Genomic DNA, 72,089 nt, shown 5'->3' with positions numbered 1-72,089 from the left:
TATAAACAAAATGGAAGGATGTTGGTTTTTGTGTTGACGATAGGTTTGTTCTTGAATGTTTACAAACAGCATTCGTTTTTAGGGATCCCAATAAGATTCTTTCTTTGAATTCCATATAATCGTATTCATGACTAAAGTGCAGAGAAGATCCGAGTTTGACATTTGCAAAAAGAATTCCATATTTGAAAACAAATTATTTTATGTTTTGGAATTCAACCATAAACAAGTACCTAGGTACCTACTTAAAGCCAATATTAATTTGAAGATTCATAATTTTTAGTTTTGGAATTTAATCATTAACAAGTACCTAGGTACCTACTTATCAATAAAAAGTATTTTTCCAAGGTAACAGCAGGCAAGCCAACGCCAACGTTCGGACAGGACAACGTCTGTCAGGTCCGCTAGTATTATATATAGAGACAGCTGCTCTCCATATAACATTTTGAACGTATTGATTTGTTTCTGTCGAGATGCAAATAAACCTAAAATTAGTACGTACTAAAATGATTGGATTGTTTGCTTATTTTCGTAGAAACAATTTAAGGTTCGGTAATTAAGTCAAATTAATTGTTTTTCCCTCGTAGATTAACTTATATTCGCGTAATTTAAATAGCAAAATCCTTATAATTATTCTGCAAATATTTGTCTTAGTAATTGCATTAAAGTGTTAGACAAAGCTATTTGTTCTGACATTGTAGGAGACAAATCTGAAGAACATAACTTATCAGGCTTCATGGGGCGATTACATTCGGACGATACGCAAGCGATACCTTCACTATGACGGTAGAGTTGAAGATAAATTCTTCCGTGCAATTAAGAAGATACACTATCCACTATCGACCCTGTGTCTTCGAGTTTTGAGGTAGGTACAACGATACGAGGGCATCCTTACCCCACAGTACACACATAAAAGTACCCAAGTACTGTAAGTAAAAAAATACATGTTTAAGCGAGCACTTTTTGCTTTAACGAGCTCAGTGCCATAGAAAATGTGATACAAAAAATGTTTTCTTACCCGCAGTAAAAATTTGAATATTTTATATTACGGCGAAATTTCACGAAGAATGTTTATAAAAATGAACTACTTTAAAACGTCCAAGGTCACGTGAACACGTATTTAGAATAGCCAACCAATTGTGTGTTTTGACAAATTTGTGGTTTCCGGGTAGCCATGACTGCGTGTTTTGAAAGGTACGCGTCATTTATTTAAATGTCAGGAAAAATGCGATAAATATTGTTTTTCGTTTGTTTAGTTTTATAGTCTATTAGCAAAAAAATACATAAAAAACAATGAATTTCCTTAATGCGTTTTTATGTTTAAAAGTTTCGAGATTGTTTTGAATGTTTATCGCAGAAGCCTATTTAAAATACGAAAAACAAAAAAGTCAATTTTAATATGAAATTGAAAGACAGACCCATTTAGCGGTTAAGATTTAAGATCAATGATTTTGGATCGTTAATTTGAGGTGATAAAATGCGCATGCGCCGTAAAATGCAATTGCAACACTTCGAAAGAAATGTTGGCTCTATGAAGAATAAATATTACCATTGCGTTTTTCCATTCGACTTGGTCGGCTTAAAGGTCAAATATCTCCGTTAATATTGATTCAATACATTTAAAAAAATTATTAACATTAATATTTTTTATTAATATTAACATTAAAATGCCAACTTTTAGTCTAATAAACCAAGTATATGAAAATATTAGTTCCACCGCAATAGTATTTACAATTACCTCAGAATACAACGTTAAATATAAAATAGTACAATTGTCCCCGGTCTGCCCTATGTATCTTTAAATATTTTGTCATTCATATTTAGATATGTAAACTTCCCTGTCAAAAAATCAAAGTGTTGTGCTAATTTACTATTTGTTTTTTTTTCCTTCCTTTTAAATAATAAATGCTCAATCCCAATTTCGATCTGAAATCTCCCAAAATTGAACTTTTTAGCAAACTAATTGTAAATATTTATGTTTTCTGTCCCCTGTTTAAATACTTGGTATTTTGGTATGTTTACAGGACCTCGACTCACGTGTTTTATACGTGTTTGATTCATATCATTAATTGTAGTGCTTTCACAATTATAGATTACGCAGACAGGGTATAGTCTAAGCTTAAAACCGAGTTACACAGTTTAAACCCGCGCTGTGCCAGCGGGTACCCTGCAAGACATCGGACCCTCCCTTTGATCTTATCTCCAAATATGTTAGGAATAGTATAAAAGCTGTAAACGTTGTAAACAATTCACCAGTCTTGAAGATGCCTACTTAGGCGAAAGCGCTCGTTGGTCAAAATAATAAAAAAGTCAAACTAAACCAAGAAGTTTCATTGATATCTTTATTTATAATTTTATCAAAATCATTTATATTCGTATTTTTAAACGTATTTTTGTACTGTAATTTAACCATTCTAATTATTCATTCTGCTCATTAAGTGTAGGCATGCTTCTCTAGAATATCAATTCGTTATCTTAATCAAGGCAATTTATTACAAAAGGTCACAATTTGATTAATGAAATGATTTTTTTCGTAAGTACCTAGTATTTTCTTTTTCTTTTGCCGCTCTTACTGGAAGTTGGTGACCATCATTCTGAACTCATCACGATCCTGGGCCAGTCTAATCAGCGCTGCTGCACCCGGCACACCGGACCACTGTCTGAGACTTCTGAGCCATGGTGCTCTTTTCCATCCCATACTCCGCCTGCCTTCTATCTTTCCATCCATAATAAGTTACATTACATTACATTACATTTTTTTGCACCACAACAGGCCAGGAGGCCTAATTACAGTGGTGAATTACATCACAGAGCACCCAGGCTTGAGAAAAATCACATTTTAATTTTTGTGTTCTCACCGGGAATCGAACCCGGAACCTTCCGTGCGTGAATCAAGCGTCTTGACCACTACACCACGGAGGCCACCAAGTTGGAGAAGGGCATACTTCTCGTTGTGGAATATGTGACCAAAGTATATTTTGACAGTGGTCAGTGGTCAGTACTCCCTCTCTTTGTTTGTAATACTCAAAACCGCTTCATTGGAGATACGATCAGTTCATTAGATTCGAAATATTCTTCTGCTCAACCAAAGTTCGAAGGCCTCAATTTTGTTCATCGTTGAAACTTCAGGAATCTAACCCTTCACTCCATGTAGCAATGCTGTCAATAAATAGGCTATTATTGCCCTCCATCTTGTGCTTAGTCTCAGATCTCAGTTGCACAAGAGTTTCTGCATTTTATAAAAGGTTGATCTTGCAATTTCAATTATGTTCTTTATTTCAGAATCTGAATTCCATTCATCATTTAGCCAGCCTCCTAAATATTGAAAACGGGTAACCTCTTCTATCCCACTACCATATATAGTGAAATGACGTTAATGCCTCTCCGTTTGCTGGCTACGATTGCTTTGGTTTTTAGAACGTTCATCTTGAGTCCGAATTCCTTACCTGCATTGTTTACCATGTCGATAAGTTGCTGTAGATGATCAGCAGTATCAGTTATGATGGCAGTATCATCTGCGTATCTCATATTATTGATTACTTTACTATTTATTTTAATTCCTGTCTCAACATCGTACAAGGCCTCTCTAAGAACGAGTTTTCAAGTTAAAAAGCATTGGCGAAAGTATGCAACCCTGCTTTACGCCTTTCAGAACATGTATTTAATAAGTTTTTATGTCATTTATACGGACGTGTGTAGTTTGATTTCAATAAGAGTCCTGATAATCTTTATATCTTTCCCATCCAGGCCAATTTTGTTGAGGTCTAGCAACTTATCGCGTCTTACATAATCGAGTGAATCTCATAGTCGATAAAACACATATGAACATCTCTTTGTTGGTCAATACATTTTTAGACCAGTATTTGAATTAAAAAAAGGAGCGCCATTGTACCAAAACCTCTGCGAAAAACCAAATTGAGACTAGCTTAAATGCATATCAACCTAGTATCTACTAACATCATTGTCACCATATCCCTTTTTACTAGTATGGAAGGGCTAGCTGTTCCTAGATACTGCAATAATTATGGCAAAAGGACACTGCAATACAGTATACCTAAAATATTTAACATGTTACCAAATAATATTAAAAATACCGAGTTAAATACAGAAGTGCGACGTTTGCTCAAATTATGGTTATTAGAAAAAAGTTTTTTGTATTAGTGATAGTTTTTAATTTTTCATAATGTAATCTGTAATTGTTTTTCAAGTAAAATTATTGTTAATGTAGGTTAAATGTAAATAAAAATGCAATTTATAAGAACCTGCTGACGAGTTGTATGTATGCAACTCAGCAGGACCTTAATTTAAGACTATTTTGTAAATATTTTTGAAAAATGAAAAAAAAAAAAAATTTTAAACTTTTTTTTAAACTGTTGAAAACTATCGGTTTTCTCTTGTTAGACGGGTGTTTTCATAAAGAAATAAATAAACTTAATAATCTCTCCGTTCCATAACTAATTAAATTGTAGTGCTTATTTGCACAATAATTTCAATTCTTAAATAAGTAAACACTGTTTATATATTTCACATGAATATATACATATGTACTTCACTTTAGATGATATAAATAATTATTTGTTGCAAATCAATTTAGATCTGCCAAAACTTTTGGCCGCTACTATTTAAAAATATTTATTTTATTTATTTATTTATCCATTCAAAATTACACTAGTTTAAATATGTATGCTTATTGAGTTTTTTTTGGCTATACCCGTGTCAAGCCATAATAATTAACAATAAAAATACAAAGTTAAATTAATTACATTAAATTAACTTGACATGCGATGCAACAGAATAACAATCTAGAAAAAAAATGAATCAGTAATGAATAATAAAATTCCGAAGAGTACAATGCAAAAAAGAAAATCAAAAATAATTTTTAAAATTTAAATTATACAAATTTTGATTCACACATAATCAAATATACAAAATAACGGATAAAATCAACAAAATAATAGTAAAATAAAGTAGTATTTAAAAAACAAAACAATAGAAAAATAATATATTTATAAAAACATAATTGAAATGATAATTGGGATATGTTTTCTAGAAACTCAGTCAATACTATAGTAAGAAATAGGAGTAATAAATAATATGTCAAATAATAGTAAGTACTAAATTAAAAAATACAAAAATACATAGTGAAAAAGCATAAAAATATCAAGATATATAAAAAGCAAATAAAAGTAAAAGTATGGAAGGAAAGCAGATTTGTAAATTTTTGCTAATTGCTGATCTCGAACATTAAAAAAATTGTCAACCTCGTCTCTATAGATTATCTATTATGAAACTTTAAAAAATCAAAACTGTCGAAGTATATGTAACTGAAAAAATATATGAAAATTTAAAAAAAATATGCAACTGAAAAAAAAATACAGAGTCACTTTAAAACGCATAGAATGTTCCGTTTCCATTATAAATACATATTTATAATATAGAAACAATCTTCTGCTAAAATTTAATGTTCTGTAAAAAATTTAAGTGAATCCATTGATTACTTTCCGAGATTTGCGGTCACAAACATACCGAACCTAAATTTTTAAATACCTATATTGCTATACAGATGTAGCTCAAACGGGTTGTCAATTTTATGAATTATTAATAAATGTATCCAACACATTGGTACTTAGTATATTATATTTCAATTACTGTGACACTCATGAGGTTAAACCAATGACCTTATCGAAGCCGGGTCCTCATGCATGGTAAGCGAAAACCATTACACTACAACAAGGACTTATCGGCACTTAATTTCATTTTCCAGGGTTTATAATTGTGACTAGCCATCGAGTTGAAAATACCCTTCCAGGATTCTGGTTCTATTTCATTTACAGAACTGTATTCTTCATCTGCATGGGCACAGAAATAAAATATGGTAAAAGTAGAGTAATTACTCGTCTATTTTCATTTTATAAAAAATAAGAATCATTATTATAGGCGCGAAGAATATTATTTGCCTTCTTTTTATTGGTAAACATTTGTCCGCTTGAATTATAGTAACAAAAATTGAAAGGATTCTCTTTGTTGGCGATGTGTAATGTTTATTTATTGTGACATTGCAAATATCAAATCATATATTTTCCTTAGACAAACAAACGAAAATGCTAAAGGAAACAAATACAAGACCTTCGTATTGTATTTTATTATATTTGTGAACAAAAATAGATGTGCTTCGGAATTCATGTTTTCTTCAGAATATGTTTGTTTTTTCATGCCAGAAGTTGTAAGTTATACGACGCGATGTATTCATTTGTCCAGTATTGAAACAAATTCTTGATTTGATTGGTTTATGAACAAATTCCTTTTAAATAAATGGGTTCTAAACAAGCTCCTAATGTGGCTGGCTATTTTTAAAATGAAGAATTCTGTGTGAAATAAAACCAAAATCTTCTTGCATTTGACAATCTCAAAATTTCAGCTAGGATGTCTTAAAAAGGATATTGATTTGAGATAAGATATACTGGTTGTAGTCCCGTAGTAATACTTTCGACTCATGGATCAACGGTTCGAGGTTCAAATCCCACTCTACCACTACTCGATTCCCATTTTTCCAGCAAAACTTATTTACCACAGTAGTAGGAAATGGTCAAAATTTTTTAATATTTTATTAAATACTCGTATAGCTCTTTTTTCTTGCTTCCTCTTTCACAGTAGTAGCTGCTCGATTGTGGAATAATCTACCCACTAACGTTAGAGACGCTCCTTACATTAAAGTCATGATTGAAATATCACAATTTAAATATTTAAGTTATTCCTTTATTATTTTTCCTTCTTTCCCATCCCCTCTCCTCTCTTCTGAGCATAAAGTTATTTTTTTATATATATTTATTTTCTTAATTTTTGTTTTTAATTCTGTATAAAATTGTAAAATTCAATATGTTCATGTACTTGTAATTTTCTGAAACTGAACGGTTTGGGTAGGTAGGAAGAAATCGCCTTAAGGAAATATGCCCGCCCTTATATGTATAATTGTAAATGTATATAAAAGTGTTTAATAATAAATAAATATATACTTATTCACTGTTATCTTTTTTTCTCTTCTTTCACAGTAGTAGCTGCTTGATCGTGGAATAATCTATCCGCTAATATCAGAGTCCCTTTTTTATTTACATTTAAATCAAGATCGAAATGTCATTATCACAATATTTATTTATTTAGATCGTAAATTTACAGATTCACTTAAATTTCTTTACTAGTAAAACAATTTGATTAAATATTAATTAAACTAAATACACCTATATTAAATATATTTTAAAAATCAAACTAACTAATCAAACTAACTATTTACCCCGTTTTATGACAGTCAAAAAAATTTATAAAAAAACAAAAATCAAGATATAGAAACAGTTATAAAGATAGTGGAAAATATGAAAAACGAAGTAAAAAATCGAGGAATAACATGGTAAAAAATGCAGTAAAAACATTATAAAAATGGAGTAAAAAAATGAAACAAAAACATGGTAAAAACAATGTAATAAATGTAGTGAAAACACAGTAAAAATTCAGTTAAAACATAGTAAAAAATGTAGTGAAAACATAGTAAAAAACATTAAAAATATATTAATATGTATATAAACATATTTAAAAACTCGAATAATATGCGAGATAAAAACAGAATACATAGTAAGAAACATACTTAAAGTCATAGTAAAAAAATACATGCATGTTTATAGCAAAAAGCATGATAAAAAAAACATATCAAAATACCGAGTAGAAAGAGAAAAAATAAACACAGTAAAAAATAAAGTAAAAGATGTAATAAAATAAAATGTGTAAATAAAACTTTTTTTTTTAAATTAAAAAAAAAACCGTAAAAATAAATTAAAAAGTCATGAGGATCTTAAAAAATTAAATTAGTAAAAAACTAAAATACTTAATACAGTATTGTGTAGATTTTTAGTTTATTTAATTTCGAATTTTGCATAAAATTATTTAATATTATTTTGTATAAATACATATAATGCGTCCATATACTTCTTATTTTTTAAGAAATTGCCTTAAAACAATATAGCTACCCTTATCCTCATATAGTATGTATATAAATCTAATGTTTCAAATAAATAAATACTAAGAATTTAATTTCTCTTTTTTTCTATTAAATAAAAATAGTAGGCTAAACATATTTGAAATAAGGCTTTAAAAATATCATTTTCAAACAAAACAAACTCGCCAAAAGCCCGCTGTTAAATTCTTAAAAATTCGTAATGCCGACTCCGAAGAAATGAAAAAAAAAAACAGAAATACAAAAAAACATATGTTTTTAAATTCAGGGTGTATTGGAGTAAAAATCTCAAATTTCGTGTATATTTTGTATGAACGCCCGGGCTAAAGAGGCTAACAATTCTGTCAATATATTTTCTCAGAATACTGATGATACACTTACGCTTAGGTATGCTGTTAGTACGTTGGGTAAATGTATACTTATGTAGTTTATGACCAGAAATGCTCAGAACGTTGAACTGAAGTAATATCGAGATGGGAAAAGTAACAAGTCTCAGTTTATGGGAGTTTGATGGGCAATAGAATAAAAGTTCGGGCCTGACCTTACGTAAAACGTACGAGTACCAACCATGCGGTTGGTAAAGTTCATCGGATGGGGATGATTCTTAGCTGACGAATAGGTTTAGACTTTACTTACATTTGAAATGGATTTGAGATAAATTGTATTATCCGTCAAATATCTTTGAAAACTATTCTCTGGCTGGGTACTTATTTTACGAGTAAATGAACAGAATCAAAAAATTATTTCATTAATCCCGTCAGAAAATAATCCAGAGTTTGTCTACAAAAAATTGGAAATAGTGAAATATTTTTTAGTACAATTAATATAGTTTAAATAAGTAGGGTTAGTAAAAAAATGAGAATTGAAACGATCCATGACCAATCCAATACAAACAGGTCTATAAAAACGTAACCATTTTGCACAATCTACGCCTTCAAAATTAAATATTTCTTTCTTCCCCTCCCGTTTCTTTCAACTATTGTTTCCACAAGGTTAAGCAATATTTTTTTACTATAATTACAGTGCACGTTGGTGTTAGCATGCTTCCTATCAGCACGTTGGTTTTAAAAAAAATATTTTAATGAATCAGAACTTGCTTATTTGTAGTGTTCATTGAGGAAGATACAAACATTTTATTGATAAGTAGGTACTTAGGTACTTGTTTATGGTTGAATTCCAAAACATAAAATAAATATGTTTTCAAATATGGCATTCTTTTTGCAAACGTCAAACTCCGGTCTTCTCACCAACAGAGGGGTGTATTTATGTTAGAATACGATTTTTAAAAATGTATTGAATTTAATATTATTTAAGTATCACCAAAAATCCAGTAAAAATAAATAAATGGGTAGAAATTATAAGAAATTTAAGGAAAGAATCTGATTGAGATCCACAAAAAACAAATGCTGTTTGTAAACATTCAAAAACAAACTTTTTTACACACAAAAAAACAACATCATTCCATTTTTTTGTAAATGCATTCTCCTCGGATGCAACCCTGGTATATCGATAAATAAAACATTTATGTTCCTCACTTCTTTTTTACATATTAGTTTGAAGATTTTAATATCTACGAACACGCACAGCGCGAAAATCTATATTTCTCTGAAAACCGCACGTAAATCGGTTAAGCCGTTTAGGAGGAGTTCGGTGACGTCCCATGTACAGAGGAATTATGTATATAAAGATTTCTACCGACATGACATATTGAAACCGTTCTATAATTCTATAATGTGTTTTGTTTTTATGAGAAAAATAAAAAAAAAATAAACTCGAAAACGCTGATTTTGAAGTAAACTAGTTTATCAACAATATTTTGAGTTTGTCCAAATTTTTTAAGACAAAGACTGCATTCAACTCCCTGGGGAGCTGTTACTATAAACATATTACAACAGAGATGAAGAACATTTTAGAGAAGGAAACATAGAAGTCTAGGCATCTACAGGGCTTATGACCTGTCATTGACTGGTTTAAGTGGCCATTTTACACACTGTGCAACATTCACAATTCTGCCCATATTCGAAAATCCACTTAAACCATCCAATGATAGGTCGTAAGCTCTGTAGATGCCTAGACTTCTATATTACCTTCTCTAAAATGTTCTTCATCTCAGTTGTAATATGTTAATATTAAGTAGTTTAAGCAATTTCCCCACGATTTTTTTAACAACTACCAGATTTAATTCAGGTTTTAGGGGGTCAAAGAGTTATTCCGCTATTGACTAGCCAATATAACATCCCTGGTAAAGTAAATAGGTAGCTTAAAATTTATTACTTTTGTTTGGAACAAGTAAGTACCTTAAATTGAAAAAGTTATATATATTTTTAATATTTCACTGTGTCAAGAGATTCGTTAGAATTTTACTATATACTACTGGTAACTTGTGACATTATTTATCTGTACTGAGTTCTGAAGATGCGACAAACAACCACTTAACGCTACCAAACAACGATAAAGCTGTCAAAAGCATACACGATAACTTGTTTTAAAGTTAGGCTATCCATTCTTAGAAGTTAAAAAAACTATTTCTACAACAAAATAAAGAAAGGCGTCCAGGATCCCTTGAAAGATTTTAGAAAACACAATGGATACCAAGGATCGAATATATATTATTGATTTTATGTTATAGTTTAATTCGTCGGGGTTCTGACACAAGTTGGTAGGTAGAACAAATTTTCGAAAAATAAGATTTATTTATAAGTGGCATCAAATAATCTTTGTTTCAAAAGTAAATAAAATATGTCGTAAATTAAAAATAAACAAATAGCACATTAAGGACAAAAACGACTTAACTCAAAAAAACTAATTTTTGGGAAACTGCAAAAGAAGAATATAAATTGTGACACCTTCGTATTCTTTCGTCGACTGTTTCGTATTTTTCGAAGTACGAACCAAATTTTGAATTAAAAATTATACCGAAGGCATTCAGCTATGAATCTATGAAAAAAAGCGTAATAAAAATAAATGATTACAAGTTTAAACAAGACATTTATTCAATGAGTAATAAATTTAATAAGATTGAAAAAAAAACGAACAAATGCACTTTGATAAATAAGATAATGACAATTTTTCTATTAGGTCAGATCAAGTCACCAAGTACGTGTTTTTATTGAATCACGAAATAAAATAAACTTAAATAAGTCACTAAGATTATCGGGAAGTCGGAACCAACCATTGGTGGTTGTGATTCACAAAGCTAAATTGGTCGTTTTAATGTTGTTTTTAATAAAGTAAAGTTGCTATTTGTATCGGAATAAAATTGACCCAACCGGCTTTTAGTCACTATATGTTTGTCTGCGTCGCGTCCTTCACACAGCAATATAAACACAACACTAATGGCGTCGCTTCCGTACTGACACGGAACCTAAATTCTTTGAGTAACAAAGAGACCGATGTAACGGTTTTGTCCTATTCTCACTCGAATGTTGCATTTTTTTGAATGCAGAAAGATGAGTAATGTTCATCAAGAGATGGAAGAGTAGAAAAAGATGTTGAAAGAAGAGTGAGTGCAGGCAACAAAATTAACGGAGCACTAAGCACAGTAATTTCTAATAAAAATATGTTAATCGAAGCTAAACTGGCAGTGCACAACGGAGTTTTAGTCCCAACACTTATGTATGGAAGTGAAACATGGAACTGGCAGAGGAAGGATGAAAGCTGAGTGAACGCGGTTGAAATGCGATATTTTAGACGAATGTGTGGGAAATCAATGTATGACAGGGTTACGAATGATGAAATCAGGCAAAAGTGTAAATCTAAGTCAAGTATAATAGATAAAATTAAGAAAGGGACTATGCGATGGTTTGGTCACGTAGAACGAATGGACGACGAAAGAATGGTAAAACATGCTGATGTTTCCATGACTGATTTAAGCTGTGAGCAACTCGATAAACTTGAACGACTTCAGAATACATGCATAAGGTTCATTTTTGGTCTTAGGAAATATGACCACATTTCTGATTATCGTAGGCAACTGAAATGGCTTAAAATTAGACAGCTGAGAGACTATCACTCCCTCTCACTTCTGTTCAATGTACTTCATAGTCCTAACGCTCCTATATACCTTCGTGAAAAATTTCAACGCTTATCAGTTCATGGTTTACCTCTTCGTTCTAATTCTCAAGGCACACTCTTAATACACATCCACAATTCCTCTTTCTTCTCTAACTCATATAGTGTCCATGCGGCTCGACAGTGGAATCATCTCCCATCCACCATCAAAGATGTTACTACATTATCTCTGTTTAAATCACGTCTGAAGAAACATCTCATTTCTCTTCCTTAATTTCTTCTCCTTTCCTTTTTCCTATTTTTTCCTTTTTCCCATTGAGTAATAGTTTTGATTTAAGGTAATTTATAAACAAATACGTTTATATTAACATATTATAACAGAGATGAAGAACATTTTAGAGAAGGTAATATGGAAGTCTAGGCATCTACAGGGCTTATGACCTGTCAATGGCTGGTTTAAGTGGCCACTTTACACACTGTGTAACATTCACCATTCTGCCTATATTTGAACATCCATATTCCTTCAATTCTTTCATCTGTTGATGTTTGTGAAGTTAAAGAGCTGAAACCTTTATTTATGCGGGTGAGATTCATCTAATTGAATTATTTCACCTAGGCAACGCATGAAAATATTATTTTTTCAATTTCTATACTTCTTCATGGACCAGGTAATTTATCCACATATTACCTTCTCTTAAATGTTCTTCATCTCTGTTGTAATATGTTAATATAAACAGCTCCCCGGGGAGTTTAATCCAGTCCTTGTCTACAAAAATTTAAACTAACTCAAAATATTGTTGTTAAAGACGTTTATTTCTATTTTAATATATTTTTTAATTTTTAATCTCTTTTTTTTCTATTGAATATGTTCTGTAACTTGAATTATAAAAATAAAACATTTATTTTATTGGTTGGTTGGAAGAAATTGCCATTTGGCAATAAGCCCGCCAATGTGCAAATAACATTATGTACAAAAAGTTAAATAAAAAAATAAAAAATAAGTATATATGGCGAAAATGAACGGCAACGTGAGACGAGGACGACCAAGGAAGACGTGGCGTGATCAGATAAACCAAAATCTAGTAGTCCGTTATTCACTACTTGTCACATATTTTGGTAAGAATCAAGTGTAAAACAATGCTTAAAGATGAGTAGTCTTCTTTCTTTTCCAATTTTTGTCTACACATTGACCACTTATGAACACTAAAAACAATGTTTTTTTCATCATCATCATCTTTTCATGTCCGCTCCCTAGTTGGAGCATATGGTGTCCACAAAGAGTCAGGCTCACGTCCTGTAGTTTTGACATGAACTGCCGACGAACAGTCAGCAGTGGACGTACAGGACATCGAGAACATGATGCTTTGTAAAGTACGCAAGCGTGGTTAAGGCTCTCAGGAAGCATCCGCGGTACACGGTCAAGCTAGCCGTATGTAGTCTGCTTAATGACAGTTGTCACTGGACGCGTCCGTTCTCTTATTACTTCATTCCTTATGAAATCAAATCACCGCACCCCCAAGATTCTTCTGAGTCACCAATATTTTACTGTTTTGGGCCCAAGTGAGGTGCCACGATTCGCATCCGTAGAGGAGAACAAATGTGTGAATGAAACGAATAGACATGAAAATTTAAAAAAATCAAATGAAAAACTTCAAAATGTAAAAGAATTTAAAATATATTAAAAAATTAACTTTTTAAAATAATAAAACAAATATATTAGCGCAGTAAATATGAGTCAAATTGTGGAAGAGCAAGATTTGAACCTTAGAGTAATAACACGCCATTGGCTAGAGTCGCCCATACCGAAGAAAACCATTTTATGATTTTTAACTTCTAAGTTAGCTGCAGATTACAGCAAATTGGTACTCGTGTCGAGAATTGCACGCGCAAACTGAAACTGTACGTTAAACGTTTGTTGTCAAACTAAAATCCAAACCTAAATCGAACAAATTTGGAACGCTTTTATTCTATGCAATCGAGCTAAAGAACTTTTCTAGTGAATTATCACTCTGAGATTTGAATCAAGGATCTCTGATCAGCGACTCCACTATGGGATCACAGTTCGTTTCAAACTGGCAGAGTAGATTATATTTAATAATCGGTGAGTCAAAATTGTTGGTTATCACCTTGTCAAAGTAAGGTAATGCTCTTTAATTTCATACGTAATACTTTATATTATTTTATGTAGATCCCTACACATGATAATACCTTCCGCTTTTCCTATTCTAGACGACCCAGACACATTTATTTTCAAAGTTGCATTTCTAAAAATGTCCGAATCGATTGAATCACTGTTTTGTGCACCAATTTATTGAGAGTATTGAAAGGTTTGGTAATTTAAAGAAGTTATAACTCGGCAGATATTTTTAAAATTCAAGTTTTGATTCTTTTAGTTAACAAGTAAGTTCTACTTGTGTACAGTCGGTCAAAAAAGTTATTAAAACAGCAAAAATTGGAATTAAAAAATATGTTTATGCTGGCAACGCTGAATTGCAAGTAACCTACGGTCCTACGGTGCTGATCTGAGCCGCTCTCGTGGCCGACGAAAACACTTTTATTTACTTTGTATTTATTTACATACAGCATACGCAAGATCAAAGCTTTTTCTACGGCCGCGAGAGAGTTTGGAATATCACCCCCGGGGTGCAATTATAAATCTTTTCTATCCCCTAGAGAGTGGTTATTTTAGGGATATTTATTTTATCTATGCGAATAATTTTTGCTTCATACATGGCCACACTAATGATTAAACGTCAAAAAATATGAACACGTGAAATCAAACATGATGATTTTCATTTAAGACATTATTGTGACTTTAAGCATTACCCAAAACACTTAATTAGGTTGAATTGACCAAACCGTTTTAGGTTTATTTCCGTTTTTGAAGTAGTTTTATACACCATTAGACGTTTGGCGTGTGGCCATTATATGAAGCCATGTGTCGTTACATAAAAAAAAAAATCTTCAAATAAATCACTCTTTAGGGGGTAGAAAAAATCCAAAATACCACCACTGGCCTGTAATTGGTTATGAACATGCCCAAATGTTTGTAGACAAGTACTGGATTTTACCACATGAAGAGTTTATAGTTTTTTTTAAGGAAATACGATAGTCTAGTCATTTACAGTGCTTTTGCGTTTTAGATGACGTGTATCTTTTACCACTCTTCTTACACTTTGACGTCCATATGTATTCCTCAAAATTATCTCTGTTTATTTTTGAGCTGTAATAGTTGAAATTTTCATTGAAAGAGTTTCTGATAAATTAATTTACCTTCTAGGAAAATGTCCTGTTGGGTATCAACATAAGGTGTGTCCTTTTTTTTAAATGAAGAGGACACAACAAATAATAAGTCTAGAATGTATTCTCTTTCATGATTTTACAACAAATTTGTCTGCGCAAATATCGCGAGCGGCTTTAGCAGCTTTATTCCCTGGATTGAACGCAAACAGAAGGATGTGTCGAAAATGCTCACACTCTTCTACTTGACATTCCATTTTGAAGGCTTGTTATAAAATAAATGGATAAATTTAATATATTTACTTTCGAATGACGTAAGTGCTTTACCATTTTGTTTTACTTTTGGTGATCATTTTTTAATTTGTAAAAAAACGGACAATACTTTTTTTTTCCTTTTCCTTTTTTTTATTTTTTATTTATTTATTCCTTTTAAGAAACCCGTTGTGGTTTTTATAAGGTCTATTTATATTATGTCTCGTTTGGTTAGTGTAGTTATCGTGTGTTTTTTTAGGTTGATTTTAAATTAACACTTAATTAAATATTAAGTAGGTACCTGCCTGTCACTTTAACGTGCGATTTTAAAATGAAATAGTTAGGTTCCTGTTATTTTTTTTATTTTTTGTGAGTCCCTTTGTGATATATGATGTCGAATACTATGCAATCCGATATAAATCTTTATATAATATTAAATATACTATTAAATCTTAGTTAACAATTGTATGTAACCATTTACTAACTATTCTATGTCCATCGGTTTTGAGACTTACCTGTCTCTTCGTCGGGACACTAATTCCACTAACATGCTAATCCCGCTATACATACACCATATACTGCCCTGCTAAGCCAAAAAATTGGTAACTGAAAAAAAATCGTTTTGCGTTTTTTTGTAATAGATATTCGATAGCCTCACATATTTACTAAACCAGCAATTCACTTGAGCTTTTCAAGTATGAAATAATCATTTGTAAAAAAAAAAGAAATATCATCGGCAAAGGATAAAACAGTAATCTAATGTAAAATTTGCAATTCAGCAGATACGACTTTTAGCCTTACCAAGGCAGTATAGTAGTTGCACAAAAATATAAAACCGACGTGCTGATAGGACATATGCTTTTAATAGCTAACACTGACGTGCACTTTAGTGAGTGTTCTGACGAAGGGACGGGTTCGACTAGAAACTGGTAGATATTAAATAGTCGGCAAGCGGTTATGCACATTTTTTTAAATAAAATGTTTGGCCACAAATTTAATGCTTTCAATATGAATAATTTTAAATATATTATTCACAAATTATTCTTACGCAAATAAAAACAGAATTTAGCAATGCCTACAATATTCTTCTATTGAATATTGAAAAAAACATAGAAAATAATGTGCATAAAAATAACTTAATAAGTTATAAGCATAATAAGTTTGGGTCATCTGTTATTTTTTTCTCAAAACATATTAATTCTACTCAACCGATATTGAAAAACATGAACAAAATTACACTTTTTATGGTAGTCTGCGATATAAAGGTTTGAGTCTCGACTAACATTTGAATACGATTCCCTGCCCTCGCCATCTTCCCTTCGCCCGGTCGTAACATTTCCATTAATTTTCACTGAAGTTTCCCTGCCGGTTTTAGTAGCGGACTTCATGGTACTGAAACGTAAGTGACTTATATCGACCTTCATTGTGAACACTGTATGATATTGTCGGTAAATTGTCTCGTCTTCGTGCGTCAGTGACATCGGGACTTGGCCTGGATCTTGCAGTCCACAACGTATGTTCTGCTCTTCTGCTGTGTCAGTGCACATTTTGCCTTCGTGCGAATAAAACGCTCCGTGGTAAATCTAGTACCTAATCCTGATTCCGACTTGTACAATTCGAATTTCGATATATTGCCGCGTCAGAATTCAGAATAACCGAACGAGTTCAACTTCATACGTATCCTTCATAATTTTTTCTGTCAACAAACAGGTTACATCACAACTATGGTGTCAAATATGTTGCCCAAACCCCTGACTTTGGCGGTGAAGAGCCTGACAAGTCGAGCATTTTCCACGACGAGGGTCGTAGCTGCTAAACAGCTCACAGTGAGAGATGCCTTGAACTCGGCAATTGACGAAGAGATGGAGAAAGACGAAAGAGTATTTCTCATAGGCGAAGAAGTTGCTCAGTATGATGGAGCATACAAGGTTTCCAGGTAATTGCATTTAATCTGTCCCATTACTTGTTTTAAACTCTTAACTTTGTCCTTCCCCCATAACTTCTGTCAAAAATAACTGAAATTTCTGATTTGCCTATTTTTTAGGTTAAGTGAGTAAATGTCATTGAACACTTTTATTGCCCAATTTAATTGGAATAAATTGGCTTTGGAAGTAATTGATTCATGTTATATTTGTTTATCATCCTTCAGCTAGTAATGTTATTATTTGAACTAGTAACAATGTTGAATTTAAGTGCTCTTATTTTAAGTAACTTAATCTAAAAAATGAGTATAATCTTTAAATCAATGTAAAATAATAAAATATTCACATTCAGTAATATCCCGGTCAACACTCGATGGCGCAAAGGGCTTTGCTTTGGCACACTACATGCAGTGTATATCATCATCATTTTTTACATGAAGGTAAGGTGATCAGGCTTACGTTTCAGGTGTCAGTCCAGGAACATGAAATATTGCAGTGTAGAATCACATTTTTAAACAATAGTTCACCCTGTACGGATCTCCAATCGATTTCCTTATTCAGAACTTTTACCTGTGAGCAGCCACCGAGTGGAAAACTTTGTGGTTGGCGCGTTTGCTTACCATTCTTGAGGTTCCGGGTCTCTGGTAGGGTAGACTTCAAATATTCATTTAAAAGGTTTTTTGAACTGCAATATTTAATATTGTTCCTAGACTGGCACCTGAAGCGTAAGACAATACCTTATCTTTGTATAGCCAATGATCGAACAACGCTACATTTGGTTTACCAATGCAGTACCCTATTCACCACTAGATGGAGGAAGGGGAATGATGATGATGATAATTAAGCTTTCATATTCATAATTCATATCATCATTAATTGTAGTGCTTTCACACTTATAGATGACGCAGACAGAGTAGTCAAAGTCGCACTATGCCAGCGGTTCTTCTTCAAGACATCGGACCGGTTGATGGTTTCATTGATTTTTTCATCATCATCATCACATTCCCTTTCCGCCCCTAATTGTGCATAGGGCACTGCATTAGTACACCAATCGCCGCGTAACTTGATTAAAAAACTTACATAAAGGTAAGATCATCAGTCTTACGCTTACGCAGGTGCCAGTCTAGGAACTGAAATATTCTAGTGTAAAAACATATTTTTAAATTAATATTTTATGTCAACCCTGTCGGGAATCAACCTAGACCTCTCTGGAGGCCGACAATTTAAAATTCTTTTTATTTGATTATTTTATTTTTCCTTTTTACAGGGGTTTGTGGAAGAAATATGGTGACAAAAGAGTAATTGACACCCCCATTACGGAAATGGGTTTCACAGGACTCGCTGTCGGAGCAGCCATGGCTGGTTTGCGACCCATCTGCGAATTCATGACATTTAACTTTGCTATGCAATCTATCGATCAGGTACTCAACAATTATTAATATTTCGCAGCATATTGTATTTTATTTATGTATTTAGTATTTTATTTATATATGAAAAATGTTATGTTTTTTTTTTTAAGAATGAAACATTTGGGTTCTTACGATTTACCCAAATACTTTAATTTTGGTGGCCATTTTCAACAAGTTGTAAATAACTCGCTATTAGAAAATGGGAATCAAGTTTTGGTAGAGCGGGATGCGAACTTTGAACGTTGATTCTTGAGTCCAGTTATGATGAAATATGTACGACTTTGCCTCGTTTTGCGTAGTTGGCTTAAGCGATAGTAGTGGTCGAAATAAATAGATCATAAGCGTCATGCAATAAACTCGGGCATCTGTCAACATAACCTCTTAGGAACATTAGTCATTTTGTGTCTGAATCACAAAGTTATTTTCGATTTAAAATGTCAGTTTATGAGTATAATTCTCATCATTTGTGGGAGGTTTTTATTTTCTCCTTCAATATGAAGAAATCTGCTGCTGAGGCACATCGAATGCCGTCAAATACTTATGGTGAGGCCACTATTAGTGATAAAACGTGTTGTGAGCAGTTTCAACGCTTTGAGAATGGTGATTTTTACATAGAGAACTGCCATAGCAGTGGAAAAGAGAAAATTTTCAAAGATGCAGAATTGGAGGCATTACTGGATGAAGACTCGTGTCAAAGTCAAGAAGAATTGACACAATCATTGGGAGTGACTCAACAAGTAATTACAAAACCAAAATGTATTATCATGTTTCCCTTCCACACCTAATGATGCATAGGGCACTTCATTGGTAGAACAATCGCAATGTATCTTGATAAAAAAAAAATGTTGCTTGAAGGTAAGATGATCAGTCTTACGCTTCAGGTGCCAGTCCAGGGACTAAAAAATATTGTGTGAAAACACCTTTTTAAATAAATATTTAAGGTCAATCATGTCGGGAATCGACCTCGACACTGAAATAGTAGGCAAAGCGCTGACCGCTACACCGAGGCTGACAAAATTATGTTTAAGTATATGCAAATAAAAAAGCGCAAAATTTTTAATAAGGGAATAACGGGAATGCTCATTTACAATAAGAGAAGAGCCTTGCATAAAGAAAAAATAGGAAACACCAGAAAACAGTTTGAAAAATTCTAGTTCTTATCAGTTATTTTAATTTATAGATTATCAACTCTGCAGCGAAGACATTTTACATGTCTGCCGGTGCTGTGAATGTTCCCATAGTGTTCCGAGGACCCAACGGTGCCGCAGCAGGAGTGGCCGCCCAACACTCGCAGTGTTTCGCTGCCTGGTACGCCCACTGCCCGGGACTAAAGGTCCTGGCACCCTTCAGCTCTGAAGATGCCAGAGGTTACATAAAACAATTTTAAACATTTGAAATATTGATTGTCCAATTTACTAATACAAAACAAGATAAAGGTTAACTTAGGTATGCAGTTGTATATAAAATTTTCTGATTTACACTTTTGGAGACGTCGTATCACTATATTATATGAAATATAAATGTTACGAAAATTTTATTTGCGCCAACTTCATTCCACTGGCGGCCATTGTGACAGCAAACACATAATTGTCATGATGTATATTTTTGTCACCTTACCTTGCTACTACTACCACCACCACCATCACGCCATTTTACCATCGGGGTAGGCAAAGAGGATGGATCGCCACACATGTCTATCCTGGCATACATGCCCTTCGGTTCTGTCTGCCTTTGACCAGACTAAAGATTTTGGTTTATCGGATGATGCCATGTTTTTCTTGGTCATACATTGATTTCCCACACATACCTCTAAGAGATCACATTTATATAATATAACATGCAAATTTCCTTATTAAAACAATAAAATCGACATTGGTATATTTCGGTGTACATTTTGGAGACCCTTTAAGTGGCAATGCAACACCTACATATTTTATATGATAGCATCAAGAAGTTTTGTTCCATCAGATAGCATTGACTCGATCCAGTTTACAGCAGTCGAGTCAATGCCTCATTTGATCTCTCCACCAATAATGACTTCAGTTGTTTTGTTACTAAAAGCTCCCCCAATATCCAAAGGGCGATTTCTGTTTTGCGTCTAACTTTATATGTGCTGTCACAAAACCAAACTTCAATATTTGTGGGTTTGGGGGTTTCTATAATAGGAAGCTCACGCATTATTACTCTGTGACTTAGATAATGTGGAAGTTCAGTGGTTTATAAATAAAAAATATTTGTCAATAGACTATTAAACCAAGCCAAAATTATTATCAGCGCTATGATCTTTTAAAGTTTTGTATTTTTGAAAGGATTTCATGTGACATCTCAAGTCCTCTTCCCCTTCTTCTCGATGAGTTCTGTTAATTCGTCAGCTGACTTACCATAAACCGGAAACCCGTCACAACTCTTTCAGGGTCAATCGAAGAATGCCCCTTTTACAATGCAGCTTGCCCACCTCATACCGCACACCGCATCTGAGGACATAAGTCTCCTTGGCGGTGCCCACATGCACGGAAAAATTTGCTCGTTGTCAAACGAAAAAAGCTGCCCGAAGGAGCTCTCTGAAATCGGGTAGCCTCAGCATCTTTGTGCTGAAAGAAAGTAATCCAGAAGTACATAATATGCACTTCATTGGATTGAGGAAAGAGGGAAGTGAATTCTTCACTGACTGGGATTAAATTGATTGGACATGGACCCTTTTACAATACAGTGCTGTTTTGTAATTTGGCTAGCCAATATGTATTCCAGCTAAAATGACAATCCAGCTGCAACATCTCTATAATTTTATTTGTGTACCATATCCATAATTTTTAATAGTATATCTTTCCGTGAAACATCGCTTTTTAAACATAGTTTATCATATTATTTGCCATAATTATGTAATAAAATTACTATAATATTAACATGAACTTACTTTGTCTCCATTTAGATATTTTTAATACAAAATTTTGTGGCTTCAAAAAAAAACTTTTAGAAACATTTGTCAGTGTGTAATAAGTTTATGTACCTTTAATTATGTTCATGTTATTAACATATCAAAATTTTGAATCAGTCAACTATATTATGAAAATCCCTCTCTTCCACTCCTCCACTCTATTTCCTCATCCCTGAACCTTCATATTGTTGTCTTATATAATATATTATTTTTGCTCTTTACTGTGTAATAAACGTGTTCTCTCAATATATTTGTGAAAAACTTTTAACCGCATGTATGTACTTTTTTTTTTTATGTAACAACTTTTGCTTTTCCGAAATATACTTTTTTAAAAATATATATTCAATATGTACGCAAAACACAAATAAATAATTAGAATAATTTCAGGTCTCTTGAAAGCAGCTATCAGAGATCCTGACCCAGTAGTGTTTCTAGAAAATGAGATGTTGTATGGAGTACAATTCCCAGTGTCAGACCAAGCTCTTGACACCAATTTTGTTCTAGAAATTGGTAAGATTTCAATTTTAATTATTATAAAATTGTATCTACACAAGAGCAGTATTTATTATAAAGCAACTAAAGGTTTATGTATCACTAGCCATACTGAAACTCTGTTTTGGGTCTACTGTCAAATTTGCCATTTCTTTTATAGTAACATATTACAACAGAAATGAAGAACATTTTAGATAAGGTAATACAGAAGTCTAGGCATCTACAGGGCTTATGACCTGTCATTGGCTGGTTTAAGTGGACACTTTACACGCTGTGTAACATTCACCATTCTGCCCATATTTAAACATCTATATTCCTTCAATTCTTTTGTCTGTTGATGTTTGTGAAGTTAAAGAGCTGAAACGTTTATTTATGCGGGTGAGATTCGTCTAATTGAATTATTTTTCACATATTCTTTTTTATGTAACACTGATTAAAAACATTGTTTATATCTTTTTTGTAATTTATATATGTTATCCTAAAAATATTATTAATTAAAATAAATAAACTATTGTAAGACATCGCTCCCCATTATGTACACAAGAATTGTTTATTTCTTTTACGTAATGGGAAACGTCAATGTAAATATATGTATTTGATTAATGTAAAAAATTGTATTTAGTTGTAATATTGCATTTTTATTTGTTATTAATAAAAAATATATGTATAATATAGATGCTTGAATAGGGGCAGAATGGTGAATGTTACACAGTGTGTAAAGTGGCCACTTAAACCAGTCAAAGACAAGTCATAAGCCCTGTAGATGCCTAGACTTCTGTATTACCTTCTCTTTAATGTTCTCCATCTCTGCTGTAATATGTTATTATCAACAGCTCCCCGGAGAGTTGAATCCAGACCTTGTTTACAAAAATTTGGACAAACTTAAAATATTTTTTATTTCTTTTATAAATAAAATATACTCTTTGTTAATGTTCTTAACATTTCTTCTTGGTTGGACTTTTCTTAACATGTTTCTGGCTATGTTGGCTTTAACTGTCAAAATCTGTACTGCCCTAATAAGCAAAAAGGCAGTTATTTTCAATAATCATATTTTTAGATAGGACATTTTTGAGTATTTATCCTTTACGAAAATGATAAAAAACTGTAAATGTTTTTAAGTAAAAGCACAGTATGTCAATTGTTGCATATCTACAGTGTGTTTTTGCTTATGGATCTCTAGATACTGTGTTATTTACTTTTAAAAAAACTTTAAAAATGTTCCTTTTTACAGCTTTGTGTTTTGTATCGAATGGTTTGGAATTTCTTGTAGAACATTACCTCATATTTAACTCATTTTGTGATTTTTGTCAAAAAACAGCCCTTTTGCTTATGATGGCAGTGTAGCCGTCAGTCTCAAAGGCATTAGTAGTAAAAAGATGGTTATAGCCTACATGAAACTAAAGTAATAATTATATGGTAGAAGATATTGTGTCCCTATAAAAAACAGTCGGCAATAAAAATGTCACAGTATGTTAGTCAAATTTTAAACCATCAACTACGGTCCAATCAGAAGTAAAATATTTTTAAAAACAAGAAAGTTATTATATGTGTCAATATAATATAATGTGGATCCTATGATAAGAAAGCGTTTTCAAATGAGTTAAAAATGTAATTGTATCCACTAATGTATTTAATTCTGTCTGGATTAAAATTATTTCTAAGGGCGAACATGTTATCTTTTGATAATAATTTGTATATTTTTCTGATAAAAATCCATGTTTCTGATAAAAATCCATGTTTGATTTGAATAACAGTGGATTTCAACACCAATCTGCAATTTTTCTTAACGGATGCTGATGGGGAAAAATGTTTTTGAATATATTTTAAATGTTTTTCCACAAAGTAAATGCTCAAACAATAAATAGTATAAAAATGTTTTAATTTGGATTTTTCACATGTCAGGATAAATTCGGAAACATGACAATTTATATCTACTAGCTGAATTAAATAGAGATAAGAGTACTCACAGCTCTGATAACACTCATTTTGTTTACAAATTTATCTTGTAAAGTTCAAGTTTAAGGCGATTTTAATTTATAAACTGCATTAAATTACCATCTTTATTATTCTATATTAAACTTGTGAATTAAAATTCCATTTAGTCTTTTGAATCACCGAATAATAATTTTCCTGCCAACATTTTGTGTGAAACAAAATAATATTTAAATGCAATTTTTGCGGATTACCAAGTTATTTCAGTTTGTTTAAATTAGATTTTGTTTTCAGGCAAAGCTAAAATAGAACGAGCGGGTAAACATGTGACAATTGTGGCCTATGGCAAGGCTGTGGAAACTTCACTTCTCGCTGCAGAAGAATTAGCAGGAAAGGGTGAGACAACTTATCGTGTTTATATTATTCTTTATTTATCTCGCTGCATCACATTTTATACTATGGAAACTTGCCAAAGACAGTTATATTTTTTTCTCTACAAACATGTTTTCATTATCAGAGGTATTTATTTGCATCTTAAGACTTAAAGTTAACACTTGTTATTTGACTTTATTTTGTTGTTTTGTTTAGATTTTAAACTCGCACAACACATTTATTTATTTGTTCACTGAAACACAAAATAAATGATTATGTATTTGAAAACACACATTTAATCGGAAAGCGTGCAAAAACATCTTGCATTTTTACTCAACTTTAAAATAAATAGATATTTATCTATTTATGATATATACGGCCTAAACCAATTACATAAAGAAACATAAATACAAGAAATTGAACAAAAAGAACAGCTACAGAGCACATGAATGGTTGAGATTCTAGTTCTTTGTTTCCAATTATTATATTTTCAATAAGGTGTAGGGGCTAGATTACAGCACGACTTGCAGCTATAGAGCACAAGACGTGCTGTAATAAAAAATATAATGAAATTCGTTTTTAATAAATGGTATTTCGTGGAACTCAGTCATCACAGTTTTGTCAACTAGAAGTTTTCAAAATTTAAATTTCCGATAGTAGAAAGTCTTAAAAAACATTTTAATTTTCTTCTTCTTATCTTTCCTCTCCCCTCATTTGGGAATCATCGCAGCAATTCTCACTTTGTTGCCCTGAACAAGGACTGAGTGCAGCGATGGAACCATCCACGCAAGTTCATTAGCCAAGAAATGCGCCTTCTACCTGCACTGCGTCTTCCTTCAATCCTTTCCTATAGAATGACTTGTAAATTGTTATATTTTTTGCCTCTTATCGCATGCTCAAAGTACTCAAGTTTTCTTTCCTTTTTGATCTTTAGTACCCCTTTATCTTTTTTCATATGTCAGAGAATATCATGGTTTCGGAAAAAGTCCACCCAGGAGATTTTTAATCTCCTCCTTTAACACCACATTTTGAAGGCTTCGATCTTCTTTAAAGTGGCTTGGGTGAGTGTCCACGTTTCGACCCCGTAAAAAAGTACTGAGAGTATGTAACATCGTACGATGCGCATTCGGGGCTCTAAATTAAAGTCTACTGCAAAGGAGGTCGCGCATCTGAAAAAGCAGTCTTCTGCCATCTCTATTCTGATTGATCCCATCTATCATTCAGCCAGCATCCTGTGTTTTTATTGATGGATTTGCTCAATAACCTGCGCTCCAATTTTTAAAGGCATTGAGAAAGTTCGTAGATTTTTTCTAATAACCATACATTTGGTTTTGGAAATATTCATTTCTAGCCCTTTATTCAAACAAGCCGTGTGTACTTAGTCCAATAATAGCTGCAGGCTTTTCATACTATCTGCTAGAAGGACAATATTTTTCACGTATCGGATATTGTTTATAATTTGTCCATTTATGCTAATGTCGTCGGTTAATTCACTTAGTGCATCTCTAAAAATGGCTTCTGAGTACATATTTTAATATTATGTATTTGTTTTTGTTGTAGGAATCGAATGTGAAATAATAAATCTTCGTAGTATTAGACCTTTGGATATGCCAACAGTTTTGCAGTCTCTTTCTAAAACACATCGCTTGATTACTGTTGAACAAGGATGGCCATCTTCAGGTTAGTAATTCACTTTGCATTGGTACTACGATCGCAGTGTATCGCTAATCATTTGTTATATACACGAAAGCAAGATGATCACTCTCATGCTCCAGGACTGTGAAATACTTCACTGAAAAACAACCTTTTAATTTAATATTCCCCCGGACACAGCAAAAGCATAATGCACTAACCTCTACACCATGAGGCGAAACATAATCCTCATAGAATAGAATAAAGAACACCTTTTTTGTCTTATTGTAAAGTTTAAATAAAAATAATATATCTCCTGAATTTTACAAAATAATATGTCTTGAAAATATTATAAATTTAAGGTGTCGGTTCTGAGATCTGCGCTCGCATTATGGAAAGTGAAGCTTTCTTCCAACTGGATTCTCCCGTGTGGAGAGTCACGGGAGCTGACATACCCATGCCGTACGCCAAGGGACTGGAAGCCGCTACTCTCCCGACTCCTCAGGATGTGATTACTGCCGTCACCAAGGTCCTGAACATCAAGTGAACACCGATATACTATCCCACACTCCAGTCACATTTACATAAAGCCTTATAATTAACCCACAAAATGATGATTAACACATTATATGCAGGCGGGACTCCCCTATCAAATAGTGTTAACTCTTTTTTATTTATATTATAATTGTAGTCGTCTTTACATTTGAAACTTGTTTTGTATTATTACAAGCTGCAAAATAGGAAAAATTCAGTAGTAAGAATAATCCAAATTTGGCTTTAATATATTTTTAAAAAGTAGTTAACGTAACATATATTATCTAAGGAACATAATGAAAACATTGTGATGGTTTCAGTTATATGTCTGTGAAAATGTTCAAATACTACCGTTGCCTTGTTTTAAGCTAAGAAGCACTATATTTATTTTTTTATTGACAGTCTCATGATGTTATTATTATATCCTGACTACATACAATGTGTTAACATCATCCTCGGGCAAATATATTACAAGTACAAATTATAACGGTTCTACAGTCCACATTTTCATCCATAATTTCTATTTTGTGCCAATTTCTTTACTTGCCATGTTTGTACTATGTAAGATTTTACTTTGTATAAATTTGTACCTTCATATTATAGATTAAACAGACTACAGGAGTGTGTATTGGGTGCGGAAAGGCAATGTTTTAAAAACACACAAGGTGCTTTTAGAAAATCCTATATTGATAGACTGTAATCATGTTATATACACAGATGCATACACTTTATTTCTTAATCAAATGACACATCTTACAGTTGGGCCTATTTTGAAACAATGTAAGAATAACACTATCTTTTACAAGAGTTATTCTGTTTTGTTCTAAAGAACATAAGATATCTTAAAAGATAGGCCAGTTTTACAGAGTGTTAATAATTGATAAATGAATTGAATGCATCTTTGTTTGTTATTTAAATGTATTTAGAATTTTGGCTGCCTTCTAAGTACTGCACGATAATAGATCATTGTCTCACTTCTTATATAGAAATTCCATTACGTGTGGGTACACATTTTTGCAGTAAAAAACCTGTTTGATTACAGTGTTACCTGTCAATTAGTATCTAAGCTACATATTTTAAAAAAAGCTTTGAAAAATGTGTCGATATTTTCTAAATTTCAAATAAAATATAGGAACAAAATTAGCCATTATTTTAGCGAGCAATACTTTCCGTATACGTGCAATCTCACATGGTAAAAATAGCTAGCGCTACTTATTTTAATTTATAAATATCCATTGTACCATATATGCAAATTTTATTTAAATTAGGTTTAATTATTTCGTGAATAATGTATGTCCATTTTATCTTGTTTTAAGAGATTATTTTCTAATGTTTATGAGGAGCGCACATTTAGTATTTGATTATTGACTAGTATGTAATACTGTATATAAGCAAGTGTTAAAATTGAAACCTGCACCGAAACCACGGGTTGTATTATCGGAGATTATTGTGTTGCTGACCTCTGCTGATATTATAAGTACGTGCAAAGTGGCCTAACTCAACCTGAAATATTTACTGCTGTGAAGATGAATGATTATTTATGTGATACAACATTGTAAAAATTTCATTTACATTGTAAATAAAAATCTCAAGACACCAATTTTGTGTTTTATATTAATGACAATAAAATATTTCTCTTTATATAGATGCTGTCCCCGTATATAAGATTACCAAAATTAGATCAATCAAATTGGCAGCAATATTGTTTATTTTCTTTTCTTTTCTTTCTTTTAGTTCTTAATCTTTTGCATTTTGCACAAGGCTTTTTTAAACCAAAATGATAGCTTTACTCTCTGTTCTTAATATAATTTTTGTATTTATTTTTTTAATTCAAACATGGTGTGCTTTGGCATTGTTACAAAATCAACTCTCATCATTTGACAATATTTTTTTTTCTTCTGTATTTCAATCAGTTCTTTTTAGACTAATTTTTACACTGGCAAATTTTTATATATTCTTACTATAAATCTCGACACTTTTCATAGCTGCTCGATTCATTGGTGAGCTCTGCATTCTTTGCAAGAGAATTAGCTTTTTTTCCAGAAAACTTTTTCTGCCGAAGTATAAATTATCTTCACTACTTTATTTTACCAAGACTGTTTAGCAAGCTTCCAAAAAAAAATTGATTCGGACTCATTTCGAGATGGTTCGAGTGACACCTTACACACATACGTTAAAACATCTACGTTTAATTAGTTTATCCAACCGCCGTAAATTATCAGACATAACCTACCTACATAAAATAATACATTCATCCGTAGACGCACCAAATTTAACTATACAAATTATTTTTTCTGCTCCAAGTAGAAGAACACAACATCACCAACCATTTTTTTTGCCAGTCTTTAAATAAAATATTGGCCAGCACTCACCCCTATCGAGAATTCAACAAAAGTTTAATCAATTATTCCGAGTGTTTGGATATATTTGAGGAATCTAGACAGTCATTAAAAAATAAACTTAATTGTCATTATGGGTTAATTTGTGTTTGTACTATATTGCCATATTTTCTATAAAAGTGTACTTTGTCTTCTGTATCAGGACTTGTGGGCTTTATGCCTGTTTTCCTGATCATGCAGGAAAAAAAATTTACCAAGGAGGTTGGTTATGTGTTTACAGTAATAAGTTATGCAAAAATCTATCTTCATTAATGCAAAAATATTAATCAGATATTTATACCCATATGCAGACAAAACTTAAGGTGAGGAAAGTACATTCTAATTTCAAATTCAGAGAATCGAAGGTGAAGACAATAGAATGTACTTTCCTCACCTTAAGGTTTGTCTCTGCATACGGGTATCAGTCTCTTGTAGTAAACTACTTTATTGGGTTTTTATTTTGGAAAAATTCTATAGTAAACCAAATACGTATTAACTCGCCCTTCCCGGTTATGTGTAACTAGTACACATTGCATCTTATAACTTTAATAATTCTAAAAACATAATAAATACTGTGTAAAGATTTTAGGTATTCTTCCTTTATTCATTTATGCATCGATTGAAATAATTTATTATTAAATAATTATTGGGCTTAGAAAAAGCATTTTGTAACAAATCACCGATGTGACGCATGTGGTATATAAGAGTACCGAATATACGGTTGTCTCAGACACTATTTACATCTCACTCTCGAAGCTATAGATATATTCGCGAGCGAGAGAGACAAGAAAGGCGGCCTCCGTGGTGTAGTGGTCAAGACGCTTGATTCACACACGGAAGGTTCCGGGTTCGATTCCCGGTGAGAACACAAAAATTAAAATGTTATTTTTCTCAAGCCTGGGTGCTTTGTGATGTAATTCACCACTGTAATTAGGCCTCCTGGCATATTGCGGTGCAAAAAAAAATGTAAAAAAAAAATAAAAAAATAACGCTTGAGTAGGCCAGTAGCAAAGTAACCTGTTCCACGCTACAGTACGCCAGTTTTGGTCAGATTCTTTCAGACCTTTGTTAGGGGGATCTCTCTGTTCCGCTGCAAACATCAAAATTTTATCGCTTTTGACTTCAACTATAAATGGTTAGTATTCCATGTATTTTTATTTTTCCCATTTAAAATCAATTTTTTTGCATGTGTATTGAATAAACAGCACTGTAATGCATAAATGTTTTTGGAATAGTAAATGGAGGGTTATATTTAATATTTGAAACACTAACTTTGTGATCTTCCATATTAAACTGCGTATTGAGTATGAGTAAAATCACTAAAATAAATTTAGTATGCTGACCAGTTTCAGAACATCAATTTGTCTACCAAATTTTCTATTGTCAATCCTAAAATAAAAAAAATATTTTTAAGCCTTGACAATAGAACATCAGTAATTTGAAACCAGTCGGCATATCAAATTTATTTAACAAAAACTAACTAGGTACATTAGTTATATCATTAAAATACTTATTTTTAGATTTCTACTTGTTCCCATCTAACTACCATCACAGTGTCCCAAAAGTAGGCAGATATGATAATAGCGCTCCAGCTTTATTCTACTTCCTTTTTAACCACAGCGAGAATATTGCACATATTTGGTAGATAAAAAATGATCAGAAAATACATTTTAGTTATTCATTAAAATCGGCATAAGAGAAAAATAATTCAATATTATACAGTGACATCTGTACAAATAATGACAAAGCTTATACTCAAACTTGTTGAGTAGCCACAAAAATGTAGGTTTCATTTTTTGTATGCAGATTTTGTTAATGTATGTATAAATAATTATTTTTTTGACAATTTTGGTGAAAATGTTAATGATAATAAAACTTTTACTTCACAAATCGTCATCATTTTTTTCTCCGGAACCAGTGGCGCATAGGGCACTCCAATACTACTCCCCGGATCATTTTGTCATCATTTTGAAATGCCAGAATGATATATATTTTCATTTATAAAACTCCTCCAGTCAATCTCATTTAAATCTCTTGGCGCTGGCAAACCTAAAATAACAATTTTCACCAACTGTCAAACTAGACTATCATAATACTCACTTTGCCACACCTCCAGCAAAATTGGATGTTAGCACTAAATCCACCACAATGTATTGCATCATCTCATAAGAATCACAATTTTTATTTTCTGTCGCTCAAGAAACTAATATCCAGCGTATTTTACTCTCTGGGCAGTGATCAGCTGGGTACGAAAATGATGCATTTTATTTTACCTTCATTTATTCTCATGGTTAACTTTCCTTTAAACTTTGGAGGCTTTTCTAAAAGATTCTAGTTTTTAGGTGAAAATTCTTGATTCATTGTAATTTATTATTATTATTATTAACAAAAGATGAGTGCCTGGTTTTATTACTTTCGTGAAATCTTCAAGACTAATATTATTATTTTAAAATTTAATTTATTTTATACACAAACAGTAGGTACCGCGAAACCGTCTAATTTTACCCATATTTTTGAAATTTTGTTGATTTTCTCCAAAAAATGTACGTTGTGCTTTACTTTTTGATTACGAAGAATGACCTTGGTAATTATTGAATTGGGTTACAATTGTTACAATTTTTGATGGCGGGCAAAATTACCTCCATGTTTGCCCGCAAACATTATTTGTTGAACTGTAGCTCATATGGCGTTTTTGTCTAAGAACTACTTTATTGAATTATTAATTCAAGGTCAAAATGGTCGTTTGAGCATATTTTCAATGGCTAACTAGTAAAATATTCGTCTAGAAACAATTGGGCAAATTTACCCGCCGAACTTTGTCGGGTTGTCAAAATCTGGTTGATAACTTTTAAAAAAAATCTTGTTTATTTAAAGAAATGTTTTATTTAAGTACACATACCAATAATCCTAGTCTTAATTACTTAAATGATAATTTTTAATATCAGGTAGGTACACACATTTTTCGAAATGGCAAATACTTTTTTTTTTGCACAACAACAGGCCAGGAGGCTCAATTACAGTTGTGAATTACATCACAGAACACCCAGGCTTGAGAAAAATCACATTTATTTTTTGTGTTCTCACCGGGAATTGAACCCGGAACCTTCCGTGTGTGAGTCAAGCGTCTTGACCACTACACCACGGAGGCCGCCTTATACCTATGTTGTGAGAAATAATAACCGTTTCAGGAATATAGTTAACGAACAACTAAAAAGGTTAAAACTAGATTTTTGTTAAAACACTTTTAAAAATTAATATAAATTATTTCGGAATTAAAGTCCATAGCTACGAAAGTGAAAAAATATTGTTTGAGGGTGGATAATAATGGAGACTGGTTAACTCCAGATATAATGAAAATAATCTAATAAAGAAACAAATTGTATACCATGCAAAAAATGAGAAATGCTTCAGAAACTATTAAAAACCAATATAAGGAATATAAAAACACATTATCAAATGAATAAGGAAAGACAAAATAGAATTAAATTAAATTATCCATAATAATGATAATATTATTGAAAATCTAAAATACCCAATGTGTCCAAAACCTCCACAATAGTTTTAATTTAATTTTAACTAATTATTAAAATTAGAAAGAGACAACCCTAACACATTTTTTCGTTTGGGCAAAATTGACAACCCAGATGCTCAACTTATGCCTTTTAATTTGCCAATCGTCATAATTCTTGATTTAAGCTGCTGACAGCACATAATATAAATAAGAAATGATCTTAAAACCTTTGTCTATATTATGCAACAAGAAAAACTTTCCTTTGTCTTTGCTATCGAGCAGTATATTAAAAAACATAGAGTCGTAATTGGCCCGCAACAAATTACACGCAGACTTTGACAGATTCTGACTAGCCACTGAGTAAAGTTAGTGACTAATGCTTCTGGGGGAAGTTAGTGACTTAAATCTACTTTCGTCCTTAATGTACAAAAATCAAATGGAAATGTATTTTTTTAGAGGCTGATCATAGATTAGACTTTTTGGGCAAAATATCCATCCAGGACAAAATTGGACGATTTCGGGTACTCAAGAATAAATAACTCAATATTATATAATTGTAATTTAATTTAATTTATTTTTGTCTGAAGGACTTTTTTACAAAGTGTTACAGGGAGTTTGTGTAATGTTATTTTAATGAGTATAATATACTTATTATATAATGACTCTATATCTATGCACCTAATTAAGTATAATTTATATATATTATAAACTTAATTAGGTGTATTGTTGTGGCTCATAACTGTCAATTAAGAAGTCTGAAAAGTAAAGTATTAAAAAATGAATAAATAAGTTATTACAATGGAAAAGAGCATTTAAAATACCACTCAATTTCCTTCCAAAATTCCCCACCATTTTCTGTCAAAGATTACAGACCTGTATCATCAACAAAAATGGAGAACCTTTATCTTTTTTTACTTCATTTTCATTTTTTTTAATCTGTTTAAGTAGTGGAACTGTTTAATACGAGATTTAATCAAATTCCGATTTTAAACAACGAGTTTTATTTTTTTATTGATCTTAAATTTAGGCCAAACGCAAAAATGGGCCAATTTCAAATGCTACGAATACCGATAAAAATATATGAAATGGATTTAGGAAAATGAAGTGTATTTTCAAGTTCAATATGGATATTGTGGAGAAATGTTTTCATACATAACTTTAAAAAATAAATTATAAAAAAAATGTGTCCCTAGAAAACGCGACATGTTTGGAATTGATAATTGTGACGTTCGTGACGATGTTCTATAAAAAATTAAAAACACAAATCGTGACGTATTAGAGGCGTGGCCAAAGCAATGACTGTTTTCGCGGTAATTCAAAATTTAAAAATATCTTTTATGCTACTAATTGTTAGTAAATATTTTTTTTACTCGACAGTATTTCATAGACCCCGTATTACTTTAAAATTGTTTAAAAGAAAAGTAATATTTCCCTAGGGATTGAAATAAGATCCGGCGAAATAAATCAACATGACATGTATATAGATTTAGAGCAGTTCAAAAATATTGCACATTGTGCGAAACCGTGAACCAAAATATCAGTAATAAAACTGACCAATTACTTTTTAGGGACGATTCAATCAACAGATTGTATAATTATTTATCTAAGATCCAACGAATCATAGCAATGAATATTATTGTATTATTATGTCAAATTTTACTGTCAAGAGAAAAAAAGGTAGCGGCATAGACAAAATAAAGAAATAGATGTTTAGAGTTTAGGGGGCAGGTGACCGCTGCTTTACCGGCCGAGAGCGGGGAACATTGGCGGGAAGGTTGACAGTTTGATCGATGGGCGCCATTACACACGACAAAAACATACCGTCCCGTGTAATCCGGGGAGGAACTATACACTACACACTACACGGTCCGCTTTTCTTTTCTCACACTACCAAATAATATTATTTTATCCAGATAGGATGATCACGCTTTTTCTAGTTGATCTTGAACAAAGCGCCACACGCCCTGCGCGCCGCGGCGCTCGACGTGGCGGCGCGCGACATTGAGACTCTCAAAAAAAGTTTTATAGATAAACTCAGTTTGTTTCAATAGTTAATAGTATTTCTTCTTACCGTAATAAGAAAATCCTGCATTTGTACTTTTGAAAATATCTCCATTTACTTAGCTTTTGGAAAAAAATAATAATGAGGAAGTTGAGTGTTACGGGAAATTAGAAAGAAAAAAAGTTTTCTTACTCATTGCAAAAATTAGAGCATTTAATTTTACGGCGAAGTTTCTCGAAAATACATGAAAAAAAAGAATAAAAATGAACTACTTTGAGCTACGGCACAAATTCTTGTGAATCAATCGATCAATTACAGCGTTGTTATGGTGTTATGATATATTTCCGGTTCACGATAGCCATTTTTTTCAATGTTTAGTGTATTTTTACGCTACGGAGTTCTACTTTTAAATGCCAGCAGAACTAACCGACGCCGACGAAAACTTGTAACGTCCCTGGGGGAAATAATTAAAAAAATACGAAACCTTGAAAAAATATACACAAATAGTACAATACGTAATTTTAATTTTTATTTTTTATAATTAATTATAATTAACAAATAAAAAAAACACTTAACTTTCTCATTACTCACTCAATAATATTACGATTGATTTATTATTAAATTCACTGTGATCAGTTAGTAAGGTATGATTTCAACAATAATTAAAACTAATATTGTTTTGCATCATAAAAGGTCAAGGAACTTAATGACAGTGAAGAATTACAGCAAAGTACACCCAGGCTTAAGAAAAATCACGTTTTTTTAAAATATTAGTACCTGCGTCAGTAAAAAAATATTATCAGTGAATATTTTTTAACGGTATTGGTAATTTAAATAACACCAATGTTTTAATAGTGGTCACCCTATATTTTGTATTCTGACACCCTCTAAGCAAGTATTTCTGAATTTCTCAAGTCAGGTATATGGGTATTATATTTTTTTTCTTCCATTCTAGGGCGTAAAACGAATTTCGCCCTAATTTTCTTGAAGCGATCGAAAAGCATTCTTATTCAAAGACGATGACAATAATAAAGAGTCATTTATGATGACCAAACTTACGTTTGAATTTAATTTTATAGATATTGACTGGGCAATTTCAATAATTTTATAAAAAAGTTGCAGGTTAAAAATAAATATAAAATTTGAAATTAATAGGTATTTACTGAGTTTATAAACTAACGCCGGTGAAAATTAATCTGTTGTATCATTAAAACGAAGAATAGTCGTTTATTCATATCGGTAATAATTATTAAAGATAAATTCAACAATTAAAAAAAATCCATTTATCGCGTTGTTTCTTATTCTGCATTTTATTAGTCATTAATAACATTGACATTTTTAGCCCATGAAATGTGTGGGTAAGTAAGTACTTACTTTGAATCGATTGAAAATATTCCCGTTTTAGTTTTTTAAATACTTTTTATAACAAATTAGAAGGTCAAATTATATCTTACACTTTACTTAGATTGCACTGCATTTTCTAAATTATATTAGAATATTTTTTGTTTTATTTTTTAAGTGTATCATAAATTGGCGGGTATTAACGCATACGGACCTTGATAATGATTGATTGGGAAAAGAGCTTGTCAATAAAATCTAAGAATGCAAAGAAGACGAAAAACTTTCCAACATTTCATCAACAGAACAGGAGTCAAAAAAATACGGGTACCAAGTCGCGACCCTCGGGCACGCCGCACAATGCAAATGGCCGTGTCAATGATCCATGTTCCTAGCTAGGGGCTTCCAGTTTATTCCCTGCGGGAGTAATCATCCATCATCCCATGTCCTCGACTCAATGGCCGAAATCGCAGCGATAGATAGAACCACAATGAACAGGAATCATAAAGGTACACAGACACCGTGCTATGTATTTGAGTTATGTACAACATACGACCAAATTGGCACATACTCGCATATTTTGAAATTATTGTTGACTTTCCCGGTGCAACTGTGCGCGGCTTTTGTGATGGAAATATTAAAATGCCTAGGGGTGACAGTTACTGACAGCAGGACGCAGGAGTAAAAACACCAGATAGGAAAAATAAACGAATTATATCAAGATGTTATAATGTACAATAGGTACGTACAATGCTCGAACATCTTATTCGGAGGTTGCACATAACCCCAATTTCTAAATCTAGACATACCAATTTATGATGCATTTTTAGGTCGGTAAATAGATGGATGGGTTTCTATTTTTGTGTTTTATTAGTTTTTTATGTTCAACAAGATTTATTGTCAAAATAGCAAAAAATATATTTCTGGTACCTTTTTAACTGATAAAAAACGAGAATAAAAAAAAAACATTTTGTATTACTTACTTACTTAATCCATGCTCGCTCCCTAGGTGGAGCATATGATGTCCAAGAAGTCTCTCCTGGCCTCTCTGTCTGCAGCAACCTTCCGTGTGTCCTCCCAAGTAAGGTCTGCGTCCCGTAGTTCAGACGTGAACTGCCGACGAGCTGTCGGTCGTAAACGTCCAGAACCTAATGACTAAAATAGGAGGGAGGCATTTGTAATATATAGCCCAGCCAGCCGTATCGCTTCTGCTTGATGACGGTTGTCACCTGAGGTTGCTGCGTCCGTTATTTTATTTCTGCATTCCTTATAAAGATATACCACCGCACATCCAATATTCTTCTGAGGCACCTATTCCCAAAACCTTATAGTTTGCTGTTTTGGGCGCCAGTGAGGTGCCACCGTATTCTCCACGTACATAATTAAAAATGATTGAAAACATGAAGTAAACGAATTGTAATTTTAAGAAACCCCAAAAATTATTTATAATATACATTTCTATCTTCTAAGACACTTTCATCCAGCAAAAAAGTCAGTAAATATTTTTTTAGACCCATTAAAAATACTTCTGTTGACTTGTGGAGTTTCTAAATATTACGATCCATATCATATTTCGGACGCATGCAATCGATAGACCTGTTCAATCTTCTTATTCCTCTTGGTCTAGGTCATATGACCTGTTTGTGATGGAGGGCTGTCCTGGGATGATGATATCCAGCTGTTCTTTCATCTTCTTGGTAGCCTTATTGGTAGTCTCTTGCTGCAGGGGTTTTCAGACTTAATGATTTTCGCAAGCCTCGTATCTTCTATGCGGCCACACATGGTCCCTCCAAAAGCGCCTTCTGCTTCTTCTCCACCTCACTATGTCTACACCACACCTGTTAAATAATTACAAAATACAAACCCCTAGGTTATGGATGAAACTATATTATATCTTTACATATATATAGTTTCTCTGTACGTGTGATGTCACTGAACTCCTTCTAAACGGCTTAACTTATTTACGTGCGGTTTTCAGAAAAACATAGATCTTTGCGCTGTGCGTGTTCGTAGATATTAAAATCTTTAATCTAATATGTAAAAGAGATGTAAGGAGCATAAATGTTTTATTAATGGAAAGATGTTGATGTTGGTTTTTTGTGTTTAAAAAAGTTTGTTTTAGAATGTTCACAAACAGCATTTGTTTTTTTGTGGATCTCAATCAAACACTTTCCTTGAATTCCTTATAATTTCTACCCGTCTATTTCTTTATACTGGATTTTTGGTAATACTAAAAATAAATTAAATAGATTTAAAAAAATCGTATGTCTACATAAGTACACCCCTCTGTTGGTGAGAATACCGGAGTTTGACATTTGCAAAAAGAATGCCATATTTGAAAAAAATATTCATTTTATGTTTTGGAATTCAACCATAAACAAGTACCAAGGTACCTACTTGAATTCAATACTTGAATATTAACAATTTTTAGTTTTTAAATTTAATCACAAACAAGTACGACGGTACCTACTTATTAATGAAAAGTATTTTGCCAACGTTCGGGCAGGAAAACGTCTGTCGGGTCCGCTAGTAGGTTTATAAATATGTAAGGTTACTTTATTTTAAAGCTTGAAAATAAATCAAACTTTTCATAGATTAGTTATTTTTTATTTATTTTGTATGAACAATACGAAAATAGTTGATTTATTTATAGTTATATCTTATTTTCGTTTAATAAAAAAATAACAATATTCTTGGCATTTCGGATTTATTTTGTTTTCTTTTGAACACGTACATAGTTCATTGGTCATTCCATCTTATTTTGTGCACGTTTTAGTAATTATTTTAATTCACCACAATTCGGACATAAAATTGATTGCAATCTCCATTGCAAAATGCCATTATTGTCCTAGTTTCAAAATGTGTTGTTCTACCTAATAACCTATGACATACATAATTTGTTATTGTTATTTCAAATATTTAAATTTCATACCTACTTGTGTTTTTTGAAAATATATAATATGTTTTGTCTTCATGACAGTATTGGTTAACTTTTGTCCCACAATGTCTTGCTTTTAGATAGGTAGGTAGTTTACGCTTACAAATTGAAACAATTATTTATTTAAATTTGTTGCAATAAAAGGAAAACATTTTTGAGAAGGGAATATGGGAGTCTAGGCATTTACAGGGCTTATGACCTGTCATTAGCTGGTTTAAGTGGTCAATTTACACACTGTGTAACATTCACCATTCTGCCTATGTTTGAACATCCACATTTCCTCAACTCTTCCATCTCTTGACTTTTGTGAAGTAAAAGGGCTGAAACATTTAACATGTGGATAAGATTTATCCGGCTGAACCAATTCACCTACAAGGCAACGCCTGAAAACAATTTTCCAATTTTATTTACATTTTATACTTTGATTTCCCACACGTTCGTCTACGAAATGGCATTTCAACAGCGTTCACTCGGCTTTCATCCTTCCTCTGCCGGTTCTATGTTTCACTTCCATGCATAAGTGTTGGGACTAAAACTCCGTTTTGCACTGCCAGTTTAGCTTCGATTGACATATTTTTATTAGGAATTACTGTGCTTAGTGCTCCGTTCATTTTGTTGCCCGCATTTACTCTCCTTTCAACTTTTTTTTCTATTCCATCTCTTAAAACATGTTTGCGACAGTTTAAATTTATGTAGAACAACATCTTGAATCTTGACGTCACAATTGTCAAGGCCAAACATGTCGCGTTTATGCAGGGACAAATTTTTTAATAATTTATTTGTTAAAGTTAAATATGAAAAAAAAATTTCCACAATATCCATATTGGTTTTGGAAGTACAATTAATTTTTCTATATCCATTTCATGTATTTTTATCGTTATTTGTAGTACGTGATATTTCCCTATTCATTCAAAATTTAATTGTAAAAGTTGTTTTGAGTTTCAGTTTTCAGCCTGAAATCACCTCCACTCCTCGTTCCATAACTGAAGAAATATTTATTGTATTCTATACTTTTCATCATGTATCCAGGAAGCAGTTCGTTTTTCAACTTGTAAATAAATGTCAGAGTATTGAACGGATTCTCTTTTTAATATCCAGGATATTTTATATCCCTAACATAAATTTAATCCTGGTATATGGACCACACCTTAATATCACTTTCACAGAAGTGAAACTGTTTTTTTTTCAATTCTGTATCGTTTTCAAGTAACAGGACAGTAGCCCACCTAGATAACTTTTCATAATCTCCACGACTTTTGCTCAGCTCTCCTTTATAGCACGGAGAGTGTTTAATATTTTGGAAGAGCGTATTTATCTCAAAGACAAAATCAATTTTCAAGAGACAGATTCAAGACTAAATTTTCCTAATAGATATCTTAATAATGTTTGTACATACCTACATAAATATATTAAAAACATAATTTTGACTGACACTTTTGATAGTGTCATTCATAGATACTGAATGACACTATTAAAAGTGTCATTCAGTATCTATGGCGCCGTCATATTGTAAAACCAGCCAGACGCCTGGGCTGTTCATTAAATGCCAGCATTCAACTGAACGGCTAACGGACGCTTAGACAAAATGTTGAAAGCAACGATTAACGAAAGGGCTGAACCCTGCTTAGTCTATTTATTTTTTATACAAACATTTTTTTGTTTTTGTTTTGAAATTTATTTTGTTATTTGAAGTTAGGTAAGGTTAAAATTGATTGGGTTAAGATTAATAACAATTATTTAAAAAAAGGTTTTTATATACATCTTAATCTAACCTATCCTTGCCTGACCCGGCGGCTTTTGGTTCAGCCGTTTCCAAAGGGCGAGCTTTCGACCAGTCAACACTTGTTGGATTACATTACATTCGGTTAAACGCCGGCATTTAATGAACAGCCGAGTCATCCAATTGAGTGGCTGACTTAACGGTTTGGCGGCGACATCTATTTAGATAAGCAGTAGGAAGTATATATATTCCAAATTTACTAAAGGGGATCAGTTGGTATGTTCTCAATAATTATACTACAGAGAGATCTCATGCACTGTTTTACGTACCCAGAAGCCTTACAAATGCATGTCAGAATTCACCCATTTTTTTTGGTACATATCGGCAGTTTCGCTGCTATCTGCTGTCTATTCATTAACTTCTAACTTATATTTACAGCCTGCATTACTTAATTGGTAAAGCAAGTAATGGTATTAGCCCGAGAGTAATTTTATTTATTTTATTTTATAAACATATACGACAAATCTGCCTTTTACATATTTTTTTTTTAATATTTACATATTTGGTTTATTTATTTTAAAAAATAAACAAAAATTTCCTATTACCCAAGATTTATAAATAATAATTTAGCCTAAAAATAATACAACATATTCAGTGGAAGTTTAAACAATTTAAGAATAAATGTAAAAATTAAATAAAATGATAAAATATTTAAAAGTAATAAAATAACAAGTGTATCGTAAAGTACTGTTTCATTCACAGCTGTAATAACAATAACCAAATTCCAAATATTAAATGTATTTGTAATTCGTTAGACAGAGTAGACTCAATTAAATATTTAGGAATTTATATAGATGGAAATTTAAGGTGGACCAATCAAATCGAACATATTAAAAAAAATGAAAAAGTAAATTTACTTTTTTAAAACTATAAGAAATATAATAAGCCTAAAAGAACTTGTAAAAATATATTACGCAATAACTCAATCAGTTTTGGAATATGGAATAATTGGATGGAGATGTACAAATAACACTGTGATCAAGCAAATAATAATTGCACAAAAAGCTTTAATAAAAATTATCTAAAGAGTCCCAATCAGAACTAGCTCACTCGGTATATTTAAAAATCTTAATGTTAAATCTGTAAAACAACTTTATGTTAAAGCTCTGTTACTATACGCACGTAAACATTATTCTCTACCTTTCGTTACAAATACAAGAGTTACTAGATACTCCACTCTGACGCTGCAAAAAAAATAAATACAACCTCCGGTCAAAGAGGATTGGCCTACTACTCGGTTAAAATGTATAATCTACTTCCATTATCCACAAGAACAATTAGTAAGTTCTCACAATATAAAATTGCTATTAAGAAATGGATAGTGGAGGTGGGTTGCACGCGGATCGATGAGTGGATCAAGCCAAATAGGTAAAATACGTGTACTGTTTATGAAATTTGTTCTATTGGTCGATATAAATTGGTTATGTTTTTATGATTGTTTTAGTTTATATTGTTTATTATGTTAATGAAAATTAGGTTAATTGGATTAATTACATGTTTTTATTGTTATTATTATGTTAACTTTGTTAATTTGCTAATTTAAGGTACATTTCACATTTTGTAAATTGTTTCCCTCGGCACGGGACACCCCACATTATTATGTATAAAAAAGAATACAAACAATTTTTGAGTATAAATAAATAAATAAAATAAATACAGCTGGACGAAGTGAACAAAAAATTATATATAAGATGAAATGTACAAATAAATATAATTATTATTCACCATCTTTGAAAAAGTTCAAAAGGTTTGTTCTATAGGAACAATACACTAAATATATTCGATGGAATAACTATTGCCGAGTTCATGAAGTATGTTCAATACGGCATTACAAGTATACACTGTCCGTTAAATATTGCTACAAAATGGCAACCAAATGTCAAAAAAATAAATAAAATCGGGTTGTGGTCCCGTGGCTAATGTTGTAGACTCACGGGCCAGAGGCCCGAGGTTCAAACTCCACTTTACCCCAACTTGATTTCCATTTTCTAATAGTGAGTTATTTACAACTCGTTGAAAATAATTAAAAAATAATAATAATATCGTAACTCAAATTCCAAATCATTCGTTAATTCATATAAATTTATTTATTTTCAGTTTAAAAACAGTTAAATATATCACAATATAAATACAATTTATAAAATAAATAAGATTTTATAAAATAATAAAATAGATAGAGTGTAGAATACATTTTATGCGCATAAAATATGCGTTTAGTATACATACATATACATATGTGTATATTATAGCAATTATTTATTAGCGACTCTGACCGAGACCCAGCGAAAGAAATAAATTATAAATCCAGTTTTTTCCTTACGTAAGAACGAAAACTGTTTACACGCGTAGCCGAAGAAAGTTCAATACGTTTCATATTTTATATGTGTACATGTTATAAATTGTCGGCCTTGTGGAGTAATAGTCAGCGCGTTTGCCGATTTAGGTCTCGGTTTCGATTCCCGACATGGTTGATACGAAATATTTATTTTAGAAGGGTGTTTTCACGGTAGAATTGGTGTACCAATGCAGTGCCCTATGCACCATTTTGTGCGGAAAGGGAATGATGATGATGAACTTTGGGCATTTGAAGTGACTTTTAGCTTAACAATGTTTTGAGTGAGTCCAAAAGTTTGTTGACTGGCTGGACATCCTACCTTGGGAGCTACATAGATCTAAATTTGTTGCAACAGAGAGGGAAAACATAACACGAACCCGGGGTTCGAATTTCAAACCTCTGATCAGTGTCTTCGTGACACTAGCCACGTGATGACAACTCGATTCAAATAAATTTTGTAATTTTAAAACAAAAAAATATTATACAATATTCATATTTTCCACGAACTAATAATTTGAGAACATCGACAAGTAGTAATGGAAAGACGTTAATTATTGACTGACATTTTTATTAAATTCTGTTTTAAAATTTGAATTTAAATAAAACATTTTTGTAAATTTTCTCGTCATAAAATAAAAGGATTTTACTTTACTTTACTCTAGTACAAAATAGCATTCTTATTTTTAAAAAATATTGTTTATTCGAATACCCAACAACTTAATTTAGCGTATGTAAAAAACGAAACAAATAAGCTAATTACTGATTTTCATATGTACGTATTCACCACGTTTTTCTTCCTCTCTACTGACTAGTAAAAACATAAACCCAATTTATGGCTCGAAAAGTATTACTCTTACGTTATAACTTAAGAATTAGGTAATTTTGTATGTATTGAAAATAATTTTGTCAGAAAAAACTGATTAATTATCATTATTACTGGCGGCAGTTGTTCAATCCGACAAATTGGGGGTTAAACAGGACTATTGAGATAATCTAGACAGTTTCAAAACGACTCAACCCTTTGTACCAAAACTCAGTTTTATATGTTTATTTTTTTAATGATTTTTTAAAAACGTAGACGCATGTCACATTACAACTCCATGGAACATAATGCTGTGTTTAGATAAAACAAATATATAGTAACAAATACAATAAACATTAGTAAGAAAAAAAAAACAATAAAACATCATGCACATCACACGTTCAAACTGGTATAAAAGGAACAACAAACGTACAATTTAACCTTTAAATGCATTGTTATGGAAATTTTAATAGTGCCAACTATTTATAATTATTCAAAATCATTAAAACTACTTTTTAAATTTGGTAATAATTTAGAGAATTCATCTATGGATTTAAGAGAAAAGAAAAATAAAATCTACTTTACAAAGAGTCCATGAAATAGTATCTTATAAAAGAATATGACTTATGTCAGTTGAAATTTTGACCACGCGTTTATAACTTCTGGAGTTTTGTATTCAAATTTATTAGTTATTTACAATATTTTCAGAAGCGACAAAAAACGAAGTATCGAGAAAAAAAGTTAGTATTCATGCATATATATTTGCTTTATTTAAAAAATATCGAACTCAATAACGTAATTGTCATAACCATCAATCATTTTCATCACCACGCTGTTTTTTAAAAAATATTATATTTTTAAAGACATCAGGATTTTTTAAATAGTTTTATCCCAAAACTGTACAAATACACCATAAAACAATTTATTTAATTTAATACAGAAACTCGTGCATTTAAAGGTTAATTTACATAATAATATATTTTTTTAAATTTATCTATAAATCATATAACACAAAGAATTTTACAACTATAATGCGTTGTATTGCATTCCCAGGAGTTACAACAACTCAATTCGGGACATAAATAATATTAAAATTTAGAAAATAACACATATTGAGAACAACAAAGAAACAATGCAAGTTTAGTTCCTTTATAACTAAATATAGCACAACAATATATACGCCTAAAACCTTTTCTTACACAAGCAGAATAAATATTTTTTAAAAAGCGTTTAAAAATAAAAAAAAGTAGTGAATCTACTAAGGGAGATAAGGTCATTAACATCACATGCCATGCAGATGATGCTGCCATAGTGATGATGAGAACATATCCATCTCAGTTAGGAAACATCTGGATGCCTAAGAAATGTCGTATAGTACAATGAACACATGATTATTGGAAACATAATTCAGATATACAAAACGTGTGTCAGACCAAATCATGGTGTATACAACAGAGGCGAGGATAGATAAACAGAAAATAAAAAAATACGAAAAACCAAGTGGAAAAACTAAATAGAAAAACTAAATAGAAAACCAAATTACTGCTCAGAACGTCAGAGATAAAAGTACTAAAGGCAATCGCAGGGAAACTCAAAAGAGGCAGAATCTAGAGTCAAGAAGTTAGAATATATCTATAACCCATCAAAATCATAATGGAGTTTCCAACTGAAATCCTTCCCGTTATGAAAAATCCAATACTGAGCATTTCTCTTGAAAGTTGATTTTGTTCTTGAGAGCTTAATAAATATATGCCTTCTTTAAAAATATTAAACAATCGTAGCAGTAAAAGAAATGGGTCTCTAATTTTCTTTTTGTCGTACAAATTTTCTCGTACTAAAAAAAAACAGTAGTCTAGTAATTCACTGAGTTGTATTTATTTTATAATATTATGTAATTTGTATGTATAGTTTCGTTGTTGGGTATTATAGTTCCGCCAAGTTAGTGTAGTGTGTGACCCTCTTCACGCTAAGACCGAGTGATCGATCTTTCTATCACTTTCACAGGCTTGGGGGCTGAACATTGTATATTCCCCCAAGTAAAAATACATTTAACTTAATACTGAATGTAAGAACACATTTCGAAACTAGCAGAAAAAAATTAATTAGAAGCCTAAGAGAAATTGTATTCAATTGAAGTGGATAAAAGTAATTAATAAACTGAATATGTTATTTTGTATTATATTCTGTGTAGATTCTGGATTAGCAACAAAAGCGTAAGAATTATTCACTTATCGAGATACGCTGCAATGAGGAACTTCAGCCCTACGGGAAATTGGATACAATTTTTTTTTCTTACGTGGGGTAAAAATTAGAGCATTAAATTTTACTGCAAAGTTTCTTGAAAATGTGCAGAAAAAATAATAAAAAATATTTTGATAAAAACGCACTATTTTTAATGACGTCACTGGTTCATGTGAATCAACCTATGATCTGAGAGCTATGGAAGATTTCCGGTCTGCTTGTCGCATCTTGACCAATGGGAAGAACTGAATGAGAATAAGCGGAAATGAACCTCTGACGTTACACGCGGAGTTATTTCAGAAATACAAAACTTTGAAAAATCGTAGCGCCGGTAATACGATATATAAATTATTATTATTTTTTTTTAATTTAAGTCTATTAACAAATTTAAAAATTTAAAAAAACCACTGAACTTCCTCATTGTTTTGCTAATATAGTGTCCTATACACTATTTGATGCAGGTGAGGGTATGCTGACGATGAGGGATATTTTATTTTTTTAAATCTCCGGTCGGATCAATGTAGTTTTGTGTGTGAAATAAAACCAGAATTCCAGACGAGTGTTTTTGAATTAATTACTTCAACTTATTTATTTATGGAGGGTTCAATGAGTCTTTCATAAAATGAAAAAAACTGCAGTGAAAAAATTGCAACAAAAAATAATCCCATACAATCAAAAAAGTATACCTACATTAGTAAAAAGTATCAATATAAAAGAAATTCTCCTGTAAAAGAAATACAATATGATAAAATGGTAGGTAGATACATAAATTAAACAAAATGACTTTTACGAAGAAGATAAAAAAATGCTTAAAAGGTAAGTTTTAAAGTTAAGTTTGCTGCAAAACCACTGTTATGAAGAAAAAAAATTGGTTTTAAAAAAAAAGGTTAAATAATTTTTAAAATAACAAATCAAATAATTATATGGTGAAAAGTTCTCAGAAAGAAATTAGTTTGTAGAAATAACAAATTAGTAATAAATATTTATATAGGGAACATTGTTTTCGTAGTAAATCGTTATTTATTTATAAACATTCTCGGGTAATAATCCTGAATAATTAAAATCGAGTGGAATAGACCTTTATTTGCTTTTGAGCATACACAATAGCATTTAAAGTAGAGAAATTATTAACAAGTATGATGTTATCAAATCTGTTTAAGATGTATCAAAATGTGCTGATTAATTTTTATGGTTTTGACACGAAATGGTATATCAATTTTATAAAGTTTATTACCACTAGTAGATGTTGTTAGTTGCTTTTGTGAATGAACAATTTAGTGAAAATAATTATCTGTTTGGCTCATATTATTGACTGATCAGTATGGACAAGTTAATATTTGGTTGAGAAAGTAGAACCTTCAATATGAAACCTGTTTGCGGATAACTTCCCAAGTATATTTTGATTTAATTAAAAGTAATCTTCGACGGTTGATAGTTTAATAACAAACGTTTTAAAAATGAATAAACAATGTTTTTAAAACGATCTGGTAAAATAACACACTATAAAGAGTAGGAAGCAAAATAGTAAATACATTATATAATAATGGTATGATTATTAACTGTTTTTAAATTTTACATAGATTAAGTTACAAAATTATGACACGTTTTTTCTCTATATAATGTAAATTTGCCAGAAGTTTTCAAAAATCAGTAAACCAATCAATTTTTTTTGTGAGAATAAACAAATTTTTGTAAAGGTCAACCAAAATTTCCTATTATCAAAATTATATATGTTTATATATTTTTTCATATGTTTAAAATATATTCAAGTAAATGGCTGTTCTTTAATTTAATTGTATTATTTTTCTCTATTTTTCAACTTTAAAAAAAAATATTTTTACACAATTTTATCTGGTTTTGTTGAGTTTTTTTTATTTTCTATCTTCTTGTCAATATTTTTTAAAGCATCAAAAAAAAACATAAATTTTATATATTTTAAGCACTAACCTTGTGGTTATTCGTTATAATAAAATAAATAAAACAACTTTGTTTTTAAGCACTAATTTTTGGATTTACTTTTTTTAAAGTTACGTTAACCTTGACGAAGAAGCTTGTTTGCTTTGAAACCGGTAGGTGGAAAAAAAAAAACAATAAAAAAAAAAACAAAAAAATAGTGGTTAAAAACAAAGTTATTTCATTTAAATAATAAATATTCATTATTTTATATGTATGCAGTATAATGTCTGTACTCTTTTATTTGATTCTTAATTAAAACTAATGTCTGAGCACCCGATGACAAATTATTGTTTAATAGTTCATCCGGACAAAATATGTTTTAATACTTTGTTTTATTTTTATAATGTATTAATATTTTAATAATGTGTGTATTATTGCGTAGCATGAAAACCGTAAAAACAATATTGAAATATAAAATTATGTTTATGCACAGTGCTGAGACATTTTACACTATTTTTAGTTTGTCTAAATGTTTGCCGACAAGGTTGGATTCCAACTCAGGGAGTAATCAAAATGGACACTTATTGCAACAGGGACGTTAAACATTTAGAGAAAATGTGGATATTCAAACACATACATAGGTTATAAGCCCTGTAAATGCCTAGACTTCCATATCCTTCTCAAAAATGTTTTCCCTCTGTGTTGCGTCAAATTTTAACAGAGTCAATCTTTTATTGTCAATTGAATGTTGCAAAACATGTGAAACTACTTTTACAAGAATAATAAGTACGTACAAAGTTATTGAAAAAAAGATACAGTAGAATTCAGTTTACCTGAACTACAGTCATCCGGATTGTAAAATATCCAAATCGTTGTCAAAAAAGAAAATAGAGGAGAGGTTTTTAATTTAAGTTTATTTATGCAATTAACTTTGCTAGACATGTTTAAGTAAGTTTACAGTGTAATTCCGATTCGCTGTATTATATCAAAAGCAATAAAACCTGACATTAATTAATCCGTCAAATTGTAGAATTACTGTAGGTACATATAAAAAAATTACTTTTTTTCATACTGTTTTGAAAAAAAAAATATTCTTGCCATTATGTCGTTTAATGGTGTGTATTATAGTATATCACGTACTTGGATAACAATGTTTTGAGTTAGTCAAAATGTTTGTAGATAAGGACTGGATTTAACCTTCTAGAGAGCTGTTAATATTAATATATAACAACAAAGATGAAGAACATTTTAGAAAAGGGAATGTAGAAGTCAAGGCATCAACAAGGTTTATGACCTTACTTCTTCTTACCTTACAACTTCACAAACGTCAACAGATGGAAAAATCGAAGGAATATAGATGTTCAAATATAGGCAGAATGGTGAATGTTACACAGTGTGTAAAGTGGCCACTTAAACCAGCCAATGATAGATCATAAGTCCTGTGGATGCCTAGACTATAATAGTAATCTTAATGTCCCCTTTCGCGTGACAAGAAATAAGTATTTATTCTATCTACCAGTCTGTAGCACTAACTATACACAACACTCTTTCTTCTATCGTTCTTGCTCAAACTTCAATGCTTTTTTTTCATCTTTTGATATGTTTAACATGCCCCTGTAGTTTATTTAAAAATAAATAAATTCTCATTATTTCTGGCTGCGATACGCTCCCACTTGCAATTTAATGATGCTCACGCTTACACGCAGCTGAACACTTACTCCCACACAAATACACCTCTACACTTACTCTCATGCAAACACACCATTGTACCATGTTGTACTACAATTTAATATGTATGTCTTTTATTTAGAAACTTCGCTAGTCTGTATTTAAACTGTATTTTTTTAATGTTATTATATCAATGTTGATTGTTTGTTTCTGTAAAATAAATAAATAAATATTGGCGAGAATGATACGAATTTATTATTTATTTTTAGATACCTAAGTGATTGAAAGGCATAGTGAAATTAATTGTGATAAGTTGCAGTTATTATCTATAAGTAAGATCTTTTTATTATTTGCGACTATTATAGAAGTACGTACTTTCTTTTCTTTTACATATATTTACCAACCGTTGGATTTTAATATAAGTGTTATCTTTGTTCAATAGTGTGTTACTTCAGTGATATAACAATATCTTCACAAACAAAACAAATCCTTCCTCTTTGCTCTGAGCAGTTTTATAAAATGCATTAGTAAAATGCAGCGATTAAAATATTGAATTGTAATTGCTTCTGTTATATTAATAATTTCTCTTCCTTTCTTTACATTATGTCACAGTTTTATGCATTCTCCTCTCACACGAACTTATCACAAATGACACACGACTGAAGTGCCCGAATAAAAAAAAATTGGCTTTTACTTCGTTGAACTTGGTACAGACATTACAGTATAGCTACTCAAGACGCCAAAAAACGCGAGAAAGAAGCTCAAACGAAGAACAAAAAAGGCTAATTGATTTCTTCATGATGTCTCAATCGACGTTCTTTTGCTTTGTTTGTTTCTACTCGTGGTTCAGATTCACTTTCGATTTCTGCGGATTCTGGTTTTGTTGTTCCGGAGTAAGTGACGTCACAGAATTGAGAGTAAGTCAGTATTACAGCAATTCAGGTGGAGTATAAGAGCCAAGGTTGCTCTGGGCAGCCGCACTCTTCTCTGGACATTCGAGGAATTCACATTACTTCTCAGTTCCTCAAGTTTGAGCACCATGGTTTTCAAGGTACTTACCTATTTACCTCATACTTAACTAACTCACTGCTTTGTGATTTTAGAAATAACTCTGTCCTTAAAGCTGAAATGCTGGAAGTCACATTTGGTCAATTGTTCAGAAGAGCGGTTTGAAGTTGTAAAACTGTTTCAAACACAATTTATTACTGTTTTTTTGGATTTAAAGGTTTTTGATAAGAATATATAAGAAAAAAACATTTAAAGTATGGACTATCAAATAATTATGGGACTTCAATGTTTTTTGTTCTAACCGCCCGGCCCGCCCCCTGATTTCTCCTCGGACTTTATTTCAAAACGTAATGTAGAATATTGAATAAAAAACAATGTATTTATAAAACTTTCTTAAGGCAAAAACAGTAAATTACGTGCCATTAATTGAAATATTGATTATTTATGAAAAAAACATGTATATATAAATTTTATAACATGATATCAAAAGCAATAAAATAAAACAGTATTTGAATAAAAACAGTATGTGAAAAAAGCAAAGTAAAATAATGAAATTAACGGCAAAAGAAATAACTTAATGGTTCAGTATGTTTAATTATGACAATAAAGCTTAATCTTGTGTAAAATTCCTCGCTGTGTCAGAGGTATGCAGATTGTTATAAAAATTGTAGAATTTATTCGGTATCCACTGCTTTAATACCAGCAAACCGTTGAATTTTGTTGAAAGCATGAATATTATTACTGCACTACTGGTGTTTAGAACAAGCTATTTCAGTAGTGGTATACCGGAGGACTCCAATGTTTTTAGCTTTAATAGAATCTGAATATATGAACAAAATGACATTCATAACTCAATTTAGCAAAAAATATGACTTCCAGCCTTTCAACTTTAAGGTAAAGAACTTAATTGTCAATCTATTACTTTTTTTCTACATGATCAGGAAAACAGACAAGATAATACAGAAAAGACAAATAAAATAAAAAGCATAAACAAATTCATTTTTGAATAATTCTAGATTCTTTAAACATTAAACCTCTCACAAACGTCAACTTCGTATAAATGATTAAACGTTCGTTGAATTTTTGATAAGGGCGAGTGGTAACCGATAGTTGATTTGAACATTGGTTTAAAAAAAATGTTTGGTGATATTATGTTGCTCTATTTTAAGAAACTTATTTGTATAATTATGTTTGTGACGTCTACGGATAAATGTATTAGTTTATGTTAGTACATTATGTCTGATGATTTCCGTCGGTTGGACAGTGACTAAAAATAAGTTTTATATTTTAACCTATCATTCTATGTGTGCAAGGTGTTACTTAAACCGTCTCGAAATGCAAAAGTTCGAAGCATTTTTTAAAAATAGCTTTGATTCTATTCGAATGAATCGGCTTGCACAAAATGACATATCTAACTAAATTGATGAATAATTACTCGTTAAAGGTGTTTACTAAATTAAATTAAAGCGTCACAATGTTTCAAAAAACATGTGCCGCGTACTCCAATGTAGCTAATTATTGAATTTCTGTGTAACGAATATTTAAAAATGCTTTCGAAATGGGATAATATTTTTCGTATGGAATAAGCTCATCAATCAAATTGCCCCAACGTAAAATGCCATTACTAATTCACTTGTCAAGACCAGCACAATGATATTCCGCGTGAATTACAGCCATAAATCGAAAAAAAACATTAAATTATTCATTTGGTAGTCTTGTCGTCTAGATCATTTAAAGGGTTTGTTTACATTTATGTATTACATTTATGCATACATTTATGTAGCGTGTAATTTTTTTTCTGATAAAAATATTTTTTTAATTCACTAAAAAGTCAAAAAAATGCGGAGCTAGTTTAACTAAATGTATTATTTTATCTAAGAAATAAAAGGAATTTTCGATCAAGTTGCATTTACTCTCCAATAAATGTGTTTATTAAACAAAATTATTGAAACAAAAAAAAACAATTATTTATTTCATTAAAAAAAAGGCATCGCATTTACCATAAATTCATTCATTAATTTAAACAATGTACTACAATAATACTCGTATTATACTATTATAACTATTTTATTATTTTAATAAACCGTTTAAATTTATTTACGAGTATAACACAAAAAAATCATTGTAGTTTCATATAAAAGTATGGAAACAACTCAGAAATGTAAAAAATAATAAAAAAAACTAACAAATGGCTTCTTATCATCCGTTATTTTATTTATTCTGAGAATAAAAAAAACTTTTTTTTTAAGGTAAGAAATAATGTAAAATCAAATATATGTCCTTATGCTAGTCTTTTGCGGCCTTATGGTCACTGCTTTAACAGGGGTGAGTGGATCCACCCTGCAGTGTTTTAGAAAAGAGCATTGTTGGAACTTTGTACGCGTTGATGGCTCTTTGGTGATGTAGGGCAGCGAAGAAGTTCACCCGTTTAGTTTTCTAATGTATGATTTAATTTTTCAGTTTGTTTTGCTCGCTGCTCTTGTTGGGTTAGCCAGTGCAGTCATCAGGCAAGAATCTGCAGCATCTCCCAGCCAGATAGCCTTTGCAGAATCCCAGGAGTATGATCAGACGGGTCCCGGAGCCAAGTCCCAGCCGCAGGCCTTGAACCAATATAGCAATCAACAACCGCAGGTGTACAGCCAATTGTCCCAAGACTACGTGCAGCAGCCATTCCAGGTGCAAGGTTTCCAGAAACAGTATAGCCAACCTCAGGCCGAAGTGGCATACTCCGGAGTCCAGCAATCTGGGCCTTCTCAGTTCGCTTATGCGCAGCCAGCTCAGCATCAGCTGGTGCAGCAACACCAACAGGTCGTCCAACAGCCGCAGTTCGCCTATTCTGCCCTTCCCCAGGCTCCATTGGCTTATCAGCCTCAAGGTTTGAGACCTCATGTGAGACCCCAGCAAGAGTACGTGGCTCCTCTGCAGTATTCTTACAACGCCCAGGTATAAAAACATTTGTCACTCTTAGGATAGGTGAGACCTATCATAATAAAAAATGTCTGTATTTCTGAAATGGTGGATAAATTAAGTAAATTAATAGAAATTCTATACGACTGCTTGAAAGCTTGAAGATAATCTGTTCGAAGTTTCAGAAAGCTTTTTAAGATGGTAAAAATGTTATTTCTTTAAAATATTTTAAAGAAGTGAACATTCTGTTAATCAGTCTACTATTATTTCATGAAATACTGGATACCTACTGAAAATTGTAATAAAAGTCATTAAAACTAGTCGCAATATTACCAAACTTTTGATCCAGTTTTAGTAATGAAATACCCACTAGCTATCAATCAGCTACGAAAACTGAACATTTAACAAAAAATCATACTTAAATGTAGATATATAAGCTTAGTGCCTTTGTATATATACTTTAGAAATAAAATACGCGTATTACTTAAACCCTCCAGTTTGTGGATTCGAGTATCACTCGTATTTTATTTCCAAAATAAATTACAATGAACTTCCAGCAAAAATGTTCACTAACAGTCTTGATAGACCTATGTATAATATATTTATTTCAGTTTTTTTTAATTCGTAGTATGAATGAATTAACACATTTTTTAGAGATTTATTTCAAAATAGTTTGTTTAATTTTTGAACTAGTCATTCACAACACTGTAGAAACACCTCATTATCTTATCTAACAAAATAATATTTAAACATATTTCCAAACTATCATATTTACATATCATACTAATATCTAACTTCACTATCATTATGTATGTATATTTATGTCCGTATAAATACGTATTTTTATGTCTTACGGTACCTACCCTTGTAAATATATTGTAAATAAATTTATTACGAAACTAAGACAAACTATGTATATTATTTTTTTATTTATCTGGCTTTTACCTATTTATATATTTTACTAAAATATAATAATTTTAATGAAATGATTTATTACGTTTTTTAATGTAAGCGGGAGGATATTTTCAAAACTTAGGGTCATCGGTTAGATTTCAACAACGAAAAAATTGGTGAATAGGTTTTTTTAAAAACTCTTAAAAAGCTGTGCTGAAAAAAATCCATTTTGAATATTCCAACTTGAAACCTCAAGACAAAACTTACTCTTTCATACCCAATAACCATATAACTAACTATGGTTTTCATTCCCCTATGCCCAGAATTCTTAGGTCTGCCTACAAACACACCAGTCTTGATTTCTTTGATAACAAGTTGTCTTCTTTCAAACGATCACTGAATCAAATTCGATTATAAACACCTCTTTCCCGCTTCCACTCCCACCAAGTCTACTATATACCATTGTGTCTTTCTACTTTCCTTTATAATAATTTTCTATGAATAAATATGTCCTTAAAAATGCCCATTGGGCGTATAAACAGGATGTTCTTTAAACCTTGTCACATCCGAAACCACGATGATCAGTATGAGCAAGAAGACATTGGCACATTAAAATATTTTTTTAGAAGTAAGCAACCATTTGTTTTTTTGAATATTTTATTTAGAACAATTTTCTTGGTTCTAAACATTTTTGAAAATATGCCAATATGCCTTCTTGCCCATACCGATCATCGTGGTTTCGGATGTGACAGGGTTTAAAGAACACCCTGTATATATAAATAAATAAATCAATTACAATAACGTATTAAAGTTATAATACCATTTTGGCCTGTTATAGCGAAATAAATTAATAATAATAAATACTTCGGTCATTTAACTAGCGTGCACTTCCACTCACTGTCAACCGAGTGATTGAATGAATTTCTTCTTTTGTTTTTGTCTCTTTCACACAAACACCGGCCACAGAACAGTGTCGGTCGTTCTTGTTATAAGTTCTATTATCAGGCTCTGTCTTATACAGTTAAACACATTTAAAGTGGTATTGGCATCACTTTCATTCACTCGTATAATAATTATTCTTCGCATACATTTACACAAATTTTACTTCCCAAATTCGGTGTGAAAATGCCTATTTAAAGATTGCAAAAAATACAACTTCATCATTTAAACAAAATAAGAAAGATATGTCAAGGCTTGTATCCTTTGTACACTCGTGTTACACCACAGCCACACAGAGTTAAAACAACGTTAGTGAAATACTTTACCCCGGGCATGGAGCGTCATACTAATCTTTATGATTTGATTTGGAAATATAATCAAAATATTGTACATATTTTGCACATATTTTAACATTGTTTCGGCGTTATTTTAAAACATAATTTAAACTTTTTAAAGTTGTTAAAGGCATATGCCAAATTTCCACATTGCTTTTCAGCCAATTTTTATTTTATTTTATTTAAAAAAAACGACAAAAAACATAGAGTATTCACAAATAAACCAAAATTAACCAATTGTAGTTTTTTTTTATATTACTAAATACAATGTTAAAGAAATTATCCTAAATTGAAAACAATACTCCAATACTCTTAAAAGGTATCGCATAAAAAATATTGTAAAGGGGGCACAGTTATTATGCAACGCTTAATACGAAAAATAAATTTGATACGTTTTCGATCATTTCATCAGTAGGATAATATTACAAAACGTCAAAAATAATTACAACAATTATCGTTAAGCCTAAAAAGATTAAGAAAAAAGACTTGCTGGCAATGAAAAATGAAATTGTTCAATAGAAATATTATCTTACCTCCTTTCTGTTTCAGAAAAAAAGATACTTAACCTGTGAGATATTTTTTTAAGTCTATTAATTGTTACATATTAATGTTGTTTAGAAGAATATAGAATTACACCATCTGTAGTTAGTCAGGCGTTGAAAGATTTTTGACCCCCACATTACATATTATTTATAATAATGTGTACACATACCAGGAATATAATTATAAAAACGACAATGAAAATTAATGTCGTTGACATTTTCAAGATACATTATAATATGTTGTTCAGTTTTTGAGTGAGCACAATATGTTTATATGTTTTTAACACACGCAATATTTATGTTAACAGTAAAATGGAAGGTAAATTTTTGAAAACACTACTTATCCATTTTTTAAATTAAAAAGGTGTTCTCTTGTGGCCTTTTTTAATGCAGCTACATATTATGTTACGATGTAATTCATATTCAGAATGTAGAGATTGGTTATGATCATTCAACAATTAAAAAATTACACATTTTGCATTTGGGATTTAAAATTTTTGAAACATAGTTCTAGTTTTTGTCAGCCTCGTGGTGTAATGGTTAGTGCATTTGCCTACCATGCAAGAGGTCTCGGGTTCTATTCCCGACATGGTTGATATGAAATATTATTTAAAAGGGTGTTTTTACACTAGAATATTTCATAGTCCCAGGACTGGCACCTGAAGCGAAAGTCTGATCATCTTACCTTCATGTAACAAAAATGATCAAGATACGCTGCGATTGGTGTACCAATGCAGTGCCCTGTGCACTATTAGGTGTGGAAAGGGAATGATGATGATGATGATTAACTACATACCAAGTGATTAAAAGGAGCGTATTTAAAGGTATTTTTATACCGAGTAAAAAATGTACGAACATTTTAATTTGCTACGGTTCAACGTAGGCCGTATATCACCCAAGAAACTTAATAAGAACACGTTAAATTTTATATCCGCATATCAAAGGATTGTGTCCTTGATGAAAGTACATAATAGTTAATAGTATTTTTTATAAATAAAGGCATTTTTAATCCGTAGGTACCTGTATTGTTTTATTCCGGCTTAGTCAAGTGTAAAAAACACCTAAGCAGTGTTATTCAAAATTTGTTTGCAAGTTGTTGTTAAATATAAATCAAATTAATATTTATTTATTTTATAAATTTATTGCAAAAAAATAGTATAAAAACTTTAACAGGTAATATATATAAAACTAATTAATGTAAAATGAAAACGGAGTGTTCTCTGGTTATAATAGTCTCCATCTAATATGGCTCAGCCTATTCTAAGATGGAGATTTTTTATCTTTAGAGCATAAGTAGTTATATACTAATAAAACAATAACATAAAAAAGAAAAACTAAAACAACTTAATTATTAATGCCTAGCTAATTAAATATAATAAATTAAAAATCGTTATTTATTTTAAAGAAACAAACAGTCGACAATGATAAAGTAACATTAAAAAAAATACAGTGTAAAGACAGACCAGGAAAGTTTCTAAATAAGAATCATACATTTTATTATTAAATTGTGTTACAACAAATGGGTGTGTTTATGTGTACTTGTATAGGAGTAAGTGAAGATGTGTGTTTATTTGTATTACTGTAGAAGTAAGTGTTCAGCCGTGTGTAAGTGTGAGCATCATTAAATTGTAAGTGGGATCGTATCGCAGCCAGAAATAAGGAGTCTTAGTTTATTTGTAAATAAATTAGGGGGCATGTAAAATATATCTATAGATGAAAAAAAAGCATTTTAGTTAGTGCAAAAACGATAAAGGAAAGAGTGTTGTGCATAGTTAGTGCTACAGACTGGCAGATGGAACAAATACTTATTTCTTGTCACGCGAAGGGGGACATTGAGATTAATTTTGGAGAGTAGGTTAAAAGAGTCTACTTTATTATTTAATAATTTATGTAAATAGCATAATTCAGATACAGTGCGTGTATTTTCAAGGGTACACAATCCATTTTGTTTGGCAGATGAGCTGTAAGTACTAAGCGTTTTATTGTTTTTATAATCTAGGTATTTTAAAAATTTTCGTTAAACATTTTCAATCCTTTCTATGTTTGTTATGTATTGTGGGCTTTTCACAACGGATGCAAACTCCAAATTACTGCGTACAAAAGTGTATTTATGTTATTGTACAAATATAAAGTATATTTATGTGCCAAGAATACATGTTACTTAAACATAAATAATATAGTATAATATATAATAAAAAAACAATATAAAGCAATGAAATACATAAAAATATAAATAATATGTGTACCAATTATAAAAAGTACTACGTGTTTTGAGTTACAAATATTTTTCAAAAAAATCTCTCACTACACTATTTATATGTATTTTTACTTTAAAATTTGTTTTACATTTCGAGTCTTTTATATTTGGCAATAAATTAGTAATTTTTTTTGGAATAATTACATTATATTACTTTTTACCAAAGACGGTTGATACAAATGGGACAATACAGTTCATTTGTGTTGCTGAACGAGTGTTCATATTTTTTTTGGGTTCTTTTGACCTCAGTTAATTTATCATAAAATTTAAGTATTAGGCACCTCAAAAAAAAATTTCTTACATCCAATATCTTTAACTCAGCGAATAGATCTTCCGTTGGATACCTCAAAGGTTTTTTGAGAATGATCTTCATGATCCATTTTGTGCTATTTTCACTGGTTCAAGGATTGAATGAGAGCAACCTCCCCAAGCTGAATTTCAATATGATAGTTTGCTTTGGCAAAAAAGCAAAGTAAATTTGTCTCATAAGTTAAACATTCAAAATTAATGATGGGAATAATCGAAATATTTAGATATTCAAAATACAAGCATTCGTGACATGCAAATAATCGAATTCAAACATCGAATCAATCGATTTTTTTTACCGTGAAATGTAAGAAAACGGCAAAAAAAAAAAAACATTACTGACTGTTGGGTGGAGGGGTAAAAAAATACATGTGTAATAACAAAGCACTTCAAAATAATAATGAGGAAGTGCAGCCTTACGGGAAATTTGATATAAAACATGTTTTATTACGCACGGTAAAAATTAAAACAATAAATTTTAAATTTCTTGAAAATGTATGAAAGGAAACTCGCCAAAATCAACCAACATTATACCGTTGTGATAGTTATATGTCGGCCTTGTGGTGTAATGGTGACGCGTTTGCCTACCATGCAAGAGGTCTTGGGTTCGATTCCCGACATGGTTGACTTGAAATATTAATTTATAAGGGTGTTTCCACACTAAAATATTTCATAGTCCCTGGACTGGTATTTGAAGCGTAAGACTGATCATCTGACCTTCATGTAACACAAAATGATCAAAATACGCCGCGATTGGTTTACCAATACAGCGCCCTATGCACCATTAGGTGTGGAAAGGGAATGATGATGACGATGACAGCTATCCTATTTCCGGGAAACAAACTAACAAACGTGAACTTAATACGTCACACGCAGAGTAATTTCAAAATAAAATCAAAATTAAAATCATAGCGCTGATGATACGACACACAAAAATGTTAAAAGTTGTGAATGTTTACCCACATCTTCATCAGCTCAGGTTAGTCCCTTTATATTATAAACACGAACCCATAGAAACAATTTATATAACATTACATACTTGAATTTTATTTAACACGGATGATATTTTGCACTTCCAAAAATGTTTAATTTACTGAATGGCTCAATTGATGTACCATCGTTACTGGAACAAGTGGCATTTAATGTTCCGATCCGCCGGTTACGAAATATTAATGTGCTGTTCTTTGATCAACACAGCGCAAACTAAAGCTTGCATGCACCGATCTCCCGATTGTGTCGTATTGTAAACTCGAGACAAGATGTGGACTTTTTTGGTGTAAGTCTTTATAGATTAAAAAAATCACTAAGATAGACCGGATCTTGTCTTGAGGTAGTAATTTTTTGTCCTAGCTTTAATTTTATTTAGTTATTTTTTATTTTATTAATGCCTGTATTCATTATAATAATTGTATTTAACATCGTTAGAATGGACTGCATAAGTCCATCAAATAAAGTAATAAATAAGTCAGTAGTCATATAAGTGAGAATATCTATGAATTTTTATTTGTGCCACAGACAAATTTTTTGCTTGTTTAATAAATTTAATACGTAAAATCCGATAAATTTTCTGTTTTGGCCAGGCTGAGGTTGAGGCACCTAAGTAAATCAGTTTTTTTTCTTAATTGCACTACAGCCCATATCGAGCCTTAGCGTCCATTAACTTTCACCTCCAACTCTTTTGACTTCCAGTAGTTGGGATGCATCCTTTTTTATATCGCCTTACCATAGCAGTCTCCGTCCCCGACCTCTCTTCTGCCTTCTGGGTGTCCATCTAAGACTCTTTTTGGTGCCTGTAATGATTTCTTTCTTTGCACATGTCCGGCCCATTTCATCCTATTTAGTACGAGCCTGGGAGCTTTAAAAAAAAAAATAACTTAAGAGTTATATCCAATTCTCCTGGTTTCTCCGTCATTCGCGGTATCCAGGATTTTACCCAGCACTCTCCTCTTAAATATGTATAGCATCTCAGCAGAATTTGCTATAAGTGTCCACGCCTCACACCCGTAAGAACTCACCGTTCTGATGATAGTTTTTGTTTTTCTACGAACACTTCTAGACGTAAACACTGGTAACAGAAAGAAGCATGCTTTGTTGCCTATTATCATTATTTTTTTTATCTCTACATATTATCATTTTTTTATTGATTGTGTAGACCAGGTATGCTTCTACAGCTTCAATGTTGTATTTTTTATTTAATTTAACATTACTTTGCCAGTTACGATTCGTATTTCAGGCTTGATTCGTATTTCAGGCTTGCTTCATTATTTTGATTTTGCTTTCATTAATCTGCAAACCAACCACTGCTGCTGTTTCAAGTGGTTCGAAGACTTCTTGTATGGCTGCGAGAGATCTGCTGACAATGTTAAGGTCGTCCGTATTTCCAATTATTTGGCTACTCTTAAAGTGTGTGATAGAACTACTGATTATTGGTGTTTTCCTGATAAGTATCTTCAACTAAACATTACATTTTAACTTGTCCAATAAATGTGTTTCATAAAATACTTTGAAATAAAATGCGATAAGCATTTTTACTTTAACCTTTTTTGGTCTGCGCCCTTCTCCGGAGTTTTTGGTCCTTTTGCGGGGCCTAGTGTACATTTATCAGTTATGCGGCCCTGGTGATATTTTTATCAATATTTTTATCAATTTTTTTATACCCCGTATCAATATTTTTTGTATGGTTTAGGATGGTCTCTCCGCCGACAAGATTCAATACTCCCAAGACTACAACAGTTTCGCACCAGCTCTGCCCCAGGGTCCAAAAATCATCTATCAGCAGCAGCCTCAGACTTACGTCGCTCCAGTACTGAGAAGCACCTTCGCTCAGCCAACCAAGACAAGTGGCCAAAAATTCTACACAGCACCAGTGAAGTCTGCTCCAACTCAAAACACCTTCCCTGGTCACCTACTCAAATATTCTGGTCCAGCGCTTCAGCATTTCTCTTTTAGCCATTAAAAATTAATAAATTAACATAAACAGTGTTTCGGAACCAAACCTTCTGGAAAAATGAGTTTAAAGAGAGTGCAGCTGAACAAAATATGTGTATTTTACGTAGGTAAATATGTATCGTCTTTTTTTGATGATGTAAATTGGATTCCTTACGAAGTTTCGGCTAGCTTTACAGGATCCATCTTCAGGATAAACTATGTATCTACAGGTACTTTTCATTTTGGTTCGCTTACATAACAGACGTGAGTGGATAAGAGTTCGAATTTCTTCCTGTTACAAAACTGTGGTTAGTAGGGTCGATCGATTTTATAGCTCTTTCACTCCTGAGATATTTTTCAAAAATTTATTTTCTCTTCTTTTTTTTGGACTTGATCTCTCCACTTCGGATACTGGAGCTATCATATAGAAAATATGTTATGTTCTAAGTGGCCAGTAACATGAACAATCGTTGTGGCCAGGATCTAACAGAATATGGAAGGCAATTTGAATTTTGGTTTGTACCCACATAAACGTGTTGGTCAGGAGCAAAGGGATAGAATATAAATAGGGAATCGCATTGGTGTGCCTTAGAATGTTTTGTAATAGCTTCAGCGAATCGATCATGACCAATCAAATTAATCTCAGATAGTGAATAATTCACTTCCTTCTTTTCTCTAATCTAATACGCCTTTCTAGATTATCTTTTTTCTGCACAAAAAACCAAGTCTTGAGATCACAAATAACTCATTCGGGCAGGTTTTTACGTTCGGCAACGAGCAAATTTTCTCTTTATGTGGGCTCCGCCACTGATAATAGTTATGTCCTTCGATGCAGTGTGCGATTTGTAGTGGGCAAGTTTTATACTGGAAACGAAAAAATGGAGAAGAAAAAAACTAGTTTTTCCAAGTCAATCAAGAGGAATATCCGTATTATGTTTCGCTGTTTGACTTTGAAACATTGTTTATTGTGTGATTGACATGAAGCGTTCGCGTTTCTTTTTGCGGGTTGAATGGCATATTCACTACGTAACTCGATTCGAGAACATAACTATTAGAAAACAAGATTACTGTCCAAGTTTTTGGTACTGTAGATAGTTTTTGTGGCGGGTTGTAGAATCGAAGCTTGGTTGTATGGAATTTGAGTCTGATTGGACCACGTTTGAATACCTACTAGATGTATGACATATTATATTCTACCTCTAGGCAATGCTGTTGCGTAAATGTTCTATAAGTAAGAAGCTGTCATACCTGTACAATTCGAGGCAATTAACTTACTATAACACACATTCTAGCAGTCAATAACCTTTATTGAGTATGGCAAATGGACGAATTTGATACGTAGATGTTTTTGGACTTGTTACGCATTGGCATATTAAAAAAAGTTTTCGAAAATAATTACATGCCCGAAATGACTTTCTTCAAATTCATCATTTTTATATTATTTTTTTTTAACAATTTACATTTTTTCTTTAACCGGGATTCTTCGTAGTTCTTCGATTCTTACAACACTTCTATTTATTTACACATCATATTAAGTTATTAAAACTTTGTATACTTTTACTGTTTCAATCATTGTTCTAACAAAACTTATTCCTATGTTAAATATTTTTATTTATCGTGATTCTTTTACTTTTACACATTCTAATTGTTAAATTTTAATTCTTATTTAATCGTACAAAACTGTGATCATAAATATATAACGTTTAAAATCCATCTTTTATTTTACCTTTATAATATCAAATAATCATTTACTACAGTGTGTTCATAAAGATTGTCGCCCTTCTGGTGTAATGGTCAGCGCGTTTGCCTACCATGCAAGAGGTCTCGGGTTCGACTCGTAAGACTTTTTTTTTTTTACATTATTTAACTTTTTTTTTTTGCACCACAACAGGCCTGGAGGCCTAATTACAGTGGTGAATTGCATCTCAGAGCACCCAGGCTTGAGAAAAATCACATTTTAATTTGTGTGTTCTCACCGGGAATCGAACCCGAAACCTTCCGTGCGTGAGTCAAGCGTTTTGACCACTACAAAACGGAGGCCGCCTGATCCGACTGATCATCTTACCTTTCATGTAACAAAAATGATCATGCTACTCTGCAATTGGTGTACCAATGCAGTGCCCTATGCACCATTAGATGCGGAAAGGGAAATGATAATGATGATGTTCATACATAAGACGAAACAGTACCATGTTTATAAATAAATAAAAAAATTGGCCTCGGGGTGTAGTGGTCAATGCGTTTTCCTACCATGCACGAGGTCTCGGGTTCGATTCCAGGCATTGTTGATGAGGAATATTTTGAACGGTATTTTAACACTAGAATATTTCATAGTACCTGGACTGGCACCTGCACAAGCATTTTAAAATTAATAACTTATATTTACATATATTTACATATATTATTTACATCCATTTATTTTTAAATAAATAACTTAAATGTAAATATTAGTTATTACATCATTACAATAGAATTCCATCAAGAATTGTAAATAAATAATTTAAATTTTAAAAAAATATTGAACTTAATTCGGCTTTTTAGGATTTACCCGTATTATACGATAATAATTAACAATAAAAATACATAGTAAGACAAATTAAATTAAATTAGAGTAACATGTGACGCAATAGAATAACAATCAAGAAAAACAAGGTATAAATAATAAATAATAAAATTCCAAAGAAAACAATGTAAAAAAAATAAGCAGGTATAAATATTAAAATATAAATTATACAAATTTAGATTCCTACATAGTCAAATAAACTAAATAATACTTATTGAAAATGGAAATCAATAGAAAAAAAAACAAAAAAATAATTAAAATTATATTTGAAATATGGTTTCTAGTAACTCACTCTATGATAAGAAGTAAGTTATACGTATTAAATTATGAGGAATGTGGAATCAGATAACGAGTTCGGAAAGGAGAAAGAAAAAGGAACCAAGGAAAGAAAAAATGATAAAAATATATATTTTAAAAAGAACAGTAAACTTCAACTTAAGAATTCTGAGGACATACAGTAATGTTTCAGACGGTTCTTGAAGGTGGCTAGAGAAGGTTATTTTTTTATATGAAGAGGTAGCTCATTCCAAGCAGCTTGGACCGAAAAGAAATAGATGAAAAATGATGTGCTATGTCGAGGAATGGAGAAATTCTCAGTAAGATATTTGTTGGTTGCTGAGAACATCCATAAAGACTTCAATATCCTCTTCTTAAAAATATTCCCTATCTTTGTTTAACTATGGGTGCTATTTAAAAAATACTATCATTATACTCATTTTTCTTTAGACAGGCAGTCTTTGCTGATGCGCCTATATCTAGTGTATTGCTTTTCAAAAAAAATAATCTACAAACATAGTGAAAAGAGCTCTAATTAAAAAAATAGTAGATAATTGTTATTTTGGACTTGTCAACCAACTTCAAACAAAAGGAAAATATAAAAATTTGAGGTTACAATAACACTATTTTTATTTTGCAGAAAATCAACTTAATATCTCTAAGTGGTGACCAAATTCCTACTCCATAAACTTTTTTCTTCCCCTATTTTAAATTAGAATGCGGTAAATTCCCGACTCGAGCGTAGCGATTTGCATCCTATTAGGTTAGGTAGGTAGGTAAGTAACCCTGGAGGTGTTACTTGATTTTATGTAACTAAAAAGATTACAGTAAAACGTGATTCTATTTTCAAAATCATTTTTAATCAATCTCCTCGAAACAGTAATTAATTCACGCATGAAACATATTTTTTTATATAACACATTTTAATTAAAACTTTATATCATCCATTAGTTGATGTGTATTTAGGTATTTTATATGAATGACCTTTTCACTTAGTTTCCCATCCCCGAGGTTTATTTTTTAGATAAGTTTGAATTACGCAATAAAAGATTTAAAGAATATCCGATATAACTAATATATTTCAGAGTCAGTCGATTGCATTAAATTTAAGAGATAGCGACACCTGTTGTAAGTTTATCAAATTAAAATCGCAACGAGCGGATAATCATCGTGAATCTTAATTCAATACTTAAAATATTATTTCAGCGTATTTTTGTTACATGGAAGCCAAGGTGATGCGCTTATGGTATCTGTCCAAGAAAACAAAATATTGTAGTATACACAACAATAATAGCAAACCATCACGCCGTTTTCCCGTAGGAGTAGGGAGTGAGGATAGAACGCAATGTTAATCCGTCTTTGCAAATATTTAAAATACATTTTTGCATTCATACATCGTATCATGCACGTCCGCCGATTATTCATATTCTTGACATGTCCGTCTTTAAGTATTTGTAGTGTATTCACTTTAAAAAAATTAAAAAAATTACAATATACATAAGGGGTAAAACAGAGTATAAAAAAAGCATAATTACATAGCAATGAAATACAGATTAACAGTTAAAATAGTAAACAAAAAATCCCAAAATGCATGGCCTGTTCGTGCCGTTCGTGGGTATACAAGAAATGTTTATGAATTTTCGCTTCTGTAATAAATAGACAGATATAATATTTTTGTGTAATATAAGAAAAACAAAAGAAAATATTATGTTAAGATTATAAGGTATTTCTTTATTTTACAGTAATTGAAAAAGGAAATAAAAAATATAAAAAACATAAAAATATAATATTTTACAACCATAACGAGCGTTTTAAGGGTGCGGCGGAGAACCTGGCTTGGACACGTGCTGCGCATGCCTCAGGAGAACAAAACGCGAGTTCTCTCTTCTGTACAACGAGCTCCTGTCATCTTGGACAGGAAGGCCGTCGATGTTAATCTTTAGGCTTTATTCGGCGGAACTAAGGGACGCGGAATTGACGTGGGAGGAGGCGAGAGTGTTGGCTGGCGATATGGCCTCCTGGAGGCGTCTGGCGATGTCTACATGCTCCACCAGAAGCGGATATGGAAAAAAAGAAGAAGTAAATAATAAAATACTACTGGATTAAAACGTATATATTTTTACATAAAATCATTTTATTTTTAAAACATCTCTTTAAGTACCGTGCGTAAAAAACCCCTTTCCGAGCCTAGTAAGAATTAGATATAATTTTTAAAACAAGTACACATTTTCAAAGCATGACATAAATGTTTTATTTTAAAATGAAATAAGTGATATCTATCAACAATGTTTTCAACTACTGATATTAATTTCTCCGCGTGCATAAATTATTTTAACTCTTCTTATCCAATTCCACGAAGAAAAGTGAGATCAAACTTTTCTCTGTATTTCAACATTTTACGGTGAAAAATACTTTTTTTATCGGAAGGTGTCAGTTTTTAACCCTTCGAAGTATCTGCTGTTATCTCTTTCCAGTATCTTAATGGTGGTGCAAAGTTGCATGTGAAATGATCGACACGATTTAACCCATAGTGGATAGGGGTAGTTTATGGTTGAGGAGAGGGGATGTAACCAATAAAGGGTTGTAAGTCACTTGTCAATCACTTGTCAACAGAACTACAGCCTGTCTGGTATAAAGTATAAGCGTACATAATACTATCGGGAATCCGGATAAGGAATAGGACAATTTGCATATGGTGTAAAACCCTATGAAAATTTTTTCTTGAAAGAAGCATTAGTTTTTCGTGTTTTGAATTTGTGTTTTTTTTCATAGCCGTAGATTTGTTTATTTAAAACCCCATTAAATCAATAGTTTAAAAAAAAGATATACGAAAAAATGAATATATTTAAAATATGAACATTTTTTTGTCTATGAAGATTTGGACAAACTCAAATATTGTATTGAAACCAACTGGTCCAAGAAGAAGTTTAAAAATTGAAAAATTGTTTTCAGGCGTTGCCTAGTATGTGAAATAATTCAGTCAGATGAATCTCTTCACAACAATAAAGGTTTCAGCTCTTTGACTTCACTAAAATCAACAGATGGAAGAATTGAAGAAATATGGATGTTCAAACATAGGCAAAATGGTGAATGTTACACAGTGTGTAAAGTGGCCACTTAAACCAGCCAATGACAGGTCATAAGCCCTGTAAATGCCTTGACTTCCATATTCCCTTATTTAAGGTATTCTCCATCCCTGTTGTAATTTGTTAAGAATCATTTACAATTGAACCTATAACTTTAGCATACGAGACAAAACAACTGAAGATAAAAAATAAAAAAGTTTTGTAGTGACAGAGGCAAGGTATCGTGTTAAAAAACTTCCTAAAGTCACTGTGTGGTATCCTGAAGTTACTTTAGGTTAATCTTAGGTAACCTGAGGTTACGAAATGATCGCCTAAAATTTAGTGTCTCTTTTCTTCTAGTTTAAATTACACGTGTGCCTTACTTAGTGATTTAAGGAAGGCACACATCCTTGCTCAATTGATGTACCATTGTTACTAGAACAAGTGGCATTCAATGTTCCAATCCGCCGGTTGCGAAATAAAAATGTGCTGTTTCTTGATCAACACAGCACATACTATAGCTTGCATGCACCAATGTCCCGATTGTGTCGTATTGTAAAGTCGAGACAAGATCTGGACTTTTTTGGTGTAAGTCTTTAAGTCTTTATAGATTTGAAAAATCACCGAGGTAGACCGGATCTTGTCTTGAGGTGGTAATTATTTTTTTTGTCTTTGCTTTAATTTTATTTAGCTGTATTTTATTTTATTAGTGCCTGTATTTATTATAAGAAATTGTATTTACCATCGTTAGAATGCACTGCATAAGTCCGTCAAATAAATAAATAATCAGATTTTTAGAAATCTCTTTTTCTCAAATGTATGTTTTACATATTTGTCTCAAAGATTTCAATATTTTGTCGTTTTCAGAGATCCTGATGGACAAAATATTTAATTAAAAAAGATGTGATATTCCCAATGAAGTGATATATTTTTTTTTTGTGTTATTGTTTACTTAAATATTAAATAAAATTTCGTGGTAATATTCACAACAGTTTGTGAGATATTAATAAATTAAGTTCATTTTGCAACGCCGCGCGCCGCGCTAGTTACAACACAGAAAGGGGCGGGTTAAGGTTATCAGTCAGAAAAAGAAATGCTATAGATATGAAATGCTATAAATGCTATAGATATGTAGAATCCTTTTTATTTGTTTTTACTACATGAAACTTATATTCGAAGTACTAACTTTGTGGTAATTCATTATAATAAAATATGTAAATATAAATCTATACCTTGATAAGAAGGCTTGCGAATTTTCGAAACCGGTGGGTAGAAAAAAAAATAGTGGTTAGTAACAAAAAAGTCCTACATTAATTCTATTATGTTTTAATTAAACTTTTTTTAAAAAAATATTTATATGTTTTCTGTCATTTCCGTTTTACCTCTTTTTTATTTGTCATGTGTCACAAATCAATTAAAAAAATCCTACCAAGAAAGTGCTTTATTACTTGACTTAACCCAATGATACACGTAAGTAAATACACATGGATGGTGTTATGCAAAAATATCTCAAGCTACATTATCGAAAAAAAATAGTATAATAGGTTTGATGAGTTTTAACTTACAAATTTTCTGTAATACCTCTATGTGTTAGCCGAAAATTATGCAACTGAACTATTAACTACTGAAAACAATATAACACTGCATTGAGATGATTAAATAATTATTTTGTTTATTAAAAACTGCAGGTATTTTTTATTTTATTTAGGGATTCATATTGACAGTAAATCCAAAGTTATTTTTAATGTCCGGTTTGGAACATAAAGCTTTTATTTAAAATTTTACTAAAAATGAAATGAAATATGTTGTATTGATAATTTTACATTATCTAGTAGACATAGAATACAAAACTTGATATGTCTCTCTTATTTACTCAAATGATGAAGTCGTATTTTTGTAATCTTTAAATGGACGTTTTTACGCCAGATTTAGAAAGTAAAATTTCTACAACTATGATGGATGTTAATAAAAAAGTTATTTATCCTTGCTTCGCGAAGAATGAATGTCCTCTAATTCAGCAACACATATGTATAAGAGAGAGCATGAAAATAGAACTCATAATAAGGAAGACAGAGATGCTGTTCTGTGGCGGGTGTTGTGTAAAACAGATTCAGTCGGTTTATGACAGTTATGGGGGACGTACGCACGTAACTTGAGCGGCGAATTGATGATTTTTTTATCTTTTGCTTTAACAGGGCTAAGTAATATGTTTATTTGCATAAATTGGCGGCCTCCGTGGTCTAGTGGTCAAGACGCTTGACTCACGCACGGAAGGTTCCGGGTTTGATTCTCGGTGAGAACACAAAAAATAAAATGTGATTTATCTCAAGCCTGGGTGTTCTGTGATGTAATTCACCACTGCAATTGGGCCTCCTGGCCAGTTGTGGTGCAAAATTTAATTTTAAAAATATAGAAAAGGAAGTATTAAACAGTATATCTCCATATTTTTTTTCCAAATGTCTGAACTTTAGAATATTCCGTCTTTTACTGGCGGTAACTCGATGTTACATCAGTCATACAGACTTTTAAGAGTTCCCAAAAAAAAAGTTTTTTTTGGGAACTAAGATTGTTTTAACCATTTTTGCGTTATTTTTATTACAAATGCAATATTTTTTAAGGTGTTAAACAAAATTTTTTTTTTTTTTTACTGTTTTACATTTTTAAAATTATAAGATGCATATTATAAGTAAATTATAAATCATTATCTCAGTTTTAGGTTGGCGTGGCTTAACATATTTTTGCATAACACCATCCATATATGTATTTATGTAGATACAAGTTTCGTGCAAATGTCCAAAAGACTGATAAATTTATTGATAACCAATCTCTTTAGATACTAAAGAAAAAATATTTTTATCAGGGATAAGCTACTTGAATTTATTTTCAACTCTGATTTAAGACAGATTTATAACTTCGATTACGCAAGCAAAAGATTGGCAGATAGAGAGTACACTGCTTACCATATCATTATTATTCGTATTTAAAAAGATACGTTTGTGTCCTTTGCTGACGTCACGGAGAGATAACGTTATTTTTCATTTGTCACGTGAATTTGCGTAATACTGGAATATGGCAAAATTATTATAGAATCCTGCACTAAGATCCTATGACTTTTTTTACGTACAAATTCTTACATTTTTAAAGTTCCATATAAAAAGCAAGTTTTTATAATTATTTCAACTAAGTTTCACATTGAAATCACACACAGAGTCATCTTGTATGGTTAATTTGATTTTTTAAATCAAAAACAAAAAATGGACAATTGGCTGCTGCACATTGATGAAGACGAGGTTGTTCAGTTGTTCAAGGTGCAGAAAAAGAATCAATTTTCTCGCACACATTAATTCATAAAATGAAAGAGTTTATTGTATTCGTTTATGGTTCCCTTCCTTATTTTTTCCTCGATTCCAACTTATATATTTTGATGTTTAGTTTTATGATTTAATATCGTTTAAACCGTTTTTTCTTACATTATTAATGACTTTATTAAAAATAAATAGTTACAACAATTATGTGTTATTACTGTATTCTATTAATCATAATGATAATTAACACACCTCTGCACTTACTCTGATGCAAATTACACATAAACACACCCTTTTGCTGAACCACAATTTGATATGTATGATTTTTATTTAGAAACTTCGCTGGTTTGTCCTTAAACCGTATTTTTTAAATGTTATTATATCATTGTCGACTGTTTGTTTCTGTTAAATTAGTAAATAAATAATATCTGTACCTTAAAGGTGAAACGCTAGAAGTCACATTTTTTGCAAAATTAAGTTATGAATCTCATTTTGTTTATACATTCAGATTATATTAATGCTAAAAACATTGGAGTCCTCCGGCATACCACTACTGAATAAGTTTGTTCTAAAACACAAGTAGTGCAGTAATAATATTCATGCTTTCAACAAATTTCCACGGTTTGCTGATATTAAAGCAGTGGATACAGAATAAATTCTACAATTTATATAAGTACTTCTTACCCAGCGATAGATTTCGCACAAGATTAAGTCTTATTGTCATAATCAACCATTCTTAACCATTATTTCATTTCTTTTGCCGTTAATTTTATTATTTTACATTGTTTTTTTTTCACATACTGTTTACTTTCCATTACTATTTTATTGCTACTAATATCATGTCATTAAATTTATATTTACCTGTTATTTTCATAAATAATTCATGTTTTAATTAATAGCACGTAATTTGATGTTTTTGCCTAAAGAAAGTTTTATACAAACATTGTTTTTCGTTCAATATTCTGCATTACTTTTTAAACTAGGAGTCCGAGGAGGAATTAGGGCGCGGGCCGGGCGGTTAGAACAAAAAACATTGAAGTCCCATAGTTATTTGATAGTCGATATTTTAAATATTTTTTTCCTTAATATTCTTATCAAACGCCTATGAATCCAATAAATCATCAATAAATTGTGTTTTTACTTCG

General features: G+C 31.5%; 2 protein-coding genes across 3 annotated transcripts; both read left to right on the top strand.

Annotated features, from left to right (window-relative positions):
* Positions 1-16,806: 16,806 nt before the first annotated feature.
* Positions 16,807-28,330, top strand: Pdhb (Pyruvate dehydrogenase E1 beta subunit). Of its 2 annotated transcripts, none has more exons than XM_088242747.1 (8): positions 16,807-16,901; positions 17,213-17,438; positions 18,692-18,845; positions 20,014-20,200; positions 22,156-22,278; positions 24,487-24,588; positions 26,125-26,244; positions 26,559-28,330. In XM_088242747.1, the coding sequence occupies exons 1-8, from the start codon at positions 16,889-16,891 to the stop codon at positions 26,741-26,743; spliced, it is 1,110 nt and encodes a 369-aa protein (XP_088098873.1). In that variant the 5' UTR covers positions 16,807-16,888; the 3' UTR covers positions 26,744-28,330. The 2 variants fall into 2 exon arrangements, with proteins under 2 accessions (XP_088098873.1, XP_088098874.1); XM_088242748.1 differs by lacking the exon at positions 16,807-16,901 and adding an exon at positions 17,041-17,079.
* Positions 28,331-50,604: 22,274 nt separating this feature from the next.
* LOC148284041 (uncharacterized) lies at positions 50,605-63,448 on the top strand. Its single transcript, XM_088242742.1, has 3 exons — positions 50,605-50,670; positions 53,088-53,570; positions 61,494-63,448. The coding sequence occupies exons 1-3, from the start codon at positions 50,659-50,661 to the stop codon at positions 61,761-61,763; spliced, it is 765 nt and encodes a 254-aa protein (XP_088098868.1). The 5' UTR covers positions 50,605-50,658; the 3' UTR covers positions 61,764-63,448.
* The last annotated feature ends 8,641 nt before the right edge of the window (positions 63,449-72,089 follow it).

The sequence above is a fragment of the Micrasema longulum genome, unplaced genomic scaffold (genome assembly GCF_059751315.1).
Source record: "Micrasema longulum isolate JH-2025_06_02 unplaced genomic scaffold, ASM5975131v1 h1tg000163l, whole genome shotgun sequence".
NCBI lineage: Eukaryota > Metazoa > Arthropoda > Insecta > Trichoptera > Brachycentridae > Micrasema > Micrasema longulum.
The sequence above is the reverse complement of the archived record's forward strand: the minus strand, read 5'-3'. Positions and strand labels throughout refer to the sequence as shown.

Coding starts and splice junctions, on each gene's coding strand:
- Pdhb (XM_088242747.1), top strand. Junction 22,279..24,486: donor CAATTTTGTTCTAGAAATTG/GTAAGATTTCAA, acceptor TTTTGTTTTCAG/GCAAAGCTAAAATAGAACGA. Junction 26,245..26,558: donor ACAAGGATGGCCATCTTCAG/GTTAGTAATTCA, acceptor TATAAATTTAAG/GTGTCGGTTCTGAGATCTGC.
- LOC148284041 (XM_088242742.1), top strand. Junction 53,571..61,493: donor AGTATTCTTACAACGCCCAG/GTATAAAAACAT, acceptor TGTATGGTTTAG/GATGGTCTCTCCGCCGACAA.